Source organism: Aedes albopictus, chromosome 1 (genome assembly GCF_035046485.1).
Source record: "Aedes albopictus strain Foshan chromosome 1, AalbF5, whole genome shotgun sequence".
Classification (NCBI taxonomy): Eukaryota; Metazoa; Arthropoda; class Insecta; order Diptera; family Culicidae; genus Aedes; species Aedes albopictus.
The window spans coordinates 224,417,080-224,478,027 of record NC_085136.1 but is presented as its reverse complement, the minus strand read 5'-3'; the positions used below and the strand labels follow the sequence as shown (position 1 = coordinate 224,478,027).

The 60,948-nt window shown below is 39.7% G+C and overlaps 1 protein-coding gene across 1 annotated transcript; it reads right to left on the bottom strand.

Moving 5' to 3' along the window:
• Positions 1-810: 810 nt before the first annotated feature.
• Positions 811-27,819, bottom strand: LOC134291169 (uncharacterized). Its single transcript, XM_062858605.1, has 4 exons — positions 27,210-27,819; positions 24,223-26,933; positions 21,612-24,161; positions 811-1,227 (listed from the first exon to the last, which is right to left on the bottom strand). Exons 1-4 carry the CDS (start codon positions 27,817-27,819, stop codon positions 811-813), a joined length of 6,288 nt encoding a protein of 2,095 aa, XP_062714589.1.
• Between the last annotated feature and the right edge of the window lie 33,129 nt (positions 27,820-60,948).

The following is a 60,948-nucleotide window of genomic DNA, read 5'->3' as shown; positions in this document are numbered from 1 at the left end:
GATGACATATAGTTTATTTGGTCTTAAATTGTTCGTATAATTGCACTGGACATTTTTGATTAAAAATAAAAATGTTTTAATTACACTCTTATTTTGTTTTACCCGAAGAAATATGAGAATTCCATATTTTTTACACAAAGTAGTCAACAAAACTAAAATTAAAACGATAACTTGTAGTTTTTTAGCCTTGAATTGTTCTTAGTAGTTTGGGGGACATACTTGAAGAATAATAGTGATGTTTTCATTACACTCATATTTTGATTTACTCAAAAACCATCGAAAATACCACATTTCTCACACAAAGTGGTTAACAAATAAAAATGGCTTACAATGCATTGCAGTTTTTTGCCTTGAAATTATCCGTGAAAGAGTTCAGGACATATTTGATGAACAACAGTCACGTTTTTATGACACTTTTAATTTATTTTACTCAAAAAGTTACAAAAATACCATAATTTTCATACAAAATAGTCAATAAACCAAAATTTAAAGCCATAACATTTAGTCTTTTGGCTTTAAATTTCCAATAGAATGTACTGGACATGATTTTGATAAGATTTGAAGTTAACATTACATTAATACTCATTTTTATGTTTTGTGCCAACGTAAGAACTAACTGACATTCACAAGACGCGACGCGAGACAAGACAAACACTTATCGTTCTTACAATCGTCAAAGGGTTTAAAATTTACCTTTTCTGTCGACCGGTTTCGGGCGCGATGTTGCCCATCTTCGGGACAATGTCCGACTGGTTACGTGTTGTCGTACGATGTTCGTACTCGTCCAGAGAAGAGAATTTTTTTTTTTATTTATTTACTGTTGTTATCCACCAGGTTGAAGAGACACGATGCGATGGGGGGATCATCTTCGTTCATCAATGGTCCCTTAGTGTTGGTGATGAGCATCGATTCCCATGCGTTGAGGAGCGCGGCCTTTCTCACTGGTTTGATCATCTTCGCATTTTTCCAACTTATGTTGTGGTTGGATGCCGCCGCATGTGCCGCTACCCCGGATTCGTTCGGTTTGTTCGACTCTACCGCTGTTCTGTGTTCCCTCAGACGCACCTTAATTTTGCGGCGTGTTTGGCCAATATAAACTGCTGGGCAGTCTTCGCAAGGTATTCGATATATACCTGATTGTTCGTCCGGTGGGACTTTATCCTTCAGGTTGCATAGTAAGTCCCGAAGCGTGTTGTCACTCTTGTGCACCACGTGAAGTCCTTGCCGCTGCAGTGTATTTTTGATCGGGTTCGTGAGTCTGCCGTTTTATCCGAAAATCACGAACCCGATCAAAAATACACTGCAGCGGCAAGGACTTCACGTGGTGCACAAGAGTGACAACACGCTTCGGGACTTACTATGCAACCTGAAGGATAAAGTCCCACCGGACGAACAATCAGGTATATATCGAATACCTTGCGAAGACTGCCCAGCAGTTTATATTGGCCAAACACGCCGCAAAATTAAGGTGCGTCTGAGGGAACACAGAACAGCGGTAGAGTCGAACAAACCGAACGAATCCGGGGTAGCGGCACATGCGGCGGCATCCAACCACAACATAAGTTGGAAAAATGCGAAGATGATCAAACCAGTGAGAAAGGCCGCGCTCCTCAACGCATGGGAATCGATGCTCATCACCAACACTAAGGGACCATTGATGAACGAAGATGATCCCCCCATCGCATCGTGTCTCTTCAACCTGGTGGATAACAACAGTAAATAAATAAAAAAAAAAATTCTCTTCTCTGGACGAGTACGAACATCGTACGACAACACGTAACCAGTCGGACATTGTCCCGAAGATGGGCAACATCGCGCCCGAAACCGGTCGACAGAAAAGGTAAATTTTAAACCCTTTGACGATTGTAAGAACGATAAGTGTTTGTCTTGTCTCGCGTCGCGTCTTGTGAATTACATTAATATTTTGTTTTATCAAAAATATACGAAAATATCACATTTTGACAATAAGCTAAACTTTAAATCAATGACATGTAGTTTTAATACTTTGAATTTATCGTAGTAGTTTAGTGGATTTATTTGAACAATACTAGAGATGATTCTATAACACTCATATCTTATTTCACTCGAAATACTAGGAAAATACCACATTTTTTACACAAAATTGTCAACAAATAAAAATTGGAAATTACTCGTAATAAAGTAATAGACTTGTTTGATAAACAACAGTGATCTTTCAATGCTTCTCGTATTATATGTCACTAAAAACAGAAATACCATCTATATATATAAAAATGCAGTGGCATACGTGGGACCGCGTATAACTTGCGACCGGGTGGTCCAATTTTGGTCGTCTAAGTTTTGTTTGGTTAGTTTTCACCCAAGGGAGGTTTATGAGGCAAAAAACATGGGAAAATTTGGAGTTTTAAATCGGGTTTTCATGCATTTTGAACGGGGACTTGGGCTTGGCTAGGGACTTGAAACGTCAAAAAACGCAGTAGGCAAGACAAAGTTTGCCGGGGACAGCTAGTATATCTATAAAAATATGAATCAAAATTCAATGCGATAGTATATAGTTTTTTGGCCTTGAAATGTTCGTAAGAGTGCACTTAATATGCACTTAAGTGCATACTCACACTTAACGAAACAGTTAAAAACGGAAAAACATATTTTGCATTCTGGAAACATCCTTGTATGTACATGGAATTTGCAGCATCGTATCAAAATCGACAGCATACCGGAAATAGCTGCTAGAGTGCTAGATATAGGAGCCCTCTTCTTATTGCCCTAGCACGGTTGAACAGATTCTTTCTTCATTTAACTTGCTTTTCGAATAATCATCCAGAAGAATCTTCAACTTTTTCACGGAACGACACGCTTCCAGTAAGAACCTTCAGCGTTTCGGGAAAATATTTGTTTGACACTTCCTACTACAAAAAAGTAGTAGTAGATGCTCATAATCGAAAGAAATAAGCACTAGACAAACTTTTGAAAAGTAACAGATCGGACGGCCTCGAGCTGAAAATCTCTCAACTAAAGACACAAAACCTAACCTTAACTTTGGAAAACTTGTTTTATTCATAGCAGTAAAGTTCGTAACTTTTTTCATTTGTACGAGATTTCCGTGTATTTTTTGGTGATTGCTACTTCATGTTAAGGAGACGCAAATGGATGTCGACAATTTCGTCTCAAGAGTACTGCAACTCGTATAATTTGGTGAGCTTGTTTCTGTATATTCTTAATTGTGCCTAAACTTTGACCAATCATATTCTTTGGACCTTCCATTAACACCCGTGACCCCGAGGCCTTAGAGAAACTACGTCAATCTTGAAATATAGTCAGTGATTAGCCCCAAATATCTGTGCTTTGGTAATGGACGGGAAGAAAGCAAATTTCATAACAGCGCAGAGTTAGCATTGTTAAAATTCACAAATTAAAACCAATAAAAAAAAACTTTCCCTGTTAAATAAAATTCCCCGAGGATTTCAGGTTTCCTTTGTATTTTTTCCAGGTAATATACAACCTAGAACTGGTAAAAAAACAAAATCAAGAATACAATTCTGCATGTTTTCGCTTTGAATTTTGGAATATTGGCTATTTTGTTTGAACATTTTTTGGGCACACTCGTGATTTTTCTAGTTGAACAAAATGTGAGTGTAATGTTAACATCAAAATTTTATCAAATGCATGCCTGGTACAACGGAAAATTAAAAGTCAATTAACTATATGTTATTGCTTTGAATTTTTGTAAAATATATTAAGAGTGTCATGTAAACTTCACTATTGTTTATCAAATACGTCCAGTATTCTTTCACGAATAATTTAGCAAAAAAAAAAACACATACATTGAATCCAATTTTTATTTGTTGACTACTTTGTGTGAAAAATGTGGTATTTTTGTATATTTTTTGATAAAACAAAATATTAATGTAATGTTAACTTCAAATCTTACCAAAATCATGTCCAGTACATTCTATTGGAAATTTAAGGCCAAAAAACTACATGTTATGGCTTTAAATTTTGGTTTATTGACTATTTTGTATGAAAATTATGGCATTTTTGTAGTAAAATAAATTAAAAGTGTCATAAAAACTTGACTATTGTTCATCAAATATGTCCTGAACTCTTTCACGGATAATTTCAAGGCAAAAAACTGCAATGCATTGTAAGCCATTTTTATTTGTTAACCACTTTGTGTGAGAAATGTGGTATTTTCGATGGTTTTTGAGTAAATCAAAATATGAGTGTAATGAAAACATCACTATTATTCTTCAAGTATGTCCCCCAAACTACTAAGAACAATTCAAGGCTAAAAAACTACAAGTTATCGTTTTAATTTTAGTTTTGTTGACTACTTTGTGTAAAAAATATGAAAATTTCGTAGTTCTTCGGGTAAACCAAAATAAGAGTGTAACTAAAACATTTTTATTGTTAATCAAAAATGTCCAGTACAATCCTACGAACAATTTAAGACCAAAAAAATTATATGTCATCGCTTTAAATTTTGATTTATTGCTTATTTTATGTGAAAAAATAGGGTATTTTAGCAGTTTTTTCAGTGAATTAAAATATTAGTGTACTGGAAAATCACTTATTTTGCATAAACATGTTCACTCCGGCTGTACGCATGATTCAGGGTCGAAAAAATCATATGTCATCGCTTTAAATTTTATTTTATTGATCAATGTGTGCAAAAAATGCGTTTTCAAAAAAAGTAGGAAGTGCCTTTTGCTTAATAACTTTGGGTAGACGCATCTATTTTAAAATCTTTAAGATGGACGCTTTTCTTGAAACCTGTCCGGTTCCATCGCAAAAAAAAGTTTTAAAATCGGTTGAACGGCCGAGAAATGCCTTGTCAAAGTTGGACTTCCGACTTTTTTTGGACCCTTGGTAGTTCGCGGGAGTTTTTACCCCCTCAGTAGTTTAAGTGTTAAGCTGAAGTTTGCTAAAAAGATGTTTGTTCTACTCTTAAACAGCTAAACTATTTTTTGGGATTGCGCTGGGATTCTGGGGGAACTTTTAATGGTAATACAGCGAGAACTATGGATAGATACTAATTAAAAATTCTGCAATTTAGGGGTTTGGACTACGGTGGGAGGAATTCTGCTGTGGGACTCTGGCTATTACTTCATGGAGTTCTTGAAGAAATACTGGGACAAACATTCACGGGAAATTTTATGAAGATCCACGAAGAATTCTTTGTGATGAATCTTCTGGCATCCCGTACGAAGGTTTTTCTCTGGGATTTCGTAGAAAATCCTCTTGAAATTCTTCCATGTGTTCCACCGAAACATCCACCAGGAGTTCGCCGGAGATTCTCATAAAATGTCTCTGAGATTTTCATTGGGATTTCTACAAAAAACCCTTCATGAAGGAACTCATGTTTTTTTTTCAGGATTTAATAGCATGGGATCTTCTAGGAGTTCCTTCAAGGTTTTCTCCAGAGATGTTTTCTAAGATTTTACCAGGAGTTTTTGACGTAGGACTACGTCTCTCTTTTCTATACCGGGTGTCATTCTGAATTTTCAGAAATCGGCCGCGTTACGTTTAAAGTGGAGATTTTGAGCTTTAATAACTCAGCCATTTCTTGTTGAATTTTCAAAATTTTGGCACCGATCGATTGCAAATCTTTACACCAATTATGTCCAATAATAACATTAGCTGTTTTTCAATAACAAACTATTGAAAAATTGGGAAAAGTGAACCCATGTTTATTCCAGCCAATCACGATCGAGCACATTTTGCAGGCTCCCGTCGAATATAAAAGCTACTGCTTCTTCGCATCTTCCCTCATTTGTCTTTGTTGTCTTGAGGTGAACGCATCGAACGAAAGCTGCCCATTTTCTTCGTTTGCGTTTTCGCTCATTCTTCTTTGACGGCCGTGTCGACTCGGTGGCGGTGGTTTTCGGCAACGGTGCTGTTGCACATTCACCTTCTAACCGTCCAACGCGGCAGACCAAGGAAGTGTTTCAACATCCGATTGATCGACGGTGGTGGCAGAGGCAGCAGCAAAATCCGGAATCGCACCCACGACAGCAAGCGGCGGGCCAATTTTCGACGGCGTCCAGCAAACAGCACGGAGAAATCCAACACGCATTGCGTGGCATGATGAATCCATGTCAATTTCTATCTAAAATCGACCAATATTCAAACGGTTCTTTTCGGGACCATCGAAAACTATTACTCAAGAGTTGTGAATCACATAATTATTTCGAACGGGAAAAGTGTGCAACCGAAAAGTGAAAGATTGAATGCTTGGTGGCCCTGCAACAATGCTGATGCCGGCCACTAATGGTTTCATGCGGAATTTAGCAACGCTTCATCCTATCCGGACCATTTTTTGTGAATCATTATTTAATTAAAGCATTTTTCGAGTTAAAATGATCTAAATCTTCCAATATTTTGGTTACTTTATTCGGTCAATGAAACTTTTCTCATTTCTTGGTTGATTAACCGTTTCAAGCATCTGGTGCATGCGGGGCGGGTCATGCAAACGAAATAAATTGGAAGCCAGCCAAATGGGAGGAGCTTCATCTGCTAATCTAGGGGTATACAAGCTGTGCCCTTTGTTTTCTTTCGTCATTTTCGTTGCATCAGTCAAGGAAGTTGGTGTCACCTCCAGTCCGGCAGAAGCACACACCAACCCAGTGACGACTTTCTCCTCGGCCAGGAATCTCATCCACGGCAGCAAGCTGCCGGTTAATTTTGGAGAGCATCCAGAATTCAACGCGAAGAAAACCAACACGCATTTCGTGGCATGGTGAGATCATCAAAATCGTACATTATACAAAGGGTCCTTTTCAGGACCACAGAAAATCTTTCTAACAGAGTTATGATTGAACCTCCATCGATCGAGAAAAGCTTAGTGCAATCAAAAGTGAAAGACAGCTCCGGTTTTCAGCAAAAGTGATGGTCGACTCATTAATTTGATCCACCGCACCAAGCAGTGGGTCAGACTTCGGTAGCCTAGCATTTTGCGTGGCGAAAACCTAAGTGCATTGATTGATTGATTTGTCTTTATTTGAGAGACTTTCAGCCCTTGGCTCTAAGTGCATTGCGTGGCATGATGAATTCATGTCATTTTCTGTCTAATATCGTCCATTTTTCATACAGTCCTATAAATCGAAAAATTATTTCATTCCATCGATCCGGAAAAGTGTGGTGCAACCGAAAAGTGAAAGAATGAATGCTTGGTGGCTCAGCAACAATGAGGATGCCGGCCACTTATTATATTGTTAAATTCTAAATATATTCAAATTAAAACGCTCTAAATCATCTAATATTTTGGTTACTTCATTCGTTAAATGAAAAATTTTACATAAGAGAAAATTTCTCGTTTGATTAACCGTTTCAAGCGTCTGGTGCAGGGTTGTTAACGTTAATCAACGATTAACGCCGTTAACGTTAATTTTCATTCAGATCAACGTCAACGGCGTTGCGTTGATTTTCTTGGCAATCAACGTTAACGTTAACGGGATGCGTTGATTCAACGTCAACGGGTGCCGTTGATCGAATCGTTAATTAGCCTGTGATTTATGTTGATGCATTTTTCTCGGCCTACGGGGCCGGTAAACGCATGGATATTCGGTAAAGCCGTGGGACCTGTCCATAAACTACGTAGCTTGTGGGGAAGGGGTTTGGCAAAAGTCTAATCTCCATACAAATTTTGAGTAGAGAGGGGTCTGAGATTTCCAAAAATAGGTCTACGTAGTTAATGGACAGTGCCATGCTGAGGATGACGGATTCGATTCCCGGTTGGTCCAATCATTTATCGTAATGGAAATTTCCTTGGCTCCCTTGGGTATATAGTATCTTCATACCTGCCAGTAAGATATTTTTACGATTCTGGGGTGCGGGTGAACTATTTTTTTTCTAGACCAGAAGGCATTACGTGCTTTGTAAGGTTTGCAATCAATATTTCGGTTTCTATTGGGATTCCATTTACTCTACCGTCTTTTTAGTCCGATAAACTATCGATGGGGAAGCATCTCTTACTGGCATCAGAAACTCAACAGGAGAGCAGCACTTAGACCTACGTACAAACTAATTACCAATAATCATTACATTGCATTGTGGCCGCTTAACCCGTGGCCACGTGTCGGCGTAGTTTACAATCGATCACAGCAACCGTGTGTATATAATACGTCAGTGTCATCATCGTGTGAAGCCATTTGCGCAGGAGGAGGATTTGATCTGCTCAAAAAACAAGAAACTCAAAAGACCGTTTGAATTATGAAAATGTGTGGATTACGGAAGAGTTTCCATATTGTGCAGGATTCAAGACGAAGAAGATAGGTATTCTAATTAAAGGAAATTCAAGAAAAAAAATCAAGAAACGAAATATTACATGACTCCAGTAGTAACTTCAAGGTAACATCCTAAATGTATAATGGAAAATCTCTGCATCACAATTGATGTTGCTGGACTTTTTTGATTAGTTAGAGGACATCTTTGGAAAAATAACAAGCATATGCAAATATTTTTCTTTTCTAAGGGTGTATTCAATCTTCCCTGTCTGATTTTTGAGTGGGTCGATGTACCGGTATAGCTATGCTAAATCTTCATGCAAAATTAGACCTCGATGATCGAATTCACTCTTGGCCTAGCTCTTGGCCGAACATAGAACGAAAAACCTGCGGAAATAGGCCAAATCCGCCATTTCCTCCATAGAAAGGTTTTTTTTAATTTCAGTTTTCTTTAAATTGACTTATGGGATGTCTTTTATGCTTCTTAAATGACTAAACCAGCTATAATTTCACAAAATGACTCGTTGCCCATGATATGGCGCCCATATTAGTGGACTAATAACTCTTCGCGCACTAGGCACAGTTCCAATACGTCGCTTAAAGAGTTGCCACATATAATGTTGGGTTAGCTAATGGAACACGGGAGCTGTGGTTTTGGTCTAAATGGGAGCTTAATTTGACAAATCCTTCAAATCAATTTAAAGGAACAAATATTGAATATAATCTAGTATTTGCTTTTATTCCAATTTTATCTTGACATATGTCAGAAGGTTTAATAAGGCCGAACTAAAACCATTTTTGGGGAAATTACCATTTTAACGCAAAATTAACGGACTCGTTGACGTTAAATCAACGCTGTGCGTTAACGTTAACGTTGATCAACGCGCCTGAAAAATCAACGAATAATTCGTTGAACGTTACAATTAACGTTAACGAATAAACGAAACGGCGTTAATCGTTGATTAACGTTAACAACCCTGGTCTGGTGCATGCGGGGCGGGGCATGCAAACGAAATAAACTGGAAAGCCAGTCAAATGGGAGGAGCTTGAACTGCTTATCTAGGGGTATAAAAACTGTTCCCTCAATTTTCTTTCATCATTTTTCTTGAATCAGTCATGGAAGGTGGACGTCACCTCCACAGCTGGGCAGTGGCACACGGCTATTGTGCTGATAGCACCAGGAGTCTCATCGACGCGACGGCAGCAAGCAGCGGGTCAGTTTCTGGTGGAATCCTACATTTAGCGCGAAAAAAAACTAACATGCATTTGTGGCATGGTGGATTCATTCAATTCGCATTTGTTGAATGGATTCATGCCATTTCCTTCCTTAAATCGCCAATAAATGAAACCAGTCTTGCGAATAATCGCGACCATCACGAGACAATCACTTGAACCGCTTTCTGGAGTCACCGTTCCCAAGGTGATACGAACCAGCTAGCATATCACGCCTGGAATGACAAACATGTTGTGGGTTCCACCCTTCGCAACTTTGCAGCGATAGCAGTTGCTGAGTATGCTTCAGGCGGGTTGCGAGAAAATCAATCTCTCTGAGCAACGATGCATAACGGGCGAAGTGAGAACGTTTGCCGTAGCCAGGGCGAACTGCATGGTGCGCTCAATGTGTGCGTTTATATTGAGCTATGCAAAACGAATAGGATTTATGACGTAGTACCGTGCTTGTGATAATACACATGCATAGTTTTACATGCTGTTGCGCGTGCATCTGCTTGAGGCGACGGAGAGAGTCATGACACTCACATGAGCCGTATCCAAGTCAGGATGATTGTAGCAAAACAAGGGTGACCGGGTGACTATGATGGGATTCTGTCTTTCCTGGTGTTAGCGACTGTAGAGAGAGCGAATCAGAAACCGCAGAGACAGGGTGACACAAGCTTGGTGTTTATCAGCTTTTTTGTGACTTGTACGCTGATGCTTCGCGACACTGAATGAAACGGTCCTTTTCAGGGCCACCGATAATTATTTTATTATAGAGTTGTAAATCAGATAATTAATTCCATCAATCGCGAAAAGTGTGGTGTAACCGAGATGTGAAAAATTGAATGCTTGGTTGCTGAGAAACAATGATGAAGCCGGCCACTTAAGGTTCCACACTGAATTGAGCAACGCATTATCGTATCAGGACCATGTTTCGTAAAACACTGTTTATTTCTAATATTTTTCGAATTGAAATAATCTGGATTTTCCAATGTTTCGGTTACTTTACTCGTTCTATGAAAATTTTCTCATTTCTCGGTTGATTGATTGTTTCCAGTGTCCGTTGCATACGGGACGGGTCATGCAAACGAAATAAACTGGAAAGCCAGCCGAATGGGAGGAGCTGCATCTGCTAATCTAAAGTTATAAAAGCTGTTCCCTCTGATGTCTTTCATCATTTTCATTGGATCAGTCTAGGAGGGTGGAGGTGGTCACCTCCACCGCTGAGCAGCAGCACATCAACTGCGTCGATTCTCGGCTGATAGCATCAGGAATCTCATCCTCAGACCACGGCAACAAGCAGCAGGCCAGTTTTCGACGGCACCTAGCATTGAGCACGGATAAAACCAACACGCATTGCGTGACATTGAAAATTCATCAAAACCATCCATTATTCAAATGATCCTTTTCAGGACCACCAAAAATATCATTCCATTAATCAAGGGTAATGAATTGGATTATATTCCTCCTCAATCGATAAAAGTTTAGTGCAATCAAAAAGTGAAAGATTGAGAGCTAGGATATTGAGAGCTACATTGCTCAGCAAAAGTAAAGCAAGATATTATTATTCTCATCCACGGCAGCAAGTGGCGGGCCAATTTTTGATGGCAGAGCAGAGAAAACCAACACACATAGCGTGCCATGATGAATTTATGTATAATTTTCTTTCTAAAATCGCCCATTACCTAAACTGTCTTTTTCAGAATCACCGAAAATGATTTCTCAAGAGTTGTGAATCGGATAATTTTAATCCATCGATCTGGAAGCATTTATTTACGAAGGTCGGACAACAATGTCCCGAAAAATCTGCTGATTTAAGACTTCAAATGGAGGGCCTATTTTGATATATAAAAGTCGGAACCTCATTCCAGCCTTTGTCCTACGTCAACACTGCGGTTATGTCTCAGACATTACCCACCCCTAGTTTTTTGAACCATCCTTTCAACCGGGATTTCTTTAGTTTTTTTTTTCGGGGTTCACTCAGATATGTATTCGGAGATTCCCGCCGGAATTCCTTTCGGGATCATTCCATAAGTTGTTTTTAGGATTTCTACAGGAATGCATTCTAAGATTTCTCCAGGTGTTTTTTTTTTTCTAAAATAGAACTATTTGGGATCCCTCTAGGTTTTCTCTGGACGTTTCTTATATGAATCCTCAAAGAATTCCTTTTGGGATTTCCCCAGGAATTGTTTGTCAGATTTATCTGAGAAATTGTTCCTCCAGCAACTTCTTCCGGGATTCCTCCAGCGGGGTTCCTCTAAGTCTCCTCTAGGAGTAACTTTATGGGTTCCTCCCTCCGGGAATTCATGCGGAGATTCCACCAAGAATTCCTTCGGAGATTCCTGCAGTAATTTCTTCGGAGACTCCTCCAGGAATACCTCAAGAGATTCCTCCAAGAATTCGCCCAATGATTTCTGCAATAATTTCTTCGGAGATTCCTACAGAAATTCCTCCGGAAATTCCTCCAGTAATTCCTCCGAGGATTCCTCCAAGAATTCCTCCGAGAATTCCTCTGAGGATTCTTCCTGGAATTCCTGGAGGAAACTCCGAAGAAATTACTGCAGGAATCTTTGGGGCGGAATCTCTGGAGGAATTCCCGGAGGAACCGCCGGAGGAATTCCTGGAGGAATCTCCAAAGCAATTCCTGGAGGAGTCTCCGGAGAAATTCATGGAGGAATTTCCGGAAGAATTTCTGGAGGAATCTCCGTAGGAATTCCTAAAGGAATGCCTGAAGGAATCTCCGAAGAAATTACTGCAGGAATCTCTGAAGGAATTCTTGGTGGAATCTCCGGAGGAATTTTTGGTTCTTAAGTACTTTCCTTGTCAAATATTTGACCCTGTGTAATACAGACCTAAGGTCCCTGTGTACTAAATAACAGCTTAATGCACACTGATGTCTTTGGTGCGAAAGAAGATACAAAAAGAAAGAGAAATGTCACTTTTACTCACGGAATAATACACGCTCGTTGAAAACTACTTAAAAGTGAGTCGTTTTCTATTCACTCTGGTACTTTCAAGCTGTCAAAAGAGAGTACCCTTATTTTATGGACGAGAGTAGTTTTCAACTCATACAAGAATACAACAAAGCTGTGCCGAAAACATTTGAAAATTTATCTGAAATTCAATGAGTTTCGATCTTATTTCAAGCGAAAATCTGCTTTAAGACAACAAGGTAAGTTTTTGAATGATAAACTTATGAAATAATAAAATTATTACGCTATAGTGTGTGTAATTTTATTTCCAGGAACTTGTTATCAAGTGAACGGAAATTTCGTTGTCGATATTGTGCGGAGTCCCGATTTCCAAACCGGGAATCGGAAATACATTGAAGGAGAGCCCTGAAGTGTATGTTCCGCATCGGTGGAGTGAATACCTTTCCCCAAGACGAGGCCCAAGACGCACCGAATATAAGACAAGATTGGAATGCATCCAAGAGTTTATATGATTAGAATTATTTTTATAATTAATAATTTAAGAACATTATGTATTTTCTGATTCAATTGTAATATGTATTCCTTCCAAGACTCCTTCTGAATAATCGATAAATAACTAATATTGTTTGCTTCTTCGATAATTAGTTTTACACTTGCTAGCAATTTAATTATCAAATTATGGCTCCATGATTTTTTTAAAGAGAGTAGTATCTATTCACTTTTGCTTTTATTGAAATAAGAAAAGTGAGTCAAAGCTACTCTAATTATGAGATATTCGATCGTTACTCAAAACTAAGTTAATAGATGATTACTCCAATTACGCTGTATACGCTGACGAACTGAAAATTTATCTGGTCGTCAAGACGATGGAAGACTGTCTCCGGCTTCAAAGTTTGCTGGATACTTTTGCTGAATGGTGTAGGCTTAACAAACTTGTCATGAGCATTTCAAAGTGCATAGTGATTTCGTTCCACAGGTCGAGAAATCCTATCACGTTTGATTACTGCATTGACGGTGTTGTCCTTGAGCGCGTTGATCAAGTGAGCGATTTGGGTGTCGTTCTTGACGCAAAACTGACATTCAATCAGCATATCTCCTCCATAATTTCCAAGGCTACACGTCAATTGGGCTTCATCGCAAAAGTGTCACGGGAATTCACTGACCCTTATTGTTTCAAAGCACTTTATTGTGCACTGGTACGGCCTATATTGGAAAACGCTGCAGTTGTATGGACTCCTTAGGGTTCATTCATATATTACGTAACGCAAAATTTGCCAATTTTAGACCCCCTCCCTCCCCCACGTAACAACTTTTGTATGGAAAATTTTGAAATTTTGTATGAAGCGTAACGCAGCGCTGGACCCCCTCCCTCCCCCCTTAGCGTTACGTAATATTTGAACGAACCCTTACCACTTGTCGTGGATCGCCAGGATTAAACGTGTTCAACGTCGATTCATCAGAATTGCTCTTAGAGACCTGCTGTGGAGAGATCCACAAAATCTCCCTCCATATGAGGCGCGTTGTCGGCTTATTGGGCTCGATACGCTGCAGCGGCGTCGTAAAATTCAACAGGCTTCGTTTGTTGCGAAAATATTGAGTGGAGAGATTGACGCCTCCGAACTTTTGTCCCGAATCGAATTTCGTGCCACCGGGGTTTTACGAACTGCTTACCTCGAGTGTCAGAGTTTTTTCTTTGGTGGACGACTTGTTTGAATTTGGGGAAAATTGTAGATGTTTCGTCAGAAGAGTTGAAAGGTCCGGTAGATTAAATGAGATTTAATTAGTTATATAAGACATTCATGTAGACTACTGTCAGATGGATTAAAATAAATAAATAAATAAATAAATTGGAGAACATGCAATGACTGCAGGTCTTCATCAATAAATACCTGCGTTACATTATTCGTACATGGTGCTTTCAAAATTAGATCTCCAGGAACAAAATCTTCAAGGAACAAATATGGAACACAGAAGTATACAATCTAACCAGTGCTTTCGTAGAACTTCGGTTAAATTAACAAGCTTTTGAATGATTCTGAGCTGTTGCTTGAGCAATGTTTTACAGTAGACGTTCGATAACTGCAACATGTTTACGTTTCACTTAGCGAACAAAATTCGACAACTGCAGATAGATCTCAACAACCCATCAATTGACTTTAAATGGGCGCAAAATTCATTCGACTGTTCATTTGGGCTAACTTGGCGCACCGTTTTTACGGATAGCGGTGCGGGAACTGCAAATTTGTTGCACTTACCGGACTTGCAGTTAAAAAGCATTGCAGTTAAACCGTTTGCACCGACTGAACGTCTATTGTATATCAGATAACACTGTCCGACAAAAAAAAACTTTTGCCATGATCAGAGACCCCATTAGTAGGGCATAAAAGCGCATGGAAAATGTAGAAAAATGACATTTTCAAATCTGTTGGAGCACCCCTAGAAACTTTTTGAGATGAGTTTGAATTTTATTCATTTTTGAAGATTTAACACGAGCTTTAGAAACCATTATAAACACTTTTGAAATACAATATCTTTGAAATGCAATTTTGTTCACCGCTGAAATTTTCACAGATCTGAGAAGTAACTTTAATAAATAACAAGTCAAAATTTCAGCCTATTACAACATTCCATTTCATTGATACATTTCCGGGAAGAATCAAATATGACTTATATAATACATATCCTTGAAGTTTTCTCTTAATTCAATCACAAAAAGCAAGACCCTATCCTTATCTAATCATAACAATATAAATATTTTACTTTGATTAGACTTAGAAATGCTACACTTATGATCTAAATAATTGAATTCATATTTTCGAGAAGAAAATCCGGTCGATCTTTCAAACTACCGACGTGGTAAGCCTGTGTAAAAAAAAATAAAATCTAATACATTAATATTTTGCTATCAGTACAAAAAAAAAGTGTCCGGTGATTTCGTGGGTCGTCTATATTCACTTAATGTTTTGAAGAACCTCCTTGCCATACCAAGGTGGTAAAATTGATAACTTTATTGAATTAAACAAACCTATTTCAATACAATGAATTGAAGCTGGGATTGCGCAGAAAACATGGTTTAAGTTCACGACTGTTCAAAACAATACAACCCTAAAAAAATGCAAGCCAAAAATGAGATCATTCTCCATTTACCATTAGTAATCTTTGTTTTCAACACATTTTAGTTAGTTTCACAATACAGAATGTGTATGTTGGGGCATAGCCATTGAAGAAACTTTAATGAAATAAATTGAATTTGTCCTGTAGTAAAATATTTCCAATCTTAATTTCAAGCTCAATAATGTCCTCCACGATTGTAAAATTGCTTTATAAGTTCCAGCGGCATAGGGTCTGGAACCATTTGGGCAGGATCACCTATTTTGGGCACTATAACTATGACTCAGTCAATTTAGAACCGAATGACTTGATTTTTGAGACATGATCAGATACGCATAGTATCAAGCTATGTGCAACAATTCAAGTCAATCGGTTTGGAATTGACTGAGTTATAGCAGCAAGTGCCCAAAATAGGTGCTCCTGCTTAATGGTCCTAGACCATATTTGTTAATATGATGTAAAATACTATCTATCCAGAAGCACTAAGGCGAGTTGATATAATTTATTTAGTCCAAATAGCCCAAATTTGTTTCAATGCAGAGGTCGTTGGAATTTGAATATATTTTCCGCATCGTATTAAAATTTTTAAGAACATGGAACTGCTTGATATCCACCAGGCCAAGCAATCTGGAACGGTTACCTCGGTACGCACCAAATCATTGAAAAGCATTCTCATCCATATGCGATATATGGGTATTTAAATTTGGGCACGACTCGAAATTCGATCAAAACAAAATACTTCCTTGAATTAAGTGGACGAAGTGTATTTTGCCTGAATCGTGATCCTAATCCATCGCATTCAAAATCGCAGTTTATGGGTATTTAAACATGTTTATGAAAGTAACATTTGATGTCAAATGTTACAATAAACTTTGTTCATTTTCATAAGCGACAAAAAAGTTTTTGAAAACTGCAATTAGAACATTTAATTTATTTGGAAACAATTTTCCTTAAAACACTCATGCTGACTTCAATGAATTATTCTAACTTTCTTCCTGTGAATCCTTTGTAATCATATCCTAAAATTTCTCGTATAGCTTTCCAGAATCATACTTAGGTAAACCAGAAGTTTGAAATACAATTTTTATCTTCTTCAGTCAGAGGCTGAAAAATACATTAACACTAGAAAACGTACTTCACATCTAGTGACCTAGTGGAGAACTTGTAAAGAAACGTTTTCTCCTACTGGAGCGGAAATCCATCCAATATTCCGAGGCGTTCGAAGTATCCGAAAAACTGACGCTGCACGGCATTAGCGCATAGAAGTTTTTTAAGTGGATATGAATATGGGCGTGCTTTATGGGATTAGATTAAAAAAAACCTAAAAGATTTTCACTATATAAGTCAGAATTAAGCCTAATATTAATATGTATCAATGAAACGGAATGTCGTAATAGGTAGAAATTTTGACTAGTTATTTATCAAAGTTGCTTCTCAGATCCGTGAAAATTTTAGCGGTGCACAAAACTGCATTTCAAAGATATTGTATTTCAAATGTGTTTATGATGATTTCTAAAGCTCTTGTTGAACCTTCAAAAATGAATAAAATTCAAACTCATCTCAATAAGTTTCTAGGGGTGCTCCAACAGATTTGAAAATGTCATTTTTCTACATTTTCCATGCGCTTTTATGCCCTACTAATGGGGTCTCTGATCACGGCAAAAGTTTTTTTTTGTCGGACAGTGTAATCATTCGGGACAAGAAAAGTAGCCCATTTTTTCAATTGTGTATATGTGACATAATTTAAAACCGGCATTAAGCATTAATTTTGCGCATCTATTTGTGAGCGAAATTTAGTTTAAGAAGAAATACAGCAACCCTGTGTTGATATTATTCGAAACCACCTTTCTTATAGCTTACACAAGAGCATCTAAAATGCATAATAGATTTTAAACTGTAATCGCTACATCGGTTCTAACGGCATTATAGCAAGGCAGTAAACGAACGATGTAAATTGAAGCATGCGAAACATTCAGTGGCAGTCTTAACAGGCAGTAAAATAAAAGTAGATATACCTTAAGATACAGACCGTCAAGACTACATCAGCCACCAGACGGCAAGAGCAATAAAAACAAACGCAAACATTTATCGTTTATAAAGCCATTTCATGACTAACATAGGTACACGGTACTTCCACGAGATGACTAACCGCCACACGGATCAGAAAGACACGCAGTTGGTCAACAGAAGAAATGCATTCATCGTCTCTCCTTCGATTCATTGAGTCATCCTTAGTCGCATCTGAGGCCATCATCATGCACTTGGTAAATGGCGAAGAAACAGTTGAGATATTTCCAACACATTGGCTTATCATATGAGGTGCTGTTGCTACTAGTCATTCCAAATCAATGGTTCCTGAATGGTTCAATATAATGTGTTATGTTGGAGGGTGCTATTCCAAGATGGTCAATGTGGAGCATTCCTGCTGTCCAAGGAGAAAACTCAAATGTCCATCTTTAGCAGCACCGGCTTCCCACCCAGGTGACATTCCTAAGAGTGGACTGATCCAACAGGCAGTTTACTTGTTATGTCACAGCGGGAATGTTGTTACAAACAAGATTGTTGCACGTCCAAGCGTCTTCTGTTTTTACTTTACCTGTGTCCATGTCCCTGTCCTTCATTAACGATGGGTGACAATCATTCTGATCAGGGATGAGTTGAAGGTAAAATGCAGCTCTTGGTGGCAAGGATTCCCTTAATTATGATTTAAAATCTCAAAGTTGATATTATTTTATTATTATTTTTGTTCAAATTTATCTCATTTTCGTTTCATCCGTGAATACATATTTAATTAGTAATCAAATGTAAAACTGTTTTTCAATTTTTCGCTTCGGTACAAGCTTAGATATTGCAGGAAAACAGCATGTGTTAAAGATTGTTTTGAAATAACAAAGAGATGTAGAATTTGTCATCAAATTTTATCGATTAATATCTCGTTTTATTGAAGTTTGGGCACAACAAATCGTGCTTTGTCCAAAAAACATTTTTGCTGTACAAGAGTGGAATAAACTACTCTTAAGCAAATTTTAGCTCAAGAAACTGTTATTCAGCTTGTTCTGTTTCTTGCGCTCTGAAATCTACATTTCACGCCAAAACAAAATTAGCGAATGATTTCCTTGCTTGTGATTTTAAAGAAATACATGAATTATGGTTCCACTTTTTTTGGCAACCATATCATTCATTTTACCGCAGCGCTGCATTTCATATTTATTCCTCCTACAAAGCGGTTGACAAGAGGCTCTTTGATGCACGTAATTATAATCCTAACCGAGCAGAAATAATTACTCTCTTTCTGTTACGGAAGCAATAGGTACATCAGCTAATGCTGTCATGGCCTAACCCGCTAATATCATTCAGAGATGTACCTCGAGCTAGAACCGGGAACATGATTGGACAGCAAAGCCGCAGGGCAACGGCAATCAACTAGTTTGTTATGACGGCCAGGGCCCGCGGTTGACCGTCACTTGACGGTTGGGCTCATTCATTAGACCGTCCTAGCGGAATAAATTACCACTTCGAGGTACATCAATCTGACTTCTGGAAAAAAAGAATGACCAAGATTCTACCTATGGTTCTTTTCATGAAGGAATAATCTTATTTAATGAAGATAGTAAAATAAAATGTTCCTTTAGGAAGAAGCTGCATTTCCAGTTCGGTTGTGATTGATAAGTAGTTTCCTTGATGACTTGATATACACTCTGATTGACGTCTGAACATTGCAGAATATATTCAGGTTTGCTCCCAAAAGGTGATCATAACTAAAAAAAAATGCGGATTTTCAAAAATAACGTATGAAAATTGGACGGTTCGGTTCAACTCTGACTAAGTTACTCAAGAAAGCCCTTCAATTAATAACTGTGGAAGTGCTCAAAGAACACTAAGTTGAAGCGAGGCAGGCCAAGTCCCAGTGGGGACGTAGAGCCATAAAGAAGAAGAAGAAGAAGAACCTACTTGTAAACTGGAACTCCATGTAACTATGTTCGGCCAAACAGTGAATTCATCAACTATTTAGAGTCATCAAGAACTCGCTTTAGAATGGGTAATTGAATTAACAAATGTGTTATGTCGCAGTTCATATTCACATGCATATATGCTTTATATTTTTTTTTCTCGAAAGTCCTTGTAGGCCCCCTGAATCTCCCTTTAAACGCCCTGATTCCCCTTGAAACTGATCTTAATTTCCCCGAGAACTTCTTTTAACCTTATTTGAACCCCAAAAATATCTGGAAACACTTTGAACTCTTCTGAGCCCCACACAAAATGTTCTAAAATACCCCCTGAAATCTACTAAAATGCATAGAACTACCTTGAAACCTCTTCGGAACTCCCTGTAATCTCTTGGACAGCCATGAAACGCCTTGAAAGGCTTCGATACCCCTCAAGACCCCTTTCGTTGAACTCTGTTGAGCTCCTGAAACTCCTGAAATCCATTGAATCGTCTTAAAATCTTTCAGAATCTGATACCCCTTTAAATTCTCAAGAAGCCCTCTCTACCCAACTAACAATCACTCATTTAACAGGCACCATTATGACGAATTAATTCAGCATAATATTGAACAACATTTGAATTATTTTCACTGACAACCTATGTTCGGGTTTTGTTCACACAAATTTGGAGAAGTTATAAAGCATCATGTTGTGCACCAACTTAATTTTTTGTTGTTAAAAGCGTTTAACAAATATACAGGAAAGCTGTTATTAAACTTTGGCAAAAATGACTGAAAATAAATAAAATGCAAAAATGTTGAGCTCTCACGAGAGTAATTATTTACCCTCATGATGAGAACAGCTATATGAAATAAGAATTACATATAAAATTACCTAAATCCGGATTAGAACTCGAGACCTGTCGATTGTCAGCCGCATGCTTTCCTATCTGCGCCATCCTAGAGATGGTGATTTGCAGCACCCAAAGCAAAACATCATCTTCCCTTAACTCAATAATGATCACTCCTGAACTAGTGTTCAGCAGTGGTGAATTAGCACAGCACGTGGTAATCAACTGAACAACGCCTTATACTTCAACTGCTGTTCAGCCCAAAACACGTGTTTTCCATTCTGTTCGCTGTCAGTATTTTTATCGCACGGTGAGAAAACTTGTATCGAATACGGCCAAAAAGTGTTGATCCTTATTGATTTTGTTTCCAGACGTACTAATTGCGATATGAATATGTTTTTATTTTTATTATTAAATATCGATCTTTAAAAATGTATGACAATATGTGGTGAGGTATGGTCTTCGACATGGTGCATTCATAACATTTGTTCAGGTAATCCATGAGTAGATCCGTTAAACATTTTTTTATTTATGCTTTTGTCATAGAATCTTGATATTATGTTCAATAAATAGTGCATAAGGATGTTTAGGGATCAAGTTAGGGATACGTAACACAGATACTGTAGGAACAATATTCAGTAAACACGACAGCACTGAAATGTCAAATGCATCGATCCAAGCTTCTCGTACAATCGAACTGTTGTGGAAGGTAAAAAATATAATAATCAAGATACAAGATATCTTGTTACAGACTAATAATAATTGTTTCGGATAGGTGCTAAGTGGCCACGTCTTTTCAGCAGCGAATGCAGCTTCAAGCTGTAATTTTATTTGCATTAGGTTAGGGTCAGTTTAATAGTACATTATAAGACGACTTACATTTCGTGTTCTTCCTATTTCGTCCCGAAACACTTCGAATTCCGTTTTGCATGTAACTGCGAATCTTATCTAGGCCTAACAAATTTAGTTTATAAGTTATACATAATGGGTTTTAATTGAATTCAAGCATGACTCACAAAAGATTTCACTTAGTGAACAAAGGAAAAGCGCACGTCCGACTACTCCGCACTGCTTAGGTTTAGTATCTACAAATAATTGAATTCGTTTAGTAACTTAATATGCGATAAACATACGCCATGAACGTACTACCGTTAGTCGAGAATTCAACCCACAAACTTGCTAAGTACAGCAAAAAATACGGTTTACGCAAAATTAATTCAGCAAGTTGTTTATCTGCTTACACAATTACGTTGCAGTTTCGCTTTAGCCTCTCGCATCTGAAACGTCCACCGTTCCTTTTTGGCAGATCGGACGGATAACGTCAAGTCTTCTGTCATCCGCATTGACAACCACGGGTGATACGGAACTCACCATGACCTGACTGCCCTGTTGGTCTTTTACATTCCCCCTCCCGTGTAGTTCCGGGGAACTCCTGTCATCGGGCTGCTGCTTCCGGTTTGAACGGACATCTATCAGCGCTAACTTGATGGCCGGCCTCGACAAGATCCCGTCATTGGTTTGCACAACGGCTCTCCGAACTTGTCCGTCCTTTCCTTGAACTACCTCAATTATTCGTCCTCGCAGCCATCCGTTTCGTTTATTCTCGTCGACCACAAACACAACATCTCCAGGTTCCAATGGTTTCGTAGGCTGGAACCATTTTGTGCGCCTGGTCAACGTTGGCAAATACTCACGCACCCATCGCTTCCAAACCAGATCCGATAAGTATTGTGTCAGCTTCCAACTGTCCCGCAATGTTGCTCCTTCCACCGAAAACGCTGTTCTGGGTTGAACGACTCCTTGATTACCGTAGAGCAGGAAATGATTCGGTGTAAGGGCTTCCTGATTTGTGTCATCTACCGGGATGTAGGTCAGTGGACGCGAATTGACGATGGATTCAGCTTCTAAAACCACAGTCTCCAGTACCTCATCATTCGGATGATGCGTGTGGTCTGCGACGGCTGCCATTGCCACCTTGACGGAGCGAACCATCCGCTCCCAACAACCGCCCATATGTGGAGCTGATGGCGGGTTGAAATGCCAGGTAGTTCTGGCGTTCGTAAAGGTCACTGCGCAACCCTCATGGATTTCCTTCAGCTGATCTGCAAGCAAATTGCTGGCCCCTTTAAAACACGTCCCGTTGTCAGAGTAAAAGGCTTCGGGGGCGCCCCTACGACTAACAAAGCGTCGAATAGCCATAACGCAGGATTGCGTCGATAAGCTGTGGACAACTTCCAAGTGTACCGCACGTATGGTGAGGCACGTGAACAGCGCCACCCAGCGCTTCACCAAACTGCGTCCCTGCTTCACCATGATTGGGCCGAAGTAATCCACACCAGTGTAACTGAACGCCCGGACGTTAGGAGTAAGCCGAACTGCTGGAAGTGGGCTCATCATCGGAGCTTGTGGCACGGATTTTGTGATTCGGCAGCGCTGACAGTCTCTAGCAACCCTTCTGATAACCGGACGTAACTGCGGAATTCTGAATCTTTGGCGAACTTCGTTCAAGACAGTTTCGTTATGCATGTGCAGAAAACGCCGGTGGTAACTATCAACTAGCAGACGTGTTAAAGCGTGGTCCTTGGGAAGAATCACGGGATATTTGGTTGCAAACGGTGCGGAAGGAGCGGTTGAAATCCTACTATTCATTCTGATTACTCCTGCGCTGTCCATGAAAGGAGATTCTTGAAACAATGAACTACTTTTCTCTAACAGCTTCGGTGTTGTTTCCGGATGTTCCAGGTTATGCTTCAGCACGCTGTATTCGTCCGGGTACGCTTGCATCTGTGTTTGACTCCATAAAAGGTTTTCAGCTTGCAACAGCTCATCACTTGTCAGCTCTCCTCCTATCTTCCGACCACGGAAGTTTTGCGCTGCTCGTTGGACATACGCAGTTGCTCGCAACAAACGGCTCCAGTTGGAGAACTTGCTAACGTCAATAGTTGATTTTGGTAACTCTTGATGAAGATGGAATGCAGCACGCAATTCTTCATTTGTTTTCCACTGTAACTCGGTCTGCTTTGGCCATTTGATCATTGGTTCATACAGGAATGATTCGCCGGCAAACCAGCGACTGTTTGGGCTGAAGTTCGGACCACTTCCCCATTTCGTAGAATCGTCGGCTACATTTTGTTTCGATGGAACGTGGAACCATTCATCTACACTGGTGGAATTCAGTATTTCGCCTACTCGGAAGGCTACATATGGATGGTAGCGTCGGCTGTCGGATTTTATCCAGGCGAGCGCCGTTGCGGAGTCCGTCCACAAATACCGTCCTTCGATTGGCAGATCTAGGGTGTCGCAAACGGTTTCCATGAGGCGGCATCCGATTACGCAAGCTTGCAGCTCAAGGCGTGGAATTGACAGTGGCTTCAAGGGAGCTACCTTTGTTTTCGCCGCGACGAGACAGCAATGGACAACACCTGCCTGCACTATTCTTAAATAGGCACAACACGCATAGGCTAGCTCACTAGCATCAACGAAGACGTGCAGCTGTATGCAGGCGGGTACCTTACTGCTGGTTCTACCGAACAAACAACGTGGGACTTCAACTTCTGCTAACCGCTCCAGTAGTAGAATCCAGTTTCTCCACATACCTTGTAGCTCCGGCGAGATACCATCGTCCCAATCCGTACCTGACCTCCAAATATGCTGCATCAGGATTTTACCATGTACGATGTAGTGGGCAATGAATCCACAGGGATCAAACAGCGACATAACCAGTCGCAGCACTTGTCGCTTCGTCGGCACAGTATTTCCTTCCAGAAAGTTCTTCAGGTCATCCTTCACCGTTACATCGAAAGGAGAACAAATCTTCAGCTGGCTTCCACACCATGCCCAGGATTCGCTCGACATAAGCTGAACCTTCCAGATCCAGAGATTTCGGCGAACGCTCCGTTTCACCCAGGCTTCGAAGAACAGCTGACGAATTCGATGAAAAATTCCTTATTTCAAATCCTCCTAGCGCATGCACGTACTTCACCTCGTTGACTAGCTGAACCGCTTCCTCAACAGTGTCTACGCTATCCAGGTAGTCGTCTACGTAGTGGGCTTTGATAATGGCCTCCGAAGCCCTTGGAAACTGCGACGCGAACTCTTGTGCATTTTTGTTCTTAACGAACTGCGACGAGCAGGGAGAGCATGTAGCACCAAACGTTGCCACATCCATGACATAGATTTGCGGTGGCTCATCTGGGTGATAACGGAATAAAAATCTCTGCGACTGCTTGTCCTCAGCAATGATCCGCACCTGATGAAACATTTCACGGATGTCCCCACAAATTGCGATCGATCTTTGCCTGAATCTTAATAAAACAGCAACCAATGATGTCATCATGTCTGGTCCTTTGAGAAGCATATCGTTGAACGATAGTCGATGTATCCGCGCCGCAGCATCCCAGATTAGACGGACCTTCTCCGGTTTCTTCGGGTTCCTCACTACTCCCAGCGGCAGATACCACACGCGGCTAGGATCGGTAGATTCCAACTCCTCCTGTGTGATTTTGTGCGCATATCCCTTCCTTTCGTAATCTCGAATCAACGACATCACTTTTTCTCCCAGCTCTTGGTCCTTTGCTAGACGCTTTTCTAACGACTGCAGTCTCCGGAGGGCTAGAGGAAAGCTATCCGGAAAAACCGGATGGTCGTACTTCCAGATCAGACCAGTTTCAAAACCTCCTTCAACCCTGCGCGTCGTTTTCTGTAAGATTGCACGAGCTCGACTGTCTTCTGCCGACTCGATAGGGGTGGCTACCGCAGCTTCCTCAATAGCAAAGTATTGCTTCATCAAATCATGGAGCTCACGATTCCCAATTTGTTCCTCCTCCGTGTGTAGATGTACTCGCTCGATGGCTGAACTATCTCCAGATGTCTGCTTGCCGTAAACGCACCAACCTAATCGAGTCTTAACTGCTACTGGATCGTTCGGCTTGCCCTCTCGTACCTTCAATGCAGTCAACAGCTGTGCATGTTCAATACCGATGATGATTCTGGGCGCGGCGTTGACATAACTGCGTAGCGGAAGTCCTCGTAGGTGTGGGTACATCTTCATCAGCTCTTCGTAGTGGAACGTTTGTCCTTGCAGTTGAAGCTTCTGGACCGTACGTACGTTGCTCAACTTGTACTGATTCTTCATCCCGCCGCCGGATATTTTCACTGATAATCGTTGCGAACCCTTTTCCTCTCGTGAAATGTTGCCCGTCCATCCTAGCCAAAGGGACTCAGCTGGCCCGGCGATATCCAAGTCAGCTGCCAGTCCGGCTTCCATAAGCGTTGTTTGACAACCGTCATCAAGGAAAGCGAACGTTTCCACCTGTTTTCCATTTCCCTCAAGGGTTACCGGCAAATACCGGAAAAGGCAAAAGTTCAACGCTGAATGGTGATTCTGCTGAATGACATTCGTTCCGCTTGGACCCGATCTTCTTTCAAGTCCCACTTGTCCAGTCGATGACTCCATAGCGCCCCGCGAGTGCAACAGTGCATGGTGACGCATCTGGCAACCGTCGACTCCACATTCCTTTCCTGAACGGCATGGCCATTTTCGATGCGGGATCAGGCACGTTCTGCATAGACCTTTCAACCGCATTGCCTTCCACCTGCCATCTACGTCCAATGACTTGAACTGTGGACACGTGACTACTTCGTGCTCCTCGTTTGAACAGTAGTGGCACGATCGCCTTGTTTCGGCTGGTCCTGTTGCACAATTCGATCCGCCTGCAGTACTCGTTGTCAACGCTAGTTCGCCTCGTGCCTGAGCGTGCACGTATAGTTTCTGGTTATCTTTCCCAGCCTGGTTCGGTCTAGATTGGTGAACAGCGTCATCTATTGTTGGCAGAGTCACGTCTGAGGCCGTGTTGACCATTTCAGTCATGAATTCCCCGAATGTTGCAAGGTTGACTTCCGCTTGTGATCGCTTATACCACGACCACTGCATTTTCATCGACGACGGAAGCTTTTCTACTAGCTCGTGTAGTAGCATAGGATTACGAAGGTGGTCAATCAGCTGCGCTACGAACATGTGGTCGACCAAGTTCCGTACGGCCATCCCGAACGTGATGACCGACTGTAGATTCTCGGTTCTCGGTGATGGTACACTGCGCAGTCTTCGTAGGAGTGTGTGGATGAGCACCTCTGGTCGTCCATACAGCTTACGCAATGTTTCCATCACATGTGGTACAGATTCCGGCATCAGCAGACGACTCTTTACTGAATCCAGCGCATGCCCTGTCAGGCATCGTTGAAGCCTGGCAAGATTCTCCGCATCTGTGAACCCACATGCTGTCGTAGAGTTGTAGAAGGAGCTTGAAAACAAGGGCCAGTCTTGTGGATCGCCGGAGAAGTTTGGCAAGTCGCGTGGCATCACCTGCCTTGCTGCTAACTGCGCACTACTAGGCGCGGGCTGAAGCGATACTCCCACTTGTGGTCCACCAAACAGCTGTACGCCTGCTGGATTTGGCTGCAACTCGGCTGCCCCTGCGCCGTCGAATGATTCCACTGCGCTGACTGCTGGTGCTCGCTGTTCGGCATTTATATTGGGAACTGACGTCGACGACGGTAGAACTGACACCTTAGCGTTTTGCACGGTAACACTTGGAAACACTATGGGTGCTGTTGTGGAGGCTCCCACGAACGGAGGTATGATTGTACTTCGCGAAATTGGAGGCTTGACTGCTTGCCCCTGGCAAGTTCCCACACCTTGACAATTTACACCGAATGTATTTTGATGAACACTGGGTACAAATGGAGGAATGTACCCTGAAAAGGTAACTTTTGTCTCGGCATTTGCCGTTTTCGCATTACAATTTTCATAAAGTTCGCTAACTGGTGCAATTTGGGACGACGCATGCAAAGGGAAAGGCTGCCCCCCCACGTTTGATGCTACTAAACTTGTCGGTGGTAATTTACTGTTACCAACGATGTACCCCTTACTGTTCCCTAAATAGTTAAGGTGGCCTATATGTTGCGGCATACCATTTCGAGGGTCTTCTACTACTACTAGCTTGTGCGTTTTACCTGCCTGAGGTGTTGACGTCGATGTTGGAACCTCTCTCTGCAGCCCAGAAGTTGAGGGTGCACACTCTGGTAGGTGTGCTGCTGCCGGACCGGTCGCTACTGTTTGGCCGCCTCGGCCGTTGTTGAGCCAGTCTTCGACCTTTTGCCTGCTAGCCCGACTGCTAAGCTTACTACGCCTGCTTTCGTTGTCATCGTCCAGGATAAGCTCCATTTTTTGTTGGAGAAACGCTTCATCCTCCTCAGCACGCTTTCTCCTTATCTCGTCCTCTTCCGCGCGTTGTTTTAGCTTCAAGGCGCGTTGTTCCTCCAGTTGTTGCAGAAGTAATTCCCGTCGGGTTCTGCTACTAGCCGAACTCCTCACCGACTTGCTAGCGTGATGGCCAGATACCTCCCCAGCGTCGTCCTTCACGCAACGGCTGCACTTCCAAGTCCTGTCCGGGTTGAGGTTCGTATCCGTCTCATCTACGCAAGCAGCATGGAACCAGACGTCGCACATATCGCATCCGAGCATCTGTCCAACCGAACCGCCGGACGAACATTTTCCGCATATCTTTACGGGCTGCAACATCGTTGCTGGTAGCTGCTTACTTCGCAGTACTTCTAACACTGCCGTATACTACACGGCCGATCCAGATAGTTTGGCTGCTTACTCCGCAGGTCGTCTATCGATCGTCGTATACCAGAAATCTTGAAGATTGTTTCGGATAGGTGCTAAGTGGCCACGTCTTTTCAGCAGCGAATGCAGCTTCAAGCTGTAATTTTATTTGCATTAGGTTAGGGTCAGTTTAATAGTACATTATAAGACGACTTACATTTCGTGTTCTTCCTATTTCGTCCCGAAACACTTCGAATTCCGTTTTGCATGTAACTGCGAATCTTATCTAGGCCTAACAAATTTAGTTTATAAGTTATACATAATGGGTTTTAATTGAATTCAAGCATGACTCACAAAAGATTTCACTTAGTGAACAAAGGAAAAGCGCACGTCCGACTACTCCGCACTGCTTAGGTTTAGTATCTACAAATAATTGAATTCGTTTAGTAACTTAATATGCGATAAACATACGCCATGAACGTACTACCGTTAGTCGAGAATTCAACCCACAAACTTGCTAAGTACAGCAAAAAATACGGTTTACGCAAAATTAATTCAGCAAGTTGTTTATCTGCTTACACAATTACGTTGCAGTTTCGCTTTAGCCTCTCGCATCTGAAACGTCCACCGTTCCTTTTTGGCAGATCGGACGGATAACGTCAAGTCTTCTGTCATCCGCATTGACAACCACGGGTGATACGGAACTCACCATGACCTGACTGCCCTGTTGGTCTTTTACAATAATAAATAAATGCCTCATTTCTACGTTCATTACGTCTCTTGGCACTCAATGTTAAGCTTCATAATTCTATTCTGTTTTATGTTATGTGATTCGAATCACAATAACGATAGTTTAAAATATTGGTTCTTTAATAACTTGGTTGTCTAAACAGTTTTAGCCATGACTTATCCCATTATCCGAACAAAGTTCCGAGTCAAACTATGACGGGCTGAAGGCGTTTATTTGACAAGTGAAAAGCACATTGTTCAGGAGCATATGCTTATCGATACATCAGCTTAATAAGATGCAGACAAATGTTTTGTTAAACTCTTTTGTTAGGGAATCAATACTTGTCGAATAAATTTCTTGTCAAACTTTTGAAAAGTGTTTTAATTTATCATTGTTGATACCGATGAGGAAAGTCGAACATTGACTACTTTATCAATTGAAAAATGATTTAAACAGTAATGTGTAGAGCATATTTTAGTTCAGCTATCATTACCATTATTAAGCAACAATTCAGCAAGCTTGCTTGTTTGTGACTTGCAATTGTTAGTTGGGTAATATATTAATCAATCTCTCACAACTCCTTAAAACGCCTCGAAATCCCTCAGAAAATCCTTCCGAGTTCCTCTCAGTCTTCATTCACTTAGGTTCAAATGAAACCCCTCAAAATTACGTGGCATATTTTGAAATGCCTTGAATCCAGAGCTGGACATGACAGGCAACGGCTTGATACTGACGCGCACATCAAATCATAATAATTTCAACTGAAATATGTAACAGAATTTATTAACAATCAAAACTTGCATTAAAACCAACCAACTTTCAACAGAAAAATAAGTACTTTAACTTTAACAATCACCCGTTCTGTAGATAGAGCACCACTTTTTCTCGTACAGCATCAGACTCCCAATCTCTCCATCTCTCGTCATCATCATCATTAGTGTCCAGCGCAGGGTCACAGATCCAGGGTTCACGCAAGGTTGTATTATTACAACTGATATTTTGGCGATTTTAGCCAAATCTCAAAAAGTTCAATGACCAACAAGCAATACTTGTTCCCGAATTCATGGCGGCGTACGACAGTACGCTATTGAAGTAGCTATTGAAAATCTTGAACGAGAACGGCTTCTCTGGGAAGCTCATTTGTCTGACGAAAGCAACAATGGACGGTGTAAAAAACTGCGTAAGGGTTTCGGGTGATTTATCTAGCTCATTCGAATCTCGTCGAGAACTGCAACAAGGTGATGGACTCTCATACCAGCAGTCGGAGTACGATTTTCACGAAATCCGGCCAATTTGCCTTGTTTTCACGGCGTGTCTGGTAGACCAATATTATCACAAAAAATAGGCACCGCCAAATTCTTCGTTAATCGATAATATAGGTTTTAGCTTTCAAAAATCCACCGAGGGACCTCGAACAACTTTTTCATTTGGAATTTTTTTTTCACTGTTGACCATTTATTAGGAGAAAATTATTGACGAATTGCTTTTAATTCAAACATTACATTGAGATACTTTTGTTTTCCCAATACTATTTACAAACAATATTTCATACACATGGAAACAAAATTTATATTTTTGGCCTATGTGAACATAGGACACTTACTCTGTTAACAGCAATTAATCGAACTAAACATGTGATGCTCTGCAGATCTTACCCCTCGTAACACTTGATGCGCCACTATTGTCTACGACATTGGATGTTTTTGTTTCCAGTGCCTTCTGCTCGTTTCTTTATAGAGCCGTTTTCTAAAAGCGCTTTATGGACAATTTGATGAGGGCATTCTATTCTACAAAAATGAACTTCGCGATGTGACCAAATTTTTCACACCATCGATATTTCGGTATTTTACCCTTAGAGCTTACGTTCACGTTGCCATGGGAACGATATTACTGGGGCAGACCACCCAGTAGCAGAATTCCTATCCACTTATCGTCCAGCGGGAACCAGATCTCTATCAACTGGTGCGCTGTGCAATCCGTCCGGCTCACGCATACATACATACATTTATTTGTTCAACATTACATAAGACAAGACATAATCAACAATAGTACGCCACAATACTCGATTTGAGGCTGCCGCTCTCCATCCTCGGTCGCTCCCAATGCTCGCCAGGTCACGCTTCACCTGGTCCGCCCATCGTGCTCTCTGCGCTCCACGCCTACTTGCGCCAACCGGATCAGTTGCAAACACCAACTTTGCAGGGTTGTTGTCCGGCATTCTTGCAACATGCCCTGCCCACCGTATCCTTCCGGCCTTGACCACCTTCTGGATGCAGGGTTCGCCGTAGAGTGCAGCGAGCTCGTGGTTCATCCTTCTCCGCCACACACCGTTCTCCTGCACACCGCCGAAGATCGTCCTTGGCACGCGTCGCTCGAAAACTCCGAGTGCTTGCAGGTCCTTCTCGTGCCCGTAAAGGATCACCGGTCTTATTAGCGTTTTGTACCTACATGGTGCATTTGATGCGTGGGTGAATCTTTTTCGACCGCAGTTTCTTCTGGAGCCCGTGGTAGGCCCGACTTCCACTAATGATGCGCCTCCGAATTTCACGTTGTTGTCAGCCGTCAGTAAGGATCCGAGGTAGACGAATTCCTCCACCACTTCGAAAATATCCCCGTCTATCGTAACATTGCTACCCAGCCGGAGCCGGTCGTGTTCTGTTCCGCCTACCAGTATGTACTTTGTTTTGAGGCATTCACCACCAGTCCGACCTTTGCTGCTTCAAGTTTCAGGCGGGTGTAGACCTCTGCCACCATTCCAAATGTTCTGGCAATAATGTCCATGTCATCCGCAAAGCACACAAATTGACCGGATATTGTGAAAATCGTTCCCCGGCTGTTGAGCCCGGCTCGTCGCATCACACCTTCCAGGGCGATGTTGAAGAGTAGACATTAGAGTCCATCACCTTGTCTCAGTCTCCGACGAGATTCGAATGATCTGGATAGTTCACCCGAAACCCTTACGCAGTTTTACACACAGTCCATCGTTGCTTTAATCAGTCTAGTTAGCTTCCCAGGAAAGCCTTGGAAGCTTTGAAGTCGATGAACAGGTGATGCGTTGGGACCTGGTATTCACGGCATTTCTGGAGGATTTGCCGTACGGTGAAGATCTGGTCCGTTGTCGACCGGTCACCGACGAAACCGGCTTGATAACTTCCCACGAACTCATTCGTTTTAGGTGACAGACGACGGAAGATGATCTGGGATAGCACTTTGTAGGCACACAGCATTCAAAATAGTGATCGCCCTGAAGTTCTCACATTCCAAATGGTCGCCTTTCTTGTGTATGGGGCACCGCTTCTTTCCACTCCTCCGTTAGCTGTTCGGTTTCCCAGATCTGGACTATCAGCCGATGCAGACAGGTGGCCAACTTTTCTGGGCCCATCTTGATGAGTTCTGCTGCGATACCATCCTTACCAGCTGTTTTGTCGGTTTTGAGCTGGTGAATGGCATCCTTAACTTCCCTCAGCGTGAGAGTTGGTTCATTTCCGTCCTCCGCTGCACTGTCGTCGTCGTTTCTTCCGTTGCCGTGGGCTCCCGTGCCAACGTTCTTCACGCCGTTCACGTGCTGATCGATGTGCTGCTTCCACCTTTCGATCACCTCACTGTAGTATCTGTAGTGGGTAAAGTTAAAATAATTTTAAATTTACTCGAAAATATACTTTTATTATTTAAGCGTGCTGTTGTCTGCAACCATCTAAGCGTGCATGACACTTGGAGTTGAATTTCAGTTTGGCGAGTATTTTTGTGACGGACGGTCGTTCTGCGCTTGCGCTACTGAAAAATAAAATCGTCTGATGGCTGATGGCTGAGCGGCCGAATTGCACGGATACCACAATGGCGCAGCTGGATTGGAACCACAGCGCTCTCACTGGGAGATAACAGCGCTGGAAAGTTGTGATAGGTTTGTATCATTGTGAATAATGACAAAAAGTTGACGAAATGGGATGTAAACAAATCCCCGGTAAGATTCCCTGCCTGAAAAGCAGCGGAATAGGCCGGGAGGTGGAAAAAACGAGCTCCCCGGTAAGATTCCCTTCCGAAAAGCAGCGGAATAGGCCGGGAGGTGGAAAAAACCTCCGTCCATCAAAAGGCCTCCGTCTTTATCCCTGCACATTTCGGCTCGCGGCACGAAGCCGTTGCGGGATGCGTTGAGCTTCTGATAGGACTTCCGTGTTTCTTGGGAACGGCACATCAGTTCCATTTCTTCACACTCCGCTTCTTCCAGGTGGCTCTTTTTCTCCCGAAAGAGGCGGGTCTTCTGTTTGTAACGTTCCACGTTCTGTCGGGTCCCTTGCTACAGCATTACCGCCCTCGCTGCGTTCTTCTCCTCCAAAACCGTTCTGCACTCTTCGTCGAACCATTCGTTCCGTCGATTCCGTTCCACGTACCCGATGGTGCTCTTGGCTGCGTCGTTGATGGCTGCTTTCACTGTACTCCAGCAGTCCTCTAGAGGGGCCTCATCGAGCTCGCCCTCATCTGGCAACGCGGCCTCGAGATTCTGCGCGTATGCTGAGGCGACATCCGGTTGCTTCAGTCGTTCTAGGTTGTACCGTGGCGGTCGCCGGTACCGTACATTGTTGATGACGGAGAGTTTTGGGCGCAGTTTGACCATCACCAGATACTGGTCGGAGTCGATGTAGGTTGTACCGTGTGATGGTTAGAACACTTGACTATCATGCCGAGGACCTGGGATCTTGAATCCCACTCCCGACAAACTCTCAAAATGTGGGTTCCTCCTTCGGAAGGGAAGTAAAGCGTGGGTCCCGAGATGAACTAACCTAGGGCTAAAAATCTCGTTAATACAGATAAAAAAAGAAAAATAATGACAGATTTATTAATTTCCTATATCTACAAAGTAGTGATGGATTCGATATATTTTATCAAAAATACGCCCAAATTTGAGTTGCTGCCCAAGAAGTCCCGCTTATTCATCCGATGTGTGGGAGGCAGATGTTCAAAAACGCATTTGTATAAACCTAATTTTAATAAATGAAGAAACATGAAAGTGGGAAAATCAATGGAAATCAGTTGCCTTTCCAGTTTGACCTTGATTGATAGTTTGAAATTCAGTTTACTGTGTTTGACGTCAAATCCTGGCTCATGCCATAAATTCGCAGCTAACAATGAGCTCGACACCCACAAATTGGACTCGCAGTTTCCGAAATGTGCGAAACACAGCACCATAAATCATTAGCTGATAAAAATACAAACTGCCACTGCCGTACCTCCTTTCCACATCGTACGTCCATAATGGACATATGTGCACTACTTCTCACATTAGCGGCAACCGTCGTTACCGTCAGGCGCCATCCACCTTGTTGAGCACCGTGAAAAACTATCCAGCATATCTGACCCAATCTCTCCGAAGTCGGAAATCACGAGATGCTCTTTTGTACCGGTCGGTGGCATAGCGTCGTCTCGGTGCACTATCTCCGGCCAGATATGAGAGACAATAAACAGTTCTGCATGCATAATTATGAGCGAGAAAAATCTCCCGCGCGCCGGCATGGCATCGTGTCAAGCAATTAAAAATAACTAGCTTTACGAAGCTACATTTCATACTGATTAGCGGGCTGCATCATCTTCGCAGCATCAACTAATGAGGGGTATGCGGGATGCAAAGTTTCATGATAAGGTTGATACTAGATAATTAAATTATAGCAAAGTGAATTCCTTCAAGGAATCATCCAGAAATGCCTCCAACATTTGTTTAAGAATGTTTACAAGGATGCATTCAGGGATTCCAAATAATGCTTTGGAAATTCCAACAATAGTTTCTACAGGATTCGCCCCAAAAAATACTAAGAAAATCTTCTCCAAGAAACGAATGAAGATCTAGCTTATGATTAAATTCATGCTATTAAAGGAAAAAAAACTGACAAGATATCCTTGAAATTTATTCTAAATTTAGTTCTCTTCGTCTTCTTGGTGAAATTTCTGTTTTTTTGTAGAACCCTTTGTGAAAATACTTGGAGGCATTCTAAAAGAATTTAGACATGTTTTGAAAGATTCCTGAAATGAGTCCTGAAGAAATCCTTGGAAATATTGGAACATTAGGGAAGTCCTTCAAACAATTCCCGAAAGACTTCATGAAAAAAAAAATCAAAGAGGGATCCAAGCAGGGATGCCAGATATTTTTTTGAAAAATGTGCATCCCATACAAAAAAAAAAAAGAATAACTCCTCTAGCTCAAAAATCTGTATTTCATATAAACCGTAATATTTACTGATCTTCAAAAATCTGTATAATACAGTATGGCAGGTTGATTGTTACTCAAACTGGAGAAGGGCTTTCTAACATGTGCAGGCGGTAACCATGCTAGGGTAAGCCTAAAGAGGTAGCTACCGGCATAGACCGTCAGACTTAATTAGAGTCCGAACTCTGGTCATAGAATGTATGCTTTATTGATTGTCTTCGGCTTAAATAAGTTTACAAGATTGTTCCTATTTTATTTCGTATGTATGCTAAAGGGAGACGACTGATTTTTACGTCAGCAAAATTTAGGCGCACTTGTTGGACCTACCCGGTTGTGCAATTTGAAACCTTTCGTTTCGAATGTGCTTGGGTACGGACCGCATGCGGCGGGATATGGAAAATGGATAACAGCGATAGGTTTGTTGTCACATTCGGTTGTAATTACATTGCTATGCATTTTTGGAGTACATTGATCGGTTCTAGTTGGATGGCCTTTGGGTTTGTTATCGTTTATAATTTCGATCTAACAGTGGTTCACAAACGCATGCTACACCTTCCCCCTTTGGAAGAATAATGAAACAGACTGAAATGATGTGAATTATTCTATTAAGGCGAAACTGGAAGCATTTCCTCACTTTTTAGTTTTTGATTTTTTATTAAATAACGAAGCAATATTTTCAAAATCGGTTTTCGTGCACATGTAGAGTATGGATCAAGGTATCTTCTGATTTTTTTATGTAGTGGAAAATGTTTTTCGTTTTTGCAGAAACCATTTTTGAACAGAATTTCACAAAAAAATGGTTTTTGTAAAAATGGAAAACATTTTCCACCTCAAAAAAATTCAGTAGATACCTTGATCCATACTCTACATGTGCACGAAAACCGATTTTGAAAATATTGCTTTGTTATTTAATAAAAAATCGAAAACCGAAAAAATGAGAAAATGCTTCCAGTTTCGCCTTAAGTCTTTCTCCAGCAGTCTCGTTTTATAAATATCCTTTTATTATAAATTTTCCGCTTCTTTACTTGTTATTACATTACTAAATACCGAATTTCTCACGTCTAACTTACGGCTAGACTTTTGACCTATCTCTTTTTCATTTTTTTTTCGTCAATTTTTTTTTTTGAGATTATGCTCCGGCTTTCCTTAAAGATAACACTGCATATAAAAGTCAATTGAGTTTCATGTTATTTTATAATGCGATTCTTGTGTACTGTTTAGTTTTCATTTGTTAATTGATTTTTGATTTTTACATTTGGGTGTTGAACATCAGTAACGTCAAATGGTCCGGTATAAACTGGGTCTAATTTTCTTTGATTTTCTTTTTTCAACCAGACTTTGTTTCCTATTTGAATTTCTATCGGGTTTGATTGTTGTTTTTGTTTCGAGACTTTTTTTCTTTTGATGTTTCTAGTAAAAGTTTTGCTTTTTTTGCTGTCTGCAATTTGAATTTTAATTCTTGGTAGTATGCATCAAGATTATAGATTGGATCGGTTTTAGTTATATTTTTAAGCTTTGGTGGGTAATTTACTTGAGTTCCGAAAATAAGTTCAAAAGGTGCAAATGAGTGTTCAGTATGTGGTGTTGTAAAAGAATGTGAAATATGGTAACCAAGAGTCCCAGTCATCATTTTGTTCGTTGATGAATTGCCTAAGATATTCATTTAAACAACGATGGCTTCTTTCGAGAGCTCCTATGGTTTCTGGATGATATGCTGTGGAAAATTTTTGATCTATTATAAGAAAGTTACAGATGTGTTGAAATGTTTCATTTTTGTATTCAGTACCCATGTCAGATTTGATTGCTTTTGGACAGCCATAAATTAAAATAAAGTTTTCCACTAGAGCCTTGGCTAGCGTACTCGCTTGTTTATCTACTATTGGTACTGCAATTATATATATCGTTAGGTCACATTGTATAGTCAATGCGTAACGATTTCTTTTATTCGATCTAGTAAGTGGTCCTACTGTCAAAAGGTTTGCTAGGAGTAGTTGATTTTTCAAAATTTTCCTTTGTTTTAATTTTATGTTTGTTAATTTTACATGTACTTCACGTATTTAGAAATACTGTCTTTTATATTTTTCCAGTAATAATTACGTCTAAGTTTTTGGAGTAATTTGTTAATACCTACGTGTCCTCCCGAAGGGGTATCGTGGTTTTCTTTTATCAATTTATTTATCTCATTCTCATCTTGTATTACCGTGGCTGGTGAATATATAATAATTGTGACGTCACTTAGATTTTCGTTGCATGTTTTTTTAAATTGTTCCCGGAAAACACAATTAAATATTGGATCCATTACACTGATCACAATTTTCTTTATGTTTGAAGGTTTGGCCATTTCATTTAATAATTCCAAACATTCATTTAAATAAATATTCCCCCTTTGTTGGAATATTTGCCCTTGAGCAATAATTCCTTTCAGGTTCTTTGTTTTGATATTTATATTTAATAGTTCGTTTAAGGCTTGGAAATTTAGTTTTGGTAGGTTAAAAGCATCAATATTGTTAATAGAATCGTAAGCTTGAAGGTGATCAATCTTTTCTGCTGTTGATTCGTTAACTGTAGGCTTTGTCGTCAGACTTCGGGTATTAGATCTGGTCTGTATTGGTAGAATCGACAAATTTTTGAGAATTTCTGAATCAATATCTATACGTGAAAGAGCGTCGGGCCCTACGTTATCTCTTCCTTTTACGTATTCGATATCGAAATTAAATTCCTCTAAATCAAGTCGCATACGTGTCAATTTCGAGGATGGATCCTTCATTGAAAAAAGATGTACCAATGGGTTATGGTCTGTTTTCACTGTAAATTTCCCAAGTAACACACTTGTCACAGAAGAGTCACGGCGGCGCAGGTTTTTGTTGTGCAGAAGTCACCGTGACTTACATCTAGCAAGTAAGTGTTTATTTGTTAGAAGTGAGTCACAATTACTTCTGCGTAACAAAAACCTGCGCCGCCGTGACTCCTCCGTGACAAGTGTGTTACTTGGGTTACGACCGTAGAGATATGGTTTGAAATGAGATATCGCCCAGTGTATTGTCGTTAATTCCTGTTCTATTGTAGACTTGTTACTTTCGCCTTTTGTAAATGTTTTACTGGCGTAGGAGATTGGTAACCTGACGCCGTTATGTTCTTGTTCGAGTACGGCACCGCAAGCAATTTTTGAAGCATCTGTACTAAGGATGAATGGTTTTTTGAAGTCTGGAAATTGAAGTATTCTTGGGCTAAGGAGTTCTTTTTTAAAAGTTTCAAAAGAGTTTCGGCATGCATCTGGCCACTTGAAAATAGCCTTTTTCTTGAGCAAAGCATTTAGTGGGGCTGCTTTGTCTGAAAAATATGGGATAAACCGTCTGTAATAATTGCAAAACGCGACGAAGCGTCTGACATCGTCTGCATTTTGAGGTTTTGGATAATTTAGAATTGCATAATATTTGGATTTATCAGGTTGAATTCCTTTTTCTGAAATATTATGTCCCAAATATGTTATCTCGGAACAGAAAAATTTGCACTTTGCTGGGTTTAATTTATGGTTATATTTTCTCAGTCTTTTGAAAACCTGTTCTAAATTTTTTAAATGATGATCAACTGAAATCAAATATTTCGCTCTGCCTAATTCATCAAGAATTTCGTCGATTCGTGGTAAGGGAAATTTATCCGCAATTACTTTTTTGTTTAGTTGTCGGAAATCTACTACTAAACGCCATTTTTATCGCCCGTGGATTTTTTTTGGAACGGGTAATACGGGTGAGTTATATGGTGAAATTGGTGGTTGTATAATTTGTTCGTCTAGCATTTTGTTTATATGTTTGTCTATTTCTGTCTTATGTACTTCTGGCGTTCTGTAGTTTTTAATGTAGACAGGAGTAAGGTCATTTAAATTTATTTTTTGTTTGTAAAAGTTGTTACAAGTCAACATGTCATTTTGTAATGAGAATATGTCATTGTATTTGGTGCATAAATCCTTTAATTTGTTTTTTACGTAAGACGGTGTGTCTTTTAAGTTTAGTTCCGAAATGCATTTTTCCGTTCGGTCGGGTTGAGTTGTTTGATTGAATAGAAAAATATTGAAGTTTTCAAAAGGATGTAATTGGTCTAAAAAGTTTTCACGAACTTTAACTGTGTAATTTGTGGTGTTAATAAGCTTTATAACCGGGCTGTTTGCGTTCATTATTGAATTACAACAAAATACTCCATTGAGAATTTCTTTAGATAAAATAACGTATTCTTGATTAGGATTTGGTAGAGAAATTTTCCGAAACACTTCACATCGTGGTGGTATCAAAATTTCTTCATTTAACTTGTCCTGAATAGGAATTTCGGTAAATTGGGAATTGATAGAACTTGATAAAGTCCAAGTATCATAGTCAATTACGCAACGGAATTTGGTCAAAAAGTCACGACCTAGGATTCCGTCGGTAGGTATTGGTAAATCTTCAGGGATTAAATGGAATTTGTGTATTACTGTACAATCATAAGGTAGGTGTAGAGGTACGTTAATTGTACGTAATGTGTCTAGAGCTTGTTGGTGTATTCCTGTTATTGAGCATATCTGGCTAGTGTCTGTATTTATTGATTGGTTTACTTTTGTGGGTTTCAAAACTGAGATCTCTGCTCCTGAAGCTACAAGGAAGGTACATTCGGAGTTGGTAGCTTCCGTTTTCAAAGTCACAAAGTTTGAGAGGCTAGTTGATATATTGTAGATTCCTTTTACTGTCTGGGTCGTTGTAAATTGGCTAACTCTACGTAAAACTGTTGCTGTGGTTGAGGATGTTGTTGCTGAAGTGTTTGTTGTTGGTTTCCGACTGGGGGAATTTGTTGACCCCCAACTATCTGCTGGGGGGCCTGTGAGTTTTCCGACGACATATAATAGACGTTATGTTCGCGCCCCCTAGGTCCCGAGGGGAAATTGTTGTAATTTCCTCTTCCTCTGTGATTACCCCTGTTAAATCGTGAGTAAGTTCCACGATTGTTTTGAAAGTTTCCTCTAGGTTGGTGGAAAGTTCCGCGATTGTTCTGGAAATTTCCGCGATTGTTTTGTAAATCTCCGCGATTATTGCGATAGTGGTTAGAAGATGATCGTCCTCTGTAAAGATTATTTCTTTGAAATGAGTACACGTTAGCTGCGTTAGCTTGCTTCTCAGCTTCATTTTCTGACGCCTTTTCTACTGCTTTGGAAAAAGTAATGAATTGTCCAGCCTTGAGTAGTTATTATTAATGTATAAGTAGATTTTAAAAGCTTTAGTTTATTATCTAGTGTTTTTTTTTAAATTCTGTTGAGATTTTTTTTGAAGTTTACATTCAAATTCCGTAGTATAACTAATTGTTCTTCGATGAAGTCTGTGTCTTCATCCATAAGTTTTTATTAAATACTGATAAACAAAAGAGTTTATCTTGATGCATATACAAGTTTCCTGATTACTGCTTTTTGTTTTTTTGATATTTATATCCCATATTATGAAATGTTATCAGACTTGGGAATTTATAAAAATGAACAATATATTGTTTTACTCACTCCATGAAGCCATTTGATGCTGGCGGTAAGAATGTTGTGCTCGCTAATTTCCAACGTTGCGGATGGCATTTCACATTATCATCCGTGCTGCTGGATGCTGATGGTAGGAATGTTGTCCTCGATGTTGATTTCCAACGTTGCGGATGGCATTTCGCATTATCATCCGTGCTGGTTACCACTGGTTACCTTTTCTGTCTTGGTGGATGCGCTGTTGAGTTGTTATTGCCTTGTGATGAAGGCCAGCATTTCTTCTTCTATTTTATGTTTCATGGCTTCCTGGTGTGTAATAACTCCTTTGATGGTTGTTAATAGAACGTGTCCATTTTTCCCCTCTAGTATTGAGGATGCTTTTGCTTCTAATTCGTGGCTTTTAATTTTCACAGTGTGTGATAAATTTTCAATGTCGATCACTTTAGTTGTAACCCTTACGATGCACGATGTTTTATAACTTTTTACCGTCACTAATAATTTATTTTCCAATAAAGTGTTCAATAAGGTTCCTTCACTGCTCTTGTTTGTATCTATCACAATTGGCACTTTTTCGCGTTATTTAGTCTTTTCAGTGTCGTTGCGAGTTCTAATTTTGCCGACATTTTACGTGATTATAGAACTTTTCATACTTGTAATTCAGTTCTTCGTGGTACTGTTTATGTTGTCTTTAATTTAGTTGTACAAAATTGGGTGTACATGTGTCCTTTTCAACTGGTTTGTAGTCTATTATTCTCTTCACTTCAGTTCTATCTTCAAGCACATTACTACCTTGGTAAATTTCACTATTTCACTTTACTTCGACGGCGAACGCGGGTTATACAGGGCCTTTACGAAGGTAACCTGTCGCGGTCTGCCATGTGGCAGGTTGATTGTTACTCAAATTGGAGAAGGGCTTTCTAACATGTGCAGGCGGTAACCATGCTAGGGTAAGCCTAACCGTCAGACTTAATTAGAGTCCGAACTCTGGTCATAGAATGTATGCTTTATTGATTGTCTTCGGCTTAAATAAGTTTACAAGATTGTTCCTATTTTATTTCGTATGTATGCTAAAGGGAGACGACTGGAGCGACTACTCATGATTTTTACATCAGCACAATGTAGGCGCACTTGTTGGACCTACCCGGTTGTGCAATTTGAAACCTTTCGTTTCGAATGTGCTTGGGTACGGACCGCATGCGGCGGGATATGGAAAATGGATAACAGCGATGGGTTTGTTGTCACATACGGTTGTAATTACATTGCTATGCATTTTTTGGAGTACATTGATCGGTTCAAGTTGGATGGCCTTTGGGTTTGTTATCGTTTATGGTTTCGATCTAACAGTGATTCACAAACGCATGCTACAACAGATAAAACTGTATTTATGGCATCCCTGGATCCAAGTTTATTTTCAGGATGAATATATGGAAGAAATCCTGGAAAAATCATTAGATTCCTTGGTATGAAGATTGATTGATTGATTTGTCTTTATTAAAGAGACTTTCAGCCCTTGGCTCGTATTAAGAAATTCATGCTAAAATCCTGAGAGTAATGTCAAGAAAATTGAAAAAAAACCTGCATTCATCTTGTATATTTCTGTGGAATCCATGACGAAACTCTTGCAGATTTTGAAAAAGTGTTTGTTCCTAAACGTTGCATTAGTACAATTTCCGAGAATCAACAATATGACGTCATTACGCCCGAGTGAGTTTTCTAGAAGGTGGAAGAATCTGTGGAGAAGTGCCTGGAGAGTTTCTCAAGGATTTCTCTGAATAAACCTTTGAAAGAATTCCTGAAAAAATATCTGTTTATTAAGTCCAGGAGAAATTCTTCGAGACATTCTAAAAGAAATTGTTGGAGAAACTTCTGAAGAAATCTTAGAGAAACAGTTGAAAATTTTGGTAAGCATCCTTGAAGAAATCTTTGTAGAATTCTGGGAGGAATTCTTGGAAGAAGACATCGTTGGAGAAATTTTCAAAGTATTTTTTGGGAGACTTTTTGAGACAGTGTTTATTTTGATCTACCAAGTCTCTGTCTCAACTTATCTTTCAATCTATCGCATACCCTTACTGCCAACCGACCGACCCACCGCCGTCGTCGTGGTCCACATTTCAGACCGGAAAGCGAGAAAACGCTAGTCGTCACTCCTCGTCCGACGAGATGCACTAATGCACAAAGAGAAGATTCCAAGATGGGTAACGAATGGATTGGCGTATCGCAAATTAGCGCAAAATTCTCTCCAACCATACCGAACGACCGCGACCGGGTGGCGACCGACAATAGACTGCAGTGCAGACCTTACACCTAGTTTCGAGTCTATTTTGTCACTGGGAAGTTCACCGCAACCGACAATAACGCCTCCAACACATTCAGGAACAAGCGATTTTGCGGTGGCATTTCTTCAATGTACTTAAGTGTGATTAATGATTGCAGATATGTACAATGAAAGTGCTTTTTTCCGCCAGTAGTGAGGTACAACAAATTGTACTAAGAGGAAAGTTGTTCAGAACCGTGTGAACGGTGAGATAGCTTTGTCTCAATCAAGATTTATGGCCTTGTGCTAGGTTAGTTATGTGAGAGCATCGTATTTATGCATTATAGATATTAAACGAAATCGGTGCTTGATTGAAGATCTATCAGATTACAACACGTGATTACTTTGTTAGCTGGCAGTAGGCGGAGATAGCGCTCGATTTTCTATTGTTTCAGTGATTTGCATAACAAACTATTACTTTTTACTTTTATGCTCAATTATTATTGTTTCAACAACACTTTACTTTCACAAGTGCTGTTTACACGATATCTAACATCGTGAGTTTGTTTTAACTGTATAACTACAAAGTACCGTAAACCGGGATCAAATTGATCAGCGGGGTGAAATTGATTATTCGGGTACTACATTGTAATTCCATACTAGGAACTCTTAAGCGTCGTAATGATCTTAAACTTTTTACGTCATCTGGTTTGTAGATGCCTAGAGATGAGTATAGAATTTAATTTTCTTAGAAAAAGTTTAGTTTTGCCTTATTATTTTAGGATTTTGCAATGTATTGCATGTAATGCTGAATGTAATGCTGAAATCATTGCTACTAAACAATCGATTGCTAATAGGACTTCCCGTAAATTGTCTATTTTAATATTCTTGTGGAGCCTTGGCTGGGAAATTATGTAGCTAATCAAAACATGAAATAATTAAAAAAATAGTTCATTTTATGCTGAAATAGTCATTTATTGTGAAAGAAATCGCTGATTTCAAATGAAATTGCGTTTAAGGGGGAAATTTCAAAATTTAATTTTGCGTTAATAGTATTAAATTTACTAGTTGTAAGATTTTAAACGCGTTATTCGGTTTTAGAAGAGCAAAATTAAGCGGAGAAGGAAATTTTCCTTTCCAACCGATGCTTGGTTGTATACTGATCAATTTCGCCCCAAAGTTACCTTTCCAATTTTTTGATATTTGGAGTTATTCAATTTAAAGTTTAAATTTGTTGAACAAAATTCTGTCGCATGGTTCCATGGAGATCCACTGGGTACTGGTTTTACAGAAATTCTTTTGGCAATATTTGGATTTGCACTGATGTTATCCGCAAAAGTTGTTTTAAAGTAATCAAATTGATCCCGGATTACGTTAGAAACACTAACATGCATTCCGACAAGGGAAACTTTTGTTCGCCATTCTAATAGTGCGGTCCAGCATAAAACTAACTTTAGTTCTGCCCAGTATGATAGAAATGTATGTTAAATTGCCAATTGGTCTACTTATGAGATGTGCAATAATTGGCGAGTTTTTGAGCCGTGCAACTATCGAAGATTTACCCTACGATCATCGAAAAATTGGCTACTACCGTCTTCAAGTAAACAATCACATAGTTCCAAAATGCTACCACCACGAGGTGCAAGTGTACATAGAAGCTTTCGATTCTGGTGAGACAGATATCATAAAATTTAAGCCCGATGGAAAGTTACGGTGTTCGGCAGAGTTATTCAACACAGTTATCCTCCCATCAGTTTCCCCACCACGCGTGGCTAATGCACATACAAATTCCTACCGAAAATCATTCAGGCACTTTACCAAAAACTCGTACAAACTTCTTCAGAGATTTCTTCGGGAGTTTCTACGGGAATTCCTGGAAGAATTCTTCAACTGATTTCTCTCGGAATTCCTCAATGAATTCCTATGAAAACTCAATCGGAAATTCCTCAATGGATTTCTTCGAAAATGTCTCCAGGGATTACTCAGGAAATTCGTTTAGGAATCGCATCGGAAAATACTCCAAAGATTGTTTCGTGAATTCCTCCAGGGCTCTAGGGATTATTTCAGAATTACATACCCCAGCGATTGCTTTGCGAATTTTTCAATGGATTGCCTATGTAATCTCTTTTTTGTTTTTTGAAAGCCGTTAAACTCAAATTTGGCATCAAATTTTTCCCAACCAAGCTGAATTATGCGACTAATTTTCAGGAAATTGGGCCGACAAAACCCCTTCATGACGAAGAGAACAAACCAGCCGATAATATCCATCGTCACCCTGTATCAAAAGCTTCTATCGGAAATTAACACGTCTCTTACGTTACGAAGTAGGTCGAAAAAAATCAGTAGGTCGAAATTTTTTTTTCGAAAATAAACAAATTATGCTCGCTCTTTGTACATACGTAGTAGTGAAGATTGCGGTAAAGGCAATGACGAAACTACGGATTTTTGCCAGGGGGTGCACTACAAAGAAAATATTCATTAGTTCATCTATTCATCATTCATCGCCCCATATCTTACAGCAATGCATCGAAATTCTAGGGGGTGCCTGGCACCCCCGGCACCCCCGGTAGTTTCGCCTATGGGTAAAGGGGCTGTCCATAAACCACGTGGACTTAGTCTACGGGGAGACGGGGGAGGTGCTGAGATGGCCAAATTTTGGTCTACGTGGTTTATGAACAGTCCCTAAGACCAAGCCCACTCGTGGGCTTCATACTACACACTAGGCCGTCCCTTATTTTGCAAAATTTAGAAATGTTATAAGTTCGTTAGTGGAAAATAATCGTTTTAGCTAAAAAATGATCGTGTCAAAATTTGAAGTCCGTATCTCAAGGCTAAGTGGTCCCTCAAGGGGTCTAAAGTTGTCAAAAATTGTATGGGACCAAAAAACATGAAATTTTTTTTCGACAAAACAAATACGCTATTCCAATAAAACTGGTGATTTTAGAACCCTAAAGGGCCAAAAATGTACTTAGATTTGCTATATCTCTACTCGTTTCCAAGATATTGACAAAAAACAACTGAAAAATCAGCATTTTTGACCTTTTTTGACCATTTTTTTAGATTCCGAAGGAAACTTACCCTATTTTGTTCAATAACTCAAAAACGAGTAGAGATATCGCAAATCTAAGCACATTTTTAGCCCTTTAGGGTCCTAAAATCACCGGTTTTATTGGAATAGCATATTGTTTTGTCGAAAAAAATTTCATGTTTTTTTGGTGCCTTACAATTTTTGACAACTTCAGGCCCCTTGAGGGACCACTTAGCCTTGAGATACGGACTTCAAATTTTGACACGATCATTTCTTAGCTAAAACGATCATTTTCCACTAACGAACTTATAACATTTCCAATTTTTGCAAAATAAGGGACGGCCTACTACACACGCAACAGCACGTCGTTAACGATTTTTGATTTCGTTATCCACCCATTTTCGCACCGGTCGTTCGTTTCCATGTGAGTAAAATAATGATCGGTCGCCTTTGCGCACAGGTGGTCTCTATTCTTTGCACTTCTGTAAATCATCGCAATATTTTGTGTATTTCTATGGTGTTATTGCAAATCTTATTCAGTATAATAATCTGTGCTCAGATTTTGAAAGAAGGAGTTTTGGATAAGACTGAAAACAGTTAGAAAAAATTGAACTGAAATAAATAATTCCCTTGAAGATTTGTACCAGTTTTGGTGCATTTAAAGATATCATTTTCTCAATAATGTATGATTGTATTTAATCTCGGAATTCAAGCAATTTTTTTTTTAAATTATATGTTTGTTGCTTACTGTTCGACTTGTAGGTTGAATTTTTATCTAAAATAATATCCATCTCTTCGATATCCATGTTGCCTTTCTCGCAAGAAATTTATCTGAATTTGAGATTTTGAGCATCTTTTTTAATAATTAGGTTTATTGAATAATTACATACCTTGCATTTCCAACACATTTATAACGTAGTTGTCTCCTTTACAACTTAGAGACGAACCAGCCAAGGGCTGAAAGTCTCTATAATAAAGATAAATCAATCAATCAATCTTTACAACTTCGCGTAGGTCAAGATTCTTGAATCCTGGTCATAGTAGAAGCTGTTTTCAAACAGCCTGCGATAAGTTTGCGCAACCTTTTTTCATTAACGTGTATGTTAACATCAGCTAATTCTATACTCAGTCACAACCATTTAGTTACAAAGCATCAATCGGAAATCTTAATATATATTGCCATCTTTTGGATGCTGGTATATGTATATTTTGTTGGAAGCAGATTCTATGCGCTTGATGTAGACTGCGTATTTGTCAAAGTACATAGGGCTCATTATGGCACTTCATACAACAATTGTTGTTTTTTAACATTCAACACCATGCTTTTTCTATAACGAGGAACCTACAATATGGCAGTCCTGCACACCGCCTATTTTTGTTGATGAAACTTGGCGACTACATTTTTTTAGATTTTTATCGGTATGATTGAAGTTTGTTTTACAAAAAAAAATAACTGTAGTATTTCTATGATATCGGAATTGAGTTAGGTACAGTCAAAGCATCTTTGAAAAATCGTAACTACTCTTATGTAATCTTATACATACGCAGCCAGTACGGAATCACCCTGGAAAGCAATCGTGTTACTTTTCTTGTTAATATTGATGCTTGCAGCATATCAGAGATATGACACATGCATCAAAGCGGCCAGGTCTACTGCGTTGTATTTACGCGCAAAGATGATTCTTCGAAATACTTGGAGTACAGAATATTTTCTTTCGGCAAGGTACTTCTCGAATTTACAGGGGAGGAAGGATGCGTGGACATATTGTACCAAACGATCCAGATTACATGTTGATGAATGTTTTAAATATATGAAAATGTGGGTAATAGAGCTATGAATAAATGTGTAATATTGGAAAGATCTCCCTAATTGTTGGGTTGTTTTTATAGATCTAATGTCGAACCTCCTTTTCACATGAGGTCTTCGCAGATTTTTTTTTTCTGCTTTGCCCTATTGTTTCTACAAGGGTGAAGTTACCCATTTCGCACTCTTTCTTCCTAATGTCTGGTTTATTTAATTTATATTTTTAAATTTATATTTAATAAACCACCCACTGACGACCACCATTTTCAAAAACAGCAATCAAATCAAAACTCCTTTGCCTTTTTCGAAATATACACGACAAAACGAAAGGCGAGGTACAGCTCTTTCAAAGCGGGGGATCTCAGCCCGGAAAGTGAAGAAAGAAAACCTTGTGGTACTTATTACCGTCAAATGGTATCTTTTTGGGTTAGAAAATACGCACATCTTCTCACCGGAATCTGCGACGGATGACGATAATTTTGGAACTTGTCGGAACGAACTTCGCGAGTTATTTATTTGGACATTTTTCTAAATGTGCGAAACCAAACTTACATTGCTGCGAAGAAACCCCGGCTCAAACATGTACGTGTTAAAATATCAAAACTCACTGAATCACTATACATTTCTTCAAATATTAGTTTCGAGACGATCGGCCGAATCAAAAACTAAAGGTGCGATTATGAACAATCGTAACTATTTTTAAGAGAAAAACAATACATTTTCGTTATGCATGATCCTAAAATTGGCGAAGAAGGGAAAACTTTATTCATAACATACTTAAGCAAAGCTTGTCAATTCAAACCTTTTATTTTTCTGCGTTTGTATTGTCACTCTATCATAATGGTATGTCAGACAATTTGTTGTGTTATTCGTGTAACGATCTATGATATTATTTGGTTGAAAATTTCAAAGCAAGTAAAAATTAAAAAAAATAAATATTTGATGCAAACTAAAATAAATTCCTACCTATACAAAACAAGAAAATCATTCTCTAGAAACTATATACCTGGCAACAAATCCATACTCACGTTCTTTCGTCTCCTCTTTACGCTACCCAGAGAGCTAAACGCGAGAGAGCGCACGAGCCTATGGATAGAGACCGTACTTTGCGTGTCTCTATATTCTAAGCCCTGCTACGAACCGTACGTAAACTTTTCGCTTTCGAGCCCTACTTAGCAGCGACCGGGGCTCTACTTAACGTTAAAACGCTTGATGGAGCCCATGAGTAGGCTTGGTCTAAGGGGGTGACGATGTATGATCGATAAGATTTATATTACGCTATAACAACTAAAATGCCGTTTCATTAATTGGCTCTGTAGCATAGTTGGTAAAGCACTTGTCTTGCGTACAAGGGTCGTGAGTTCAAATCTCACCTGAACAGTGGATTTTTTTTTCCTAATTTAACCAATACTTTATCCATTTGTACATATCTCGCCTTAGAATCATACGGGCGTACCTATCTACAATTTATTTCCAAGTCTTTTTTTTCTTCATCGATTATCTCTCCGGATTATTCCGGAGAATACAACCAATATTCTGATGAACTCTCGGTGCGTTTCGGCGAAGACGACTAGGACTAGCATCTAGAACAACAAAACGAACCGAAAATAATTTGCGCCCGATTTATTTTGATATATATGTATATAACTTTATTAACGAGATTTTTAGCCCAAGGCTTGTTCATCTCGGGAACCATGATTTGCTTCTCTTCCGAAGGAAAAACTCACATTTTGTGAGTTTGTCGCGAGTGGGATACGATCCCAGGTTCGCGGCGTGGTAGTCACGTGCTTTAGCCATCACACCAGGTTCGCTCCACCTTCGCCCAAATTATTAACCAAAGAGAAAATCGATGAAGAGAAATCGATCATTGTAGATACGACCGAATGATACTAAACGCGAGATATGTACGTTGAGTTATTTGAAAATTGTGAGAATGTTTTTTTAACAAAAAGTGCATTTTGGTTATAGTAGAAAAATAGTAAACATGTTCTAGAATCAGGGAACATAAACATAATACATGGATGTGAAATATTTTTTTATGAAAAATCAATATTCTTCCTGTGATTCCCAATGATTTTTAAGATTTTTTTTTGCAAAAACTATGCAGGGATTTCTGCAAATTCCTCCAGAGATTTCTTTGAGTATTTCTTAATATTTGTCTTCTTCGGACATTCTTCCGGAATCTTTTTGAAAATGTCTTTTGGGGTTTGTTTGATAAAATTCCGGAAAATCCTCCATAGATTCTTTCGGTAATTCATCCAAAGATTCTGTCTTAAATTCCTCTAAGGGTGTCTTTGGAAATTATTCTGAGAAAATCGTTCCAAGGATGCATCGAGAATTTCTTAAGATTTTTTTTCTAGGAATTTCTTACTCCCCCAAGGATTCCTCGAGGATTCTTCCAGAAAACAACATCTTGCCATATTTTCTACCATAATAATTGTTCAATTTTGTGAAGTAGTATCTTCGAAATATACGTGAGAAATTAATAAAGTTTTGAAATAATGAATAAAAACATCATGAAAAAACATCATATTTTCTCAAGAATTGGTTGGTGGATGATTCATGTACGGGTAACTTCTCTGAAGCGAGTTAAAGAGCCCGTTTGACCCCAGTTTCCCCTAAAATTTGTGAATTTCTGTTATTTTACAGCACTTGTTATGATTTTAATGATTATTTCGCTGGGATACCATCGCCCCACTCCCATTGAGTATTTTTATATACAATAAGGTATTAAAATGTTGGAATATAAGGGTGTTGTGGGATCAATTAGGCAATGGTATATGTTGAAGGAAGAAATTCATTTTTTTTATTTTTATTTATGATTTTTTACGTGACAATAACTAAATAAATAATCGAATACACATGGTTTATTCCTAAAGAAACCATTTTTGGCGAGTTTGATCTCAAATTATTGGTTATATTTAAGTTTTCCCGCATACAAATATGAGTAGTTCCTATCCTTATACCACCGATTCCAAACATTTCCAAACGATGAGCCATTGCTTATATACTCCAAAAATATGCTAAATGTTGTTTGCGCATAGCCCCAACACTGCATCCTATGAAATTTGGAAATTTAGGGTAAAATCGGGTTAAATGAAAAAAAAAAACAATCAAAACACTCGTATCAAAGCATGGTGTACACTGTAGTTTTTTTTACGACGGTAATGGTCCGGCCTAAAAAAACCGCGTAAAAAACCGCGCAAAAACCGCGTTATTTCAAAACCCGTCGTAAAAAACCGCGTTATTTCAAAAAACGTCGTAAAAAAGTCAAGTCACGTTAGATGTGTGTCCTGACTATTTTACGCGAGTTTTTGAAAAAATGCGGTTTTTTAGGACAGACCGCGTAAAAAAAATAGCGTAAAACAAATTTCAGTGTACATTTTAAACTTAGCGTTGGATCTCGTATCGTACTCGGCGTTGTCGTTGGCTGTTATACACGCTAGCAGCGCTATACGCAGAGCAGCAGCAACAGCCCATTCAACTATTGTGAATTGTCTCCTTTTCATTGCTAAGCAGTAAATGCCCAGAGCAACGGTAGGCATGGTAAAACGTGCTACCGTGCGCTCTGTTGCTTCATATTTATTCGTACTGCTTCCCCTATAAAAGGGAAGCCCGAAATGTATTGAATGTTAGTGTGCTATATCATATCACCGCCGTGTGGAGCACTGCCACACGGTGCACAGTGGTACCGCCACAGGCCAAAAATCGAAAAATTGATTGTCTAATGTATGAGTTTGCATATTTTTTATAAATCAATAATGTTTCCAAGAATGCAGAAAATTCATTTTTATGTAAGTTTCTGTTGCATATTTTGCATGAGAGCGTGGGTACTGTTATGCAATTTTACATTCTTTAAATTTGTCAAAAAATCACATGACTTTTTAGTTGTACTCCGCGTCTTCGTATAACAAAAGCAAGTAGATTTTCAATTGGTTTTCAACGCAGAGAATCAGAATAGATGTTTATCTTCCAATTCGAAGCTCTAAAAACCGGAACTGGATGTTTTTGGACCAATGGGGATGTGAGTAATAGGCACATAATTTTACCAATAGAATATATACATAATAAAAATTCATGTAACATTTCAAACATGTTTTTAACCACATTTAATCAATCGTCCGCCAGCAAATGATCAGATTTGAGTAGGAGAATCAATCTGTGAAGGTTATAGCTGCAAATATCTGCATACAAGCTTGCAGGATGTATTGGAAGTTACCCGTTATTTTTATGAAAAATGTGTATTAAAATAACTACAAAATTATATATATACTAGTTTTTCTGTAATTGTCTGAAATGCGTACCAAAATGACTGAAATTTTTACAGGAGATATTCCAAAGCTTGTTACAATAATTGAGGGATATTTTATTTGAAAACAATCTTTGAAAATGTTTTTTTTTAAATTATGAAAAAAATACACTTTTGGAGGTATTGAGGTATTCATACCTCAATAGTTGCATAACAACCATTCTTATTTGGCTTCGTCAAAACTTACCGCTGTAATTGTCGAATTTGATAAGAAGTTTTGCATTTGCTGCCAACATTTAAAAAATTTCCTCAAAATCCATTCAGTACCTAATACTGTAGTGCTAGAAGAAGAAGGAGTTAATACGCTCTTTTAGTAATATTTACTAAAAGAGCGTATTTACTCCTCATATTTCCTTTCCAATTCGGAATATTTGATAAATTCATTAACGTTAAATCTTAGTGTACAAATTGATTTCTTTTAAAATAGCAGGCGCTGATTAAATTGAAATGACGAGGGGTATTTGAATATAATTTTTACTGGGGATGCAGGCGTCTTCCCTCGTGGACGCAATTGGCCGGCCGTGGACTAACCACCTTGGGCGGCCGAGAGGGGAAAGCTCCTTTACGGTTAGGGCCTACGGCCCGAGCTATTCATCCTACTATGAGGACTCACGGTCTTTTACGGTTAGGCGCGGGAACCGTTCCCGGTTCCGCGGGCCGAGCCGTGTGCTGGACGGAGACCTTAAGATCCAATACAAAGAGGTCCTATTGGACGCAAACACATTACAAAATGTTCCAAAGAACAGTACAGTATATTTTCATTACCTGAGCTGAGTTTTTCTCCCAAGCATCCACTTAGCTCCTGCCAAGGGAAAGGGGGGGGGGGGTGCTCGTTTTCAACTTTCAAATCACTGCACTTTTAGAAAACACGTCTACAGCACTCGGACGCCTGAGTTATTTTAAGAGGCCAAATTTAGGCAATGGCCGCTACAAATTACTTTTCTCCCATTCCGTCATTCTACCTTTTCCATTGCCGCTCATTGCTTCAGCCATGTCGAAAGATTGGTAGCAGGCAACGAATTTGCAGCGGTACATGACCCTTTCACTACTGTGGTACTCTACTGTTATTACACGAGAAACGGGAAGGGTCCGACAAATACAACATTTTAAAAACAAAAATCAACAATTTGTAACCAAACGGTTACAGTTTCGACAATGCAAACTACCTTATTTCTGAAAAATAAAAAATATTCAGTTTCATATATTTATTTTATTGAAGTAGAAATAGAACCTACTAATAAAACCACAATTATAATGCTAATACTGATTCTATTCACAACAATCTATTATGATACAGTCGTGCTATACATGTTTTGACGTGCAATACTTAGCAGAAATTCCTCAGAATTCGACCCACTCTTCATAATAATTAAAAATATTTGATTACTGATTACTGTGCAAAATAAAGGTTTTTTTTAAATGATATTTTCATTTATCATAAATAAAAATGTACAAAGTTCATATTTCTCAAGTGATGATCATGAAAATGAACTGGAATATCCTTTTTTAGTCATAACATGCTATTTCTGGTCACTTATAATGATTTTGCCCTTCAAAAAACGAAGAAAATGATTTATGACCGCTTCCCTGAACAAATGGAACCACTGTGCGGTGGTGCGAATAAACATTAGTAATTTGAATCAGCGTATACTTTTCTCTCGTCGTCTGGAGTCCCGTCGGTAAATAAAAGTACACAGCGTAGGGCCGTTAAGACATCCTGGCCGAAACACTTAGTATAGTGCGTATGGTAGTCATAGAACATCAGTTGAATCATACGATACTTGTATATCCCTCTAATACCCAAATTTTTTCTTTTGATCTAAATATAATTTTTCGTCTTCTAAAATCGATTTAAGCATGTTTTGCAAGATGATTCTTTTTAATTCTCGATTTTGTAAATTTCGGTTTTTGATTTTTCTAATTTTTATTTAAGAACATCCCCCCACTTTTATATTTTTCCTGGAAGCCTTTTTGGGATGCGGATTTTTTGAGACGAAAACATTTAAAGATTTTATGACTATTGTTGAAATATTAATATTTTATTTTTTTTTTTCATTGACAATTTTATTTTCCGTGTAATTTTAAGGAAAATAATTTTAGAGTGTATTCGACTCCCTTAAGCTATTTTACTTTGATAGAATGATTTGGGAAAAATTTAAAATATGTGATTTGTAACGATTCAATACAAAATAAACAATGACTTCTGAAAGGTGACTAAAACATCAATTTTTCAATGATTTTTAAAAAGTATAAATACGCTTTGAATGACACCAAAAACCATTTTGAGATGTACAGAACAGTCCTAAATGTCAGCCAAAAATATAAAAATTTTGATTGTCCACGAAACAAAAATTACAAAAATGCTCAAACTATACCCCGTCTAAAGGCGGGGTTGGGTATTATAGAGGAAATCCGATGAACCCCCTGAAAGATCTCTAGAATATACCCCTGGAGGAATTCATTAAAAATCTTTTAGACCAATTCCTGGAAAAACTCTCAATAGAACTTTTTGAAAAATTCTCGAAGCATCAGCAAAGGAGCTTTAAAAAATTTAAAAAAAAATCTGGAGAATTCTCAACGCAACCCCTGATAAAATTCGTATAGATATTTCTGGATGATTCCCCGAATGCACTCCTAATGAAACTTCCGATTGAACTCATTGATAAATTCCGGAAAAACAAGTCAGAACGAATTTCTCAATTGATTTGCTGAGGAACTAACAAACTAACAAAAATCACAAATTCAACCCATTTGAAAACAAGCGATTACGGTCCCGATTGATTCCGTTATTTTTGTTTTCATGCGTGCTCACTTCTTACAAAAAATACAAAAATAAGAAACAAAACAAACAGCACTTCAATCCTTTCGTAGGATGAAAATTGGAGCCACATACTTAGTAAGAAACCAATATCCTATAGAAATACGCCCATAGAAATTCCCGAAAGAATTCTTGGACGAATTTACAACGATATTTTTTGAGGAACTTCTACAGTAAGAGAGGAATGCTCGAAAAAACTCTTGGAGGAACTACAGATAAAATGAATTCCAGATGACACTTTTCCAACATTATTGGAAAAGAAACTCCCGAGAAAAGCTTCTAAAAAATCTTAAGAAAACTTCTAACAAAAAAAATTTATAAGAATCCTTGAAATGGTTTCAGAATGTATTCCGGGAAGAATTTTCGAAAATGCGCTTGTGAAAGAGAAACTCTTAGAAGAGTGCTCGAAGATATTCCTGGAGAAATTCTCGAAGGAATTTTACAAGAAATTCTCGAAAAAAAACATTCACTAAAGAAACTGTAGGATCGGCAATTGGACAATTTAAAATATAAGAAATTCCTGAAAAAATCCTAAATGACTTCCTGGAGGTATTACCACGGAATCTCCTGAAAGAATTTTCGAACGAATTTATTCTTGAAGGAACGCCAAGAAAACATCTCGGTAATACTGCCGGAGCAAGTCCCGAGCATGCTCATGCAGGAATTCCTTGTGAGATTTTCCATGGAATTGAATTCCTGAAACAACTCCTGGAGGAACCACAGAAGGAAATCTATTATTCTCCTAGAACACATAGAGTTTTCCAGTCAGCATATCAAATACATTTTACATCAACAATTTCCAAGCAAGCTTAATTTTAATGATGTTTCTCACTAGCAATACAGAAATATTTAGAACGTTCAAAAATATTTACCAAAATGCCAGCAATTTTCGAATGATTAAATAAATAAATGAAATAATATTATTTTTATAATTGGTTATCCAGTTGTTTGGAACATGTTTAATATTTCACGTTAGTGCCGAGCCGAGTAAGTTGCACACAAAATCTGTGCACATAATTCGAATGCTGTACTTTCAAAAGCATTGCTGATTCGGTTGCCGATCAATGTTTTGTACCAAACCCTACTTGGGTAATAAACTCGATCTTTGTACATTATGGCATTTTTGATTTCGACCATCATTCGATTGTACACTATGTGAAGCTTTATACCAGTTGAATTTGAAAAAGCATCGACCGTGAGCAGCAAGCGTTTGCTCACTGTCGACGTTGAAGCTTTTTTTCTGAGCTTCAATCGCTTGTAGGTATGATGAGAAGCTCACCACACGGCAAAGCGGTATACCATTGAGATAGAATCGAAAACCATAATTGAATAACGCTTCTCACAAGACAAAAGCATGTTGGCAATGTACTTGAACGTGATGAAGAAGTCCAAATCCAACTCAAGGTTCAATTCAAACGGGTCCATTCAGTGTTGAGGTCATTGCAAACCCAACAATGGACAAACTGAAACATTCTGCTATTCTACCTAATACTCGTTAATGGAAATTCCTAATCTTTGCTTAATAGAGTGTAAACCGTAATCTTCCGAACGAAAACACTAATCAAACATATCCGGTGCCAGAGTCGGTCGGTCGGTCATTCAAACAGGGTGCTGCTGCCGCCGGTACTTTACTTTATCGTTTAGCGAGTCATTCTGCTGTGTCGCTATCGCCGCCACCATCTGGCAGCCAGAGCACCTCCAAAATTCACCCAGCCGCTATTGTTTGCTAATCGAATAATCGCGAGCAAACAAGCATATAGGTCCCGCCGCGTTAGACACGCGTATTCAATTCACACCGCCCGCGCCCGCCACCATTATTGGTTGACCCCCGACGAATGGAGAAGTGTCAACAAATTCAGCAGCATAACTCAACGCACTTTGCACCTCATTTTGACCAATTTCGGTAGGTTCCGATGCAACGAGGAAAGTGGTTCAAAATGCTCTAGTGCAGAAGGGACGTCACTTATGGTGAAGCTATTACGAAACCACACCCCGAATTTTCAAGAGCACACATCTGATGAACCAAATGATAGTTTGACCTTAAATTTTGAACGATCGGTACTTCCAGCGGAGCACATTTGCAAAATGGATTCCAAGACTCTAGTTCATTACTAAATAGTTTTCTAACAAATATAGCACTGTATGGGCCGATTAACCCTCGAGCGATCGCGCTGTACCACACGATGAAAAAATCTCGCTTTTTGTACTCAGCAATAGCGTGGTGCTGACGCAGGTAGTCAACCGCGCGAGTTACGAAAGGTTAAAGCCATAATACAGATTACAGACCCTAATGAGGACATTAGCGTCTTCCCTGCTATTTGTTTCCCTTAGGGAAGGTCCGATAGCCAATCTCGGTGAGAACTTTGATCGGATGCTGACAGGGGAAAGGGGATTTATTCTGCAATCCTGAGCATCTATTTTCTATGTAAGGGGTGCGGCTGATCAACATCCGAGTACCAAATAACCACTCTAAGCTCAACTGCACATCATGGTGGTCTGCAAAGTTAGGGGATTAGTTTGCGGTTCTGCGAATTAGGTGTTGCAATACATTGCAACGGAAAGGTAGAAACAAAATAATACGAACTGAGATCAATGGCAACGACCTCAACGAACAAAAAGGGAAGCTCGGTTCGTGAGACTGTTTATCTCTCAACTACACCTGGATCATCCGCATACACGACGATCAACGCCGAGGCGTGTAATCGAATGGTGGCCGACGAAAGAATGTCTAAAGGCGACCATTTGAAATGTGCAAACTTCAGAGCAGGGTTCCTGATTTCCACTTTTCATCTTCTTCCCCATTCGAAGACAGTCAGCAGCGAACGGTTGTCGCTTGAGTTCGTGTGTGTGCTTGTCAGCGACGACGGCAAATTCCGGCGAACGGTGGGAAGCCACACTTGGAAATTATTCATTCGTCCACATTCGCATCGCAAGCGAATGCGATTCGTGAGTGATGCGATTGATATTGTGCATACGAATTATTGATGTTTTCGAATTATTTTCTTTGCTAATCTAGCATTTCAGCGACAATACAGTAAAAATGTATGCATTACATGCAGAAATTCTCTTCTACTTATGATAATAGCCGCTTCGATCGCTCACCAGTATTCTTCACCATTCGCCATTCATTCATTCGCTTGCGATCCAAACTGCGACGAATGGCAACGAATATTCATGTCAAGCAGATGGCTCATCGCTTCCCACTGGTGATGGGGATGCGTGTTTGATCACGACGATCCGTTTGCTGCATCTTTCTCGATTCGCTTCAGCAAAGAGGAGTGAATATGAATGGAGTGAGGCGAATATACCGATCCTTGCTTCAGAGTGATCACCATTTTGAATACCGCCTATGAAATGCCATCCCAGATCATCTTCCGTCATGTGTTATCCAAAACGAATGAGTTCGTGGGAAGTTATCAAGCCAGTTCCATCGACCAGTTGAAGCTCCATAAATCGCTGGCATACGAGTAAAGTAAAGGTAAAAAGCATCAGGTGTACCAGAACTGGAGAGATGGTGTTAGTGCTGAAGAAGGAGGCGGCCAAGCACCTCCTTCAATGTAAAAACCTAGACGAGATCACCGACGCAGAGGTTTTCGCAGCCATGCAGCAGAGAAAGGTAGATTCACCAACCGTATCGATCGGTCAGCGGAAGGGCCCGGCAGGCACGCAGATCGCCACGATGAAGCTTCCAGTAGGGGTGGTGAACAAGTCAACTGCAGTCGGTAAGATTAAAGTTAGTTGGTTGGTGTACCCGTTCCGCATATACGAGCCAATAGAGGCGTGCTTGCAAGTCGTGGGTGCATAAAGGCCCTGACAGGAGTAAAATCTGCATGAAATGCGAACTAGAAGGTTACATCACCAGGGAGTGCAATTCGGCACCAAATGCCTGATTTGCACGGTGAAGAAAAGTCACATAACCGGCGGGCCTAAATGTCTAGGCACGCGAGGAGGTTGAACCAACCGACGATAATGCAGGTTACACATAAACCTGATCCACTGTAAAGTCGCACAACACTTCCTGTGTCAGTCAGTCTTGGAGTCAAGTACACAGCAAAAAAAATCTTGTGATATCACATCATTTTCGCTGCACATCAGTCGCGTCGTAAAAGTGATGTACAGATCACATTCTTCCAACGCAGCAAATCAGCCGCCGCAGCTTGAAATGGGGGTCTAGCAATCGATAGATGAATCATATATAAGTAAAATATTGGCATGGATTCGTACACTGATCCGTTGATTGTGAGGCATATCTCTTACCTCTCGGCTATTTCACCGAGTTAGAAGGTGGGTGATTAATATGATACTGCTTATAGGTATCCGCTGGAACGGGTTTGTTGACACTTTCTGGTGCCAACAAGGGTGTACATGGTGAGTGTGATAACACAAGTTTACAAAATAAAATGAAAGTCGTGAACTTCTGTCAACGACCAAAATTTTTGAAGCACAATTTAGTGCTGATTTCGTAACCGACCTTCAAAAAATTTTAAGTAGAACAGTTTTTGAGTTTTAGCTCAATATCGAGTTTTGCAACTTTTCAAAATATGTAATTTACTAAAATTCAAATATATTGCGTTTTGTTCAACCAATTTTCAATCTTTTTCCATAAATTAAAAGCTGAATACAATACCATTCGATCATCTGAATACAGGTTTTGCGTCAGATTGATGAAATTCAAGATATTGGCGAGTTTTAGGGACGAACTTCTTAAATTTTAGCAAAATTCCCAAAATTTTTTGAAGAAATGTATTTTTTTCAATAAGAAAAAACCAACTTAAAAATTTTTTCTCGACGTTTATTTGACATATCATATGTAGGCGAGTTACAGTAAAAATTTCAGCTCAATCGGAGCATTGATTACGGAGAATGAGATGTTTGAAGTGAGCGACTTTGCTTAAAAATAGAACAAAAATCGATTTCAAATCGTCAACCTTGTATGGAAAGTCGAAAAAAATTCCGCTCTACTGTAATTTTTTTCGTTCGCGTTTTCGAACTGAGGGCATGATTCTACACCAAAAATGATCATCAGCTTACCGAGTTCAAAAATGCTGTAAACTAGTGTAATTGTTGGAAAACGTTGCAACAGAGTGAAATTACGTTCGAAATTGGATACGTCACCACAAATTACGCACCTGGATATTACAAAATTATTTGCTGTGTATGGTAGGAACGGTGTCTATCATTGTTGTGACCTTCTGGAGCCCTGGTCTAAATCCTAGCTCGGACTGGAGGGTCGACTCTGGTGATTCGATACAAGGTGGAACACAGAGGAAGACGGCCACAGCCGAAGGTCATCGACCGTCATTGGAGAAGGCTGACCACACACTTCGATAAGCCGGCATTTATGGAGCGACTGCTTATGGAGGGTAACACAGACGATCTATCTGGCGATGATTTAGTCGAAACCCTAAGCCGTGCATGTGACACCGCAACGCCAAGGCGATGCCTACCCAAAAATGGACGCAAACCCATATACTGCTGGTGTTCAGAAATCACTCAACACCACACATCCTGCAAAGAGCACCGATGACGGTTGAATGGAGCAAAGTGAGGTCAACAAGGATGGATAAACTGGCACAGAACAAATAGATTAAGGCGCCTAAGCGGGCGTGGTTCGAAAATCTCTGTCAGGCACCGAACAAGAAGGGTGCGTCAGCAAAACGCTCCCTCGAAATGCTGCAGAAGATCGTGGAAACGTTGTTCCCGTGCCGTGATACAAGACCATGGGCCCCCGATCCCTAAGGTCAAACCGGCCCAAGTGAGGTCGCCCCGGTGACAAACGGCGAGTTCATCGCAATAGCGAAGTCGCTCAAGTTGAACAAAGATCCGGGGATGGTATCCCGATAGTAGCCGATAGAGACTATGCAGATGTGCCTAGACAGAGGCGAATTTCCGGAGAGGTGGAAAAGGCAAATACTGGAATGGTTCTATTGCCCAAACACGGAAAGCAAACTGACGACCCGTCAGCATACACAGCAAAAAAAACCTTGTGATATCACATCGCTTTTGCTGCACATCAGTCGCGTCGTAAAAGTGATGTAAAAATTACATCCTTTCCAGGCAGTAAATCAGCCGCCGTAGCTTTAAAGTAGGTCTAGCAATCGCTAGAACCGGAAAGATTGATGAATCATATATAAGTAAAAAATTAGCATGGATTCGTACACTGATCCGTTGATTGTGAGGCATATCCCTTACCTCTCGGCTATATCACCGAGTTGGAAGGTGGGTGATAAATATGATACTGTTTCTATTTATCTGCTGGAATGGGTTTGTTGACACTTTCCGGTACCAACTATAGTGTACATGGTGAGTGTGATAATAGTTGAAAAACGATGCAACAGAGTAAAATTACATTCGAAATTGGATACGTCGCCAGAAATTACGCGCCTGGATATTACAAAATTATTTGCTGTGTATCTGCCTACTGGACACCGCGGGGAAACTGCTAGAGAGAATCATTCTGTCGAGGCTGATGGTCTAT

Excerpts from the sequence above, each read along its gene's own strand:
- LOC134291169 (XM_062858605.1), bottom strand. The coding sequence starts at position 27,819 with ATGTTGCAGCCCGTAAAGATATGCGGAAAATGTTCGTCCGGCGGTTCG. Across the intron at positions 24,162-24,222 it reads CGGTTCAGCTAGTCAACGAG|CTGTTCTTCGAAGCCTGGGT; the intron begins GTGAAGTACGTG and ends CGAATTCGTCAG. Across the intron at positions 1,228-21,611 it reads AACAGGGCAGTCAGGTCATG|CGGCAAGGACTTCACGTGGT; the intron begins GTGAGTTCCGTA and ends AATACACTGCAG.